The 72,089-nt window shown below is 31.1% G+C and overlaps 1 protein-coding gene across 1 annotated transcript; it reads left to right on the top strand.

Annotated features, from left to right (window-relative positions):
• The first annotated feature begins 54,136 nt into the window (after positions 1-54,136).
• Positions 54,137-62,195, top strand: LOC139481800 (uncharacterized). Its single transcript, XM_071265306.1, has 3 exons — positions 54,137-54,266; positions 55,925-56,547; positions 61,663-62,195. Exons 1-3 carry the CDS (start codon positions 54,246-54,248, stop codon positions 62,051-62,053), a joined length of 1,035 nt encoding a protein of 344 aa, XP_071121407.1. The 5' UTR covers positions 54,137-54,245; the 3' UTR covers positions 62,054-62,195.
• The last annotated feature ends 9,894 nt before the right edge of the window (positions 62,196-72,089 follow it).

Raw genomic sequence — 72,089 nt, 5'->3', positions numbered from 1 at the left:
CACCACTGAGTCTTCAATACAACGAGAAACCCCGCACTCGGAGGCGTACTCCAGCTGGCCCCTTATCAAAAATGCACATCAGTTCAGTGACGATTGACGTCATACTAAACTCCGAAATATACACAAAAAACTAAAATAAAATCATACAAAACTAACAAAGGCCAGAGGCTCCTGACTTGGGACAGGCGCAACACAAATGCAGCGGGATAAAACTTGTATTACATGTTTAACATGGGTTCACTGTTGGTTTTTCTTTTTTTTGTCATTATATTTTTAGTGTATATTCGAATTTGAGATTGGATGTCTCATTTATATCTTTAGCCTCTTTGTAAACTTTTGTTTACATCCTTAAATTTCATTTCCCGAAATTTAAATTTTGACCTCGAAGTGAAAATCAATTAATTATAACGTATAGTCAAAGCGGTATCCGTTATTTTCAATTCTTTAAACAGAAGGTTATTGTTTTAAAATTGTGACTATTTATTGTTAAGCACAATTTGTCCTTTAAATTAAATTTGACAGCAAAAATTAGCCTTCATTTAAAAATTCTACCGATTTATATGAAATTTTATTGAAATCCTAGCATATTCTGATGATTCTCAAGAAAAAAACTAAGCTTTAGCAAAAAGTTTTCAGAAGCCGAAAATGTGACATTCCCGGAACCTATTTCGACTAGTGCATCATAAATAAATGTTTAAACTCGACATAGACCTTCCTTTAAGAGATAATTACATGTTGTTCAAATACTTTTTAAATATATAAACGGAACGAGCCAATTCTGAATTATCATGCGTTATACAGTGTTGACAGCGGGACACACAGACAGTAATTATTTTATTGAACCATCAACTAGCCAATTATTACTTACTAAAAAACACCAGATTCAATGTTATCTACACCTCATTGCCCTTTTATGTATTCCGAACTAGTACTCATGTGGATAAGAATAAGTGACTCAAGTACATTCTTTGTGCGTTACCAATAAAAATCATGACACATTTATTAGACCGCTAAATACATTTTGAAAAAAAGAGCATCTGCACATTGTCGCTTATTCGTTAGTTTTATATGTTGTGTCATGTGTACTATTGTTTGTCTGTTTGAATTTTTCATTTTTAGCCATGGTGTTGTCAGTTTATTTTTGATTTATGAGTTTGATTGTTCCTCTGGTATCTTTGTCCTTCTCTTTTAACAGAGGGGATATGGTACATGGTAAGAACCATGCTTTTGTAAAGTTCGATTATGATGTACTAAGGTGTCTTATACATGTTGCAATTAAATAACTTTAGACAGACACGACATGAACTGCAACCTCGCAACGAAAGATATTACGACATGGAAATAAGGATATGTTGTATGATTACCATTGACACAACAATCAACCGAAGGTCATATACAGTGAAAATAAGAAATTATAGGCAATCACACACCATAAATGATGAGGAAAAACAACACCGTATAGTCGACAGTAAAAGAACTTGACATGAAAAATATAAAACAATTCCATTGAGACAACTAAAAGCCAAAACACATATTTTTTTTTCTGTATTTTTATTTACATTTACGATACTGCTTTAGACATTACTGCAGTGTATTACAGAGATACCAGTTTTGTAAAATAGATAAAATGAGCTTTATGAAAATCATTATTAGTTGTGTTGAATTTAAAAAAAAAAATTAATTCGATAGTTTATAGATCATATTCACGGCAACAAGTCAACCTTGTTTTTTAAATATAACATGATCAGTATAATGTACAATGAACTGTCAAAATCGAATAATTTTTGTAACGGTTCTAATGTGTTGTCTCTTTTTCCGTTTACTCTCCAGCATCTATAAAAGAAAGAAAACAAACTGAAACAATTTTCCCTTTTTCACTACTGAAATATCCTGATATTTGACATACGTCATAAAAATATAAGAAGAAGTTATATGAGTGCTAATGAGACAACTCTCAATCCAAGTCACAATTTGTAAAGTGAACCATTATAGGTTAAAGTAAGGTGCCTTGGTTCACATCTAACAGCAAGATATACACAAGGAATACATGAGATGTCTTATTTTCCACAGTTGTTCTCTATGAAGAGAAACAAAAAAGGTATATTCAAAAGGATATTCGCTACTCTGTTTCGAAAGACAAGCTTTTTTAAAGGCTGTATCTACACAGATATATAAATAAAGGATTTGAAAAAAAAATGAAGGGTCCGTCGACTTGTTCTCGAGAAATAGGATATTGCAAATTTAATGAATAAAACAAGGGTTTTAGAGCATTTCCACAAAGTGATTATCAAACTGTATGTAAAGAATTATGAAAAGAAAAGTTGGAGTTAGTGGTGAGCATTTTTAATGACAATACATGGATTAAACCAGAGGTTTCCGAATATCTAGCAAAAATTAAAAGCAAAATTTGCAAACATCATTGAATTAAGAAATAATCCATGGCAGCTGTAGATATTTATACTTGTAACCATGGTTAAGGCATTATGTTATAAAGAATAAGCCATCGATCAAATTTAAATGCTAATTTTTGTTTGGAGGTGTTCTGATCCCAGATTTCCAGGCTTAAAAACACAAAATCCCGAGGTCCTGATTAAAAAAAAAAATGAAAACCCCGACATTCGAAAAAGAATAGGCTGTTGTAAGCTTAACTTTCATTCGAAAATATCTCATGACTATTCATGATGACGGCAAAAATAGAATAACACTTACTACATGCACCAGCTTTAAGAAAACTATCATCAATGGCGATATCACCCTTCGGTCCAATACCACGGGACCCCACTATGGTAACCTGAAAAAGAAAAACAATATATCTGAAAATAATATTGCTAGACAAACTTAATGTATTTGTAAGCCATTGTTTTACTACAATATTTAAACTTGCACGTGTTTTGCATGTTGATTGTTAAAGGGTAATTCAGTATGCTTCTCTATAAATATGTAACTTATATTCAATTGTATGTTACTTATGTTAATCAGAACAATCTAAAAGAAAAAAACCAATAAATTCCATTATCCCTCACATAATTAAAGATACCATTTTAATTGAAATGAAGAAAACAAATAATGGAAACACCCGCACCTCTTCGTTAACTGCGATAGGATAATATATTGTTTTTGGTATATATCAAGGTATAATTTGACCACCTGAACATTAATGTGTACATTATTACTTCAAAATTAAAGCATTAACAACAATTAGTACGAACTAACCATGTAGTTACAGAGGCTTCCTAATAAGATATCTCACGATAAAAACAAGTATCGTCAGATTATACAGACATATGTTTCAATTTCAAAGATTTGGTGAGAAATTTTAAATTTTAACAGGAGACAAGATAACTTAGTTGTGCTAAGGATAACTTAGCTGTAGTCACAGTTGCAGATTTAATTTGATATATAATTTAAATAATACGTACAACAAGATTACTGAATTGTGGTATGTCTATAGTTCCATTGTCCCAATGATGTGGATCTATGGTTTGTTCTCCTACTTTTTTCCAGATACTGGTCAGAGAAGAGGTTTTATCCCCAGCAAGAACTTCTAATGATCCAATCTGAACGCCTCTCATTTGGTACTTGAAAGACAGACAATACGGACAGGCTGCAATAATAAAGTTTATAATCAAAATACTATCAATAGATCTAATATAACAGATATTTGGATTCTTCCACTACAACAAGTGTTACGATAGTGTTTCACTCGAGAAGGTTGAACTTTAATATTCAAAAAGTAAAAATTGCCGTGCATTTGAACATTTTGAAATAATAAAAATTATTGTTGAGAATGAATAAATATCATAATAAACGAGTTGTAGGGTTGGAATATATTTCTGTAATAAATTGCATCCTTCTTATCAAAATCAGCAGAACATTGTGTTCTTTATATCTGACGTAATCAGGCATTGTTGCCTTTTTATGACGTCAAAAAGATTAAGAAGAAACCCAAATAATTTGACTTATAAATTAAATTTCGAACAATCATTTGCCGAGAACAGATATCTCACTAGTGAAGGGAAATATTTTTCCTCTGCCAAATCAAGAAATGAGAAAATGTCACAAAAATTTGAGAAATTGTACTTAAGCTGTTAAGAAAGCAAGCATAACTTTGAGTTTGGCTTTCTTTTATGTTTCTTCCATTAAAAAAAAAAAATGAGGTCAATTTCATTTAATTATGCTGCCAAAGCTATTGATATTTTTTTATTCAGTATTTTTGATTCATATGTTAAATTTCTTACAATTATCGCATATGTTCTAACATTAACGGTACCAATTTTTCTGCACCAGATGCGCATTTCGACAAATAATGTCTCTTCAGTGATGATGTGGCCAAAATATGTAAAATCCAAATATATTTTTTTATTTAGTATTTTTGATTCATATGTTAAATTTCTTAATATGCTAAAATGCCGTGGTCATGTGTCAAAACTTATATCTTAATAAAATTTTAACACAGAAAAATGTGTCGCCTTAAATTTGGACAATAAAATGCAAATAATGAAAAAAAGGTGCACAATGAAAAAAATCTGCGCAGAAAAAAAGTTAATTTAAACACCAAATATCATTGACTTATACACGTATTTTCCTTAAAGTCAGCTAATCACAACTATCGAAATTTATGAGCGGGTCCTTATTATGTCATGTTTTGCTCGACTTATGACATGTATGAATTTAAATATATTTGACATCATTAGACTACCTAACTAATGTCTCATGTATCACTGGTCGTAAATCTTTATGTGAATTGCAGACCAGGTATTTGAAAAACTTACAGTATGTCGTGACCAATCAAATTGATCAAGAGATGAATCTTTAAAAACACATGATGCAGTAGTCTCATATCCACAGCTATAGTTTGTAACTCCAAGATCTGTGTAAAAAACGTTTATCGGTCATGAAATAGATAACACTAAATTTATCGAATTTCAAAACAAAGCCATGTTAGTCTTCATTGTCATTCTAGCTTTTCAATTCACTATTATCATCTTACGTTTTTTTTTATTTCGATAATTTAGTAACATTTTTTTTTCAAACTATAATATGATCGATTGATTGATTACATGATTTTTTAATTGACTAGTTCGTGTCTGTCAAAAGCCATTTTCAGCACTGTTTTTTTGTGTCGGTCAGTTTATGACGATTTAGAAAGCCTCTTGGATTCTTATCCTATTTGATAACAATCAAATAAGATGTCACACATATGACATCATATGTATGTGCATTTGTCTATTTAAAATTTATATGTTCTGCTCTGTAAACAAGCTCACAAGATTGATAATAAAAGCAAATAGGCTGGTAGTTTTTCAGTGACATAATGTATTTACGTAGGATGATAAAATCTAAAGAAGGAATTCTTAAAATGTTGTTCCTCGTCATTAATCTAGAAGAGCTGATTTACGGCCATATATTTATCGTTAATTTGTGCTTGCTAAATTCCGAATAGCCACTTGTGATAAATAATTAAAATAAACACAAATTGATAGTAAATCAAACATGTATATCCGGGTGAGTAGGTAGGGAAAAAAGAAAGGAAGACAATTCAATTTTAACTTGGGCATGTACAGACACTGAACAGAATACCTGATCTTAAAAACCTCAATTACTACGTAAGCGTGATTCTGAAGTTAAAATATGAGCCAAACTACCGAGGAAAAAAATGAAATATGTTTCACTCTACTTGAATAGAAAGGATAAGTAAATCGCATGATTTATGTATTTACTTACATTTACAACATGGTCTTCCATAACAGCATTTTCCTTTAGCTATCCATCCCTCACCAAACGCATCATCACAAGTAACACTTTTTCTACCACATGTTCCATTCGAAGCTAGACAATTTCCAGTGAGTTCTGAAGAGTACATTATTTCAATACAACTCCAATCTCATGCATTATCCAATAAGAAAATAGCTCTTTAGGAAAATAACCTGTTTATCATTATGTTTTTTATGTAAAATTCTTGAATAATGCAATTGGTCAATATAATTTGTAAACCAAAACTCTAATTAATATCGACTTTTTTAATACAAGGTTAATTCTTCATATGACCAATATTTTTATTTATTTAAAGAAACATTGAATCTATTTTGTTTATTTTTCAATCGAATTTAATTGAAGGAAAAAAAATATTAGATCGGTTTCAGCCTTCCCTGTGTCGCGATACCGGCAACTAAATAAATACAACAGTAGTTACTGCTGCAATAACAAATCCAGGAAACCGAATGAAGCACGTCAACTATGTGAGGAAACAACAGAGATACTGAACTACAACAAAAGCAATCGCAAACAAGCCTGATACAAATGACATATTTCTGACATGCAACAGAACATTTTAAAGAAAAATGATGGGTTGAACCTTTATGTATGACTAGCTAAACCTCCCGCTGAATGTTAATGTTGGGAATACCGCTAAATGACAACACTATATGAATGACAGGACAAACAAACGTAGGAACACTAAGTACAGAGAGATACATACATAAATATAATAATAGTACATTACAACATGTAAACTGCAGAATAACAACGGACACCTCTTAGTAGTTAACGACAGCACACCAGGCAAGCCAAACAAAATATAAACTGCAACCTTAAAATAGAGTAACCCTTATGTGCATTTTCCTATTGTGTCTTTCAAACATCAACATTTGTTGACATACGGTTTTTATTCCACTTTAAACGTATCTTCACCTCTATTGAATACTTTGACGTTTTACAAGTTTCATTAATTGATCGAATGGTCTTTAAGGCATATAAAATTTTGATAAAAACAGGTATTGCTGTGTAATCAGGTTGAAACTAAACGTGCATGTTGATATTGGTTGGAGCGTCGCCACGAGTTATTCTCAGTATTGAACCCATAACCAAATAACCTTTTTTAGCAGAAAAGAATATGCAGTCCCAAAAAAGTCTTTTAGTCATTAAGTGAATATGATGTATAAGTTATGACAGCACCCAACTGTATACGATTTAACGTAAATATTACTTTCTTCCGCAATAATAAGCACGTAGTGTGCAGAGGCTGATTACAATCAAACAACAAAAATTCGTCATGAATCTGTAATTCTAAAAAGTAAAATGGTATACATCGATTATATATTTAAGCTGATTCAGAGAGGAATTGTCACTCAGAGCAGGCGCTTTTTCACTTGTATGCATGTAATGATCAATTTTGATTGTTAGCTTCAATCTTCTAAAATATGCTCATACAAATGTCTGAAGTAGCAAATAAACAGCCATAAAGACGGGTTTGGTTTTTCTATAAAGGCACTAGTTCTTGATCAATGGTGATAACGGACATAATTTAGATATATGCAATATAAAAAAGAAGATGTGGTATGATTGCCAATGAGACAACTATCTACAAAAGACCAAAATGACACAGACATTAACAACTATAGGTCACCGTACGGCCTTCAACAATGAGCAAAGCCCATACCGCATAGTCAGCTATAAAAGGCCCCGATAAGACAATGTAAAACAATTCAAAGGAGAAAACTAACGCAGCAGCTTTGATATATGTCTGTATATGTGAATTTTACTTTCCTTGTACCCAAATTGTACACATTGCTTTCAAAATAAACTCATTGCAAAATATTTTTACTCTCCGATATTCAAATGTCTGTATGTTGTTATATGATGTTGTTATTTAATTAATTACTGATGTAATTTTGTAGGATTATATTAGAATCACATTAGCTGCGCTCTTTTTCTGCCCTTGTTCTGTTGTTTAAATCATAGAGTATTGTACTCTTATCTGTATGCTTGGTATGAGTAATGCTATTATAATGTGTAATGACTAATCAACGCGATTTTTGGCCGACAATTTTGTATGGATTTTACTCATTGTTTTACGCCGTACGGTTGTCATTAGAACTTTGATGGAGGTTTGTCTCGTTGGCATCATATCACATCCTCTTATTTTAATATAGATAGTTTTAAACAATGAAATGATTTATCGAAAGTTCGGAAAGATAATGCATCGTCTTCAAAGGTGTAAAATAAAACAAAACAAATACCTTGGCAGCTCAAGATATCAACAAACGTTCATTGATAAACTTGATATTTGTTTTGAATAAATATTCAAGCAAACAACATAAGCTGATAAAAGTTCAGAGTGATTTTCGTATCTTAGGAAATAACTGAACACTTACCCCAATGTGTAATAGCAGACCTAATGATAGTAAGATAAGTTTTCAAATTGAGTGGCTACTTAAATAGCACATGCAAGTACTTGAGGAATGCTGTAGGTGTCAAACAATTAATGGTGACATTTGTTGTTTAGCTTTGTTCAATTTTACTGAATATGCAACATGGTTTGGGCGTGCAACATCTTCCATAATTTGTTACACATGTGCACTTTTCAGAGAAAGTTTACGTCAGCGATTTTCTTTACCTGTTCATGTAGTCTTTCACACCAGAGAGAAATGGAGAAATTATTATTTCTATATCTACAAAATGTATCCAACTTTACGCTTTCGTGGTCGTTGTTTAATAAACGTTAAACTCTCTACATAACTCGATTGATTGATTGATTGATTGATTTGTTGGTATTCAACGCCACTCCAACCACTATGTTTTTTATCCTTTGTGGTTGTCAACCATTAACAATCGGTAACTGACTTTAATCCTAGTCAATGAAGATTTGAGTCGTGCGCACCTTGCACGTGAGGTATACAACTCACAACAGTAAATTCGGTGTTGACAGACTAGTGATGCAGTACATGGACCAACTAGACCATATGGCAAACGGTTACTCCTTCGTTCTTAAATCAGACAAGACAAGTTTGAAACCGTATTTGGGCATATTTCAATAAAAAAGAGATTTCTTGTCCATATGGTAACAGGCGTAAAGCTACGGATTTTCTATTAATTTTCCATTTGTGTAACATTTAAACAACCAATGGGAAATTATCTTTAATTATTTCTAGATCAAATAACCATTATGATTTTATCTGCAAAAGTTTACATGTCTCTTTTAGAAACACACAAAAAAAACACATAAAATACATATCCAGTAATAGCTGTATAGTGTAATATTATCTTTTTCTGTGTAGTGTAGAGTGAAATATGAAAACCTTATGTATATGATAAACCGGTTTTTCCTTAAACTTTAATATACTGGAAGTCTTCACATGTACAGCTACTGTTGGAATTATCCTTTGTTAAAAAAACCTATTATACCACATCTTCTTATTTTTATAGTGATGATTGCAAAAAAAAATGAGAAGTCCGATAAAGACCGATTTTTGTCTCAAATTTCAGGTTCATCTGAAGAAAGATTTTGGACTCTTTTTAAATACTTAAGTGTCTAAGTCAGTCGATTCAATTAGTTTATGTAAAAGATTTGAACTGATTTCGTCTTTAAATACGCTAAATTTTAAGCTTAAATAGATAAAAATCTAGCAAATATGCCATAACATGTCATTTTTCAGATTTTTTTTGATTAAAAATTGAAGTTGCCGCAACCGTGTTTACTCTCAACCTTTATATATGTTATGTTTTATCATCAAACCCTTTACATTTATATATGAAGAATGAACACAAGTGCGGCCACTTCCATTTTAGACGGAAACCGTCTTAAGTTTAACATGTTTAAGTGAAATGGTAAAATTGAGAAGATGTCAGTAATTCAGCATGACTGAATAATGCTTGTACCCAAAATGTGTGCATTTTAAAAACAGCCAATATTTATACACAGAAGTATTCTACTTTCTAATTAATATTACATCTTAACAATTATGTAAAACTGTTATATTTTAGCCTACTCCTTTGCCTTATAAAGATATTGAGTATTTTTTTACAGAAACCGTGTTCTTACATTATTTTGTTAGTACGTCTTTTTGTCATGATATCTTTATACAGTTTTTATTTTGTTATGTTCGTAAATTAACATGATTAAGGCTTACTGAAATACTTCAGTAATACTGATCAGTTTTAATAACATTCTTCAAGCTGAGTGGCAGCCAAGGCAGCCCAGGCAGCCAAGGCTTGTAAAATTGCTCTCGGGCCTGTAAAAATCATATCTACAGGCCAGCAGAATTTAACTAAAAATTTTCAAACATTGAGCCTCGGGCCTGTAGATTAAACAGTTCATCGTGAAGACTGTAATAACACAATGATTTGCAACATACTATGTTTTTCTGTGTAAATTTAATTGATAATGAAAATGAAGTACTCTTTGATTTTTCACTTGCTACATCGATATCTCGACTATCTTTTTAAAATTTCCTTAATTACTTCGTGATTAACATAATCTTAGATTTTATCATCAAATGTTACATATTTCTTTATAAGAGCACATCAAATAAAATTATATGTAACAGCTGCAATAATATATTTATTTGTGTAGTTCGTTGTAAAAATCTAACGGTGGTATACCAAACACTTTAGTATACCAAACACTTTTACGAAAATGAATTTAGCGCGATGAATTTTATAAAATGTTGACAAAATATCTACGTTGACGCTTAAAAAAAAATATAAACACATTTAACAAACACTTATTTTGATCATTTAGAAGCTTAATGTTTATCGAATGGTAGATCGTGATTAAAACTTAGAATTGCATTTAACAGAGGTATCTCCCTCTAGTGATATTAACCATTTTAAGTTTATGATAAACGTGTAATTCCTAAAATTTACAATACCGGGGACTCGACACAGTTATTGTCGTTCTTTGATAATGCGAGCATTATTTATATGTTCATTCCTCCCATTGGTCATGTTGGTATTTTTTTTTTTAAATCAGATGGTTTAGGCAAATCATGAACTTCTTGCTCTTATTATATCTAGTATATCTTATCAAAAATAACTTTACTGACTTCCTCATCGGAATTTCATTTGTCTCTTTCTTTGCACAACAAATATGAATAGATATAAATTTCAGTGATAAACTATTCTGTTTAGTCTGTTGTGAAATGTGGAAATCTTAAGTGTGTGATAAACTGTTATTTATCTCAACTTTACATTACAGGGACACAGTTACAGTTGTCCTTTGTTTCTTCAAATTCATATATATATATAACGTACAATTTATTTTTAAACCCTAGCGACATCAAAATAAGTATTGATACTAGTTTATCTGTTTTAGAAAACGCCAAAGTTTACACTGCGTGTTTCTTTAATCTGTAATTATAATCAATATAAACAAGTATACTTAAATTATTATACAAAATGCAAAACTCCTGTATTTGCTTATAACATTGAATATTTTAAATTGTTTCCTCAATAATAGAAAATATGGTTTATAGAAGTAGGTGTGTTTATTCTTCTGACATGTTCCATCAGTGGTAAAAATATGTTTGCCTCATACAGATATAGAGTTTAGTGTACAGACACTGATCTTTCCATTTTTCATAAGTATTGTATGCTGTTCTGATTTCGAGAGGGTATGTGGTTTACAGAACATAAGATAATTTTGATAACATATTTACACATTAATAAAAATAGTGATGCCTGGTATAGATAAAGAGTACCCAAGGCGGCAGGTGGAAGAAGTCAATTTAGAAGAACTGTGATTAGATGATAGGGTGCTCTATTTTCACGAATAACTGTAGTGTGCATATCTAAAATATAAATTTTGAAACGTATAAGAATATAGACCTATAGACGAATATAATAATACTTCATCTTTTCATATGCTCGCATGTAAAGTGAAATTAAATTACTTCAATGATAACGGTAGTTTTTGTTTCAATGATTCGAGTAAAATTGATTATGCAAATAATGTCCTTTTGATGTTGCAATTGTTTCACCTGTTATATATTATTCAATATTGTCAATTACTTTTTGATTTGTATGATCATTTTATGATTTCATGTGCAAATTTTCTTATATTTCTTTAAAAGAACACATAAAATACATATATAGCTATATAAATTGTCACTACGTCATACTGTACCTGAATATAATCGAAATACGTTACGTTTAACATACATAAACATGAAAATAAAGTGTGAAATGCTTTACGACAATAACTGTGTCGATTCCCGGTATTGTAAAGAATAGAGCTGACACGTTTATCATAGATTTAAATGGTAAATATCACTAGAAGGAGATAACTCTGTTAAATTCAGTTGAACGATTTAATCACGATTTACTGTTCGATAAATATTAAGCTTCTAAATGATCAAAATAAGTGTTTGTTAATTTTTCATATTTTTCTTAAAGCGTCAACGTAGATATGTTGTGAACATTTTATAAAAATTCATCGCGCCAAATTCATTTTCGTAAAAGGGTTTGGTATACCAAAGTGTTTGGTATACCATGGTAAGATTTTTACAAAGGACTACACAGATAAATATGTTATTGCAGCTGTTACATTTATTTTTATTTGATGTGCTCTTATAAAGACATATGTAGCATTTGATGACAAAATCAAAGATTATGTTAATCACGAAGTACAAATGTAGTTAAGGAAATTGTAAAAAAAATAGTCGAGATGTTACAAGTGAAACATCAAAGAGTATTTCATTTGCATTATCAATTAAATTTACACAGAAAAACACAGGATGTTGCAAATCATTGTGTTATTAGAACTGATCAGTATTACTGAATTTCTTCAGTAACCCTTAATCATTTTAATTTACGAATATAACTAAAAAACTGTATAAAGATATTATAACAACAAGATGAACTAACAAAATAATGTAAGAACACGGTTTCTGTAAACAATACTCAATATATTCATAAGGCAAAGGAGTAGGGCAAAATATAGCAGTTTTACATAATTATTTTAATGTAAGCTATTTATTAGAAAGTAGAATACTTCTGTTGTATACTTATTGGCTGTTTTTGACAATACAATGCAAACAATTCGGGTACAAGCATTATTCAGTCATGCTAAATTACTGGAATCTTAAAAAAATTACCATTTCACTTAAAGTTAAGACGGTTTCCTTCTAAAAAGGAAGTGGCCCCATTTGTGTTCATTCTTAATATCTAAATGTAAAGTGTATTTGATGATAACACATAACATATATAGAGGTTGAAAGTAAACACTGTTGCAGTCACTTCAAATTTTGACAAAAACCAAACACAAAGTATTTCTTGCATTCTTGACAGCAAAAATCTCACTTTGTCTAATTTTTGGTGCCATATTCACAATTCTAAAACGGTGTGAAAAAGAACTATTTCTTCTTACTAATAAAATATCTATTGTCGGTAAATGATCGGTCAACATTATTTTATTACGTCAAATTTTCTGGGTGTATTTTGTATCTTCCTATTGTGACGCCATCAAAAGGCGACCATACCTGATGACATAAAATATAAAGAGCACAACCTCTTGCAAAATTTTGAAAAGAAGGATAAGATTTATTAGAAAATCAGATTTGACACATAACTCGTGTATAATGAAATTTAACCAATTTCAGTGGAGAAATATCATAACTTACCTGTTGCAGTGGATGAACCTATACATATCTATTTTAGTAGATCTTTTGGCAGTGTTTTGTAATAAGCTTTATTATTGAAGCATGTCCTTATTGTTTCTCCTTCAAGTACATTATGAGAGGGGCAGACATAGGATCACTAGAAGTATTTGCTGGGGATAAAACATCTTCTATGACAAGTATCTGAAAATAAATAGGACCACAAACCCTTAATGCAATGATATTTAAAACTGGAACTATAAACATACCACAATTTAGTAACATTGTTGTAAGTATTATATCATATACATTATATATCAAATAAAATTTGATGGGTAAACCTGAATAAAAAATAATAAAAGATCCTAACCATTTATCAAAAACCAATCTTCGATGAAAGGTCCATGCCCGATGTTTAGGTATTGATTATGAATATGGTCGAATTCATAATCAATACCTAAACATCGGGCATGGACCATGATAGTTGATGATATTTCCCTTCAAGCTGATGCATTTAGTAAGTGTAACTGTATTATTGCTGTCATTCCAATATTCATGAAATATTTTCCAATGAATGTGAAACTTATAACAGCCAATCAAATGTATCTTCACTTTTTAATGAAGAGAGGCGACTATATATCAATTCTGGGTTTATAAGTTCAGATTTTGACCTTTTGAAATTAAAAATCATAGCGCGCATGTTGTTCTTGTACAAATATTCGAAGATCAGATTGGATATTAGACGAACAAAAAATATCTCCAGATTTATCATTTCAACTTGATCGATGACTAATTCTTTATATCCTTTAATAATATACCACTTGTTATACATACGTTTCATGTGTTTGAGTTTTTGATTTAGCCATTTGATTAGAAACTTTCTATTTCGAATTTTCCTCTTATTATTTTTTTTAATTTTTATTGTTCATGAGTTTAAATGTGTCTCTTCATTTATCAAACAGTAATCGAACGATCAACCAATCATCAAATCTGATACTCCAAAAAAGTCAAGAAAGAAATAACTTGAAACAACAGTTGGTAATTTATGATCGTAATCGACCTCTCGATATCATGAAATAGTCGAATATAAATGTCCAAACCATGATTAAATATTTCTACGGCTGCCATGATATATTTCTTAATTTAATGATGTTTGCACATTTTGCTTTTAATTTTTGAGATACATTCGAAATCCTCTGGTTTTTTCCATGCAGTGACACTTAATTTTTTTACCGATAGCACTTTCTTTGCTTCCACAGTTCTATTAAATATTGTTTGAAAATCCCAATGCGAAAATGCTAAAAAAATCCTTGCTATTTAATAAAAAAAACTCCCGATGTTAATTATATATATAAATGTATGAACAATCTAGAGAAAATTCTTTCCCGCCAAACTTTCAATTGTTTGCTTTTATGAAAGAAGCACATGGATTGTTTTCACTTGTTTTGCATTTTTAGTTTCTGTATTAATTTTCTATCAATGTCATTTGTAAAGCTTTGAGGCGAACATCCTTAAAACATACACTGTATTTATTCTCATCCTAGAGGAATACTGGTGAAAATAAGACATCTGGTGTACACATACTTTATAGCTTGATGTTCGGTATAAGTCAAATCTCTACGTTGAAGGCCGTTCTTTGGCCTATTATAGTTAACTTTTACAAAATTCGACTTGGATGGAGAGTTGTCTTGTTGGCAAATATACCTCATCTATATACATGTATATAACGTAAAAATATCAGGAAATTTCTGTATCGAATGGGAATTGTTTCAATTTACTTTCTTTTTTTAGATACTGGAAAGTAAACATAAAAAGACATACGGCATTAGAATCGTAACAATAATTGTTCGATGTTAATTGTACCTTATGTGTACATACTTATACTAATCATGGTATATTTTCAAACAATGTTAGCGTGTAACAGTGAACATTATCTAATAAAAGTATCGAACTAGAATCAATAAACATTATTCATCACAAATACCAGCTACCATAGCTACACACACAGCTTATTGTATCTATATTATAGAACAACATATTTATTTCTTTAATACACGAAGTATCGGTGACCGAATGGTCTAAGTAGTTACTAAATTAATCACTACCAAATGAACACTGATGTTGTGAGTTCGAACCCCGCTCGTTTGGTTCCACTCCACTCGAATCTTAATTATTCAATTATGCCTATTTTCCTATCGAAGATCAAGGGTTTTCTTTGGCAAATTTGACTTCCTCCACCAATTAAAACTGGATTACACGAAAAAAAAAAACCCACACCAAAAGGAGCGCTCAAAAGTGACATTAGAACAACAACAATCAGTCTATCATGCACTGCAGTAATGTCTACAGTTACAGTATTGTAAATACAAATGAAATTTAGAATTTGTGAGAAGGATTTTTGGCCATTGTTTTTTTCAATGGAATTTTTTCATATTTTTTTTGTTGAGGCCTTTTTTAGTCGTTTATAAGGTGTTGTTTTCCGTCATCATTGAAGGTGTACGATTGCCTCTAATAGCTCATGTTGGTCTCTTGTAGAGAGTTGTCTCATTGGCAATCATACCACATCGTTCTTTTTTTATAAATCAACTTTAAATCACCTTTGGTTGATAGTCGTCGCATTGGTTATCATACAACATATCCTTATTTATATGTAACAATATCTTTAATAGTGAGATTGCTCCTCATATTGTTTCTGTCTAAAAGTAATAAATTGCATCATGTATTTGACATTTTTGTAACATCAATTTCAAACTTTACATCGGGGTAAAGCTAAGTTATCCTGGTCATTTATCAATTAAATTTGTATATTATCATCATTAATAATATTATTATAATGTTTTTGGCAGATCATGGATCTTATACCATATCACATCCGTTAACGCTCAGATGTCTCGTTTGTCAACATTCTATAAAGCGGTCTAATCTATCTGCATTCAAATTGGTACATGTCATGATTGTATTCGGTTAAGCTCATCTAATGACTTCAATAACTTATTATAATTCACCTTAGTTCTGAAAAACATGAAGGACAATGATGATGTAATGATTTTGAATCTGTTTTTAGTAAGTAATAATTTGCTAGTTGGTGGTGCCATATAATAATAACAGTATATCTGTCCCACATTATAACGCATGATGATACATAATTGCTTCATTTTATTTCTGTATTTACAAAGTCTTTTAAGAAATGTTTATAGTCCTTTGTTAATGTATGTATCATTGTCATTTTGTTTAGTTTCTTTTGTTACCTATTCTGATTTGGACTCGAATTTCTTTGAAAATGATTATTACTGTGCGTATTGATGTGTGTTTATGTTTTCTACATTGGCTAGCGATATAGGGGGAGGGTCGACATCGCAAAAAAGATGTTTAACACCGCTGCATTTTTGCACCTGCCCTAAGACCGGACTAAGACATGGGACAGTCACACACATACAGAATGTCGCGGGGTTACATAATTATTTTAGAGTGAATCCAAACCATCCCGCTTGCCTTGGACAGTGATGTATATGCTTTCTAAAATATCTCTAAGTATAACAGTTACACACCAAGAAAGTGGTAACAAGAGGGAAGTGATTGCATTGTACGATACGATTGAAAGAATGTATAACCTTACACTTATGTGTCATATGAATTTCAAGTTCGGGTTGAAAAAACCCTATCTTGACTTTGTCTACATCAGCAGACTCTCCAGTAATGCTCGAATAAAAAAATGGAACGAAGTTTTGAATCTTTAAGGATACAAAATTCGAGAAGGTCTTGCCAAGTGCAGTCAAGGCAATTTATTCTTTCATTAGACAATAATCGATCATTCTATACTAGTTCTTCAGAGTTTTATGAACATTTAATTTATCGCAATAATTATAAACATGTAAACTTCTGTCAACAGAGAAGTCCTTAGTCTTTGTAAAACACTTTTTGCAGGCGACATATCATTGTATCCGGACATATGATCAGATGATTCTGACTAAGAGGTAGACAATGTTTGCTATTATTTCTAGTTTTGTGCATAACGGAAGTGACTATGGCTTTATTGTTCAGCACATCTAGAAAATATCAACCAATTTTTACATGCATCATCAGGATTACGAATATAGATTCTGTCAAATTTAGTACGATAATGAGTTGTCCGCTATCGGGAATTTACAGGTCAAACTGGGTATCGATCTAACCAGTTAAAAAAATATGGTGTATGTCAATGTACTTTTGAATGACCATTCAATTAACTTGTACAAATGTTTTTTGCTTGGGGTGTCATTATTTTGAGGTATCAATAATCTTAAGTAAAATGCGACTCTAAAGCGACAAACTGTTTTTTTATCTGATAAAAAACAATACAAAACATAGATATTTCCATACACATTTCTTTCTCGTAGAACGGAGTTGCAGCTCGACATTTCATGACACGTTTTTTTACATTTCCTCACATTTGTTTATGGTTTCTATAGAATAGAGCAATGTTTTACACTGTTTCATGTGGTTAAAATTTCATTATAATTAGTTGTGGAGTGCATTTTTTTTTATATCTGCCATACAGCCACTACCCGATTGTCCAGAGGGACACTCAAACTAATTAATCGAAAATGAACTGATAACGCCATGGTAAAAGAAGAAAAAGACAATCAGACTACCAATTGGACACAAACATAACATAGAAAAATACAGATTAATCAAAAAGAAATAAAACAAAACATTGGAGTGATCTCAGGTGCTCTGGAAGGGTAAGCAGATCTTGTTTACATGTGGCACCCGTTATGTTGGTTATTTTAGTACATAACCGGTATTAATTTAATTTTTGATGCAACGCGTATTCTGATTGGTTGATGTCGTTTTGTTTATCATATCATAGACACAATTTTGTCATGTGACCATGACGTCCTCAACGTTTTTCATGATTAAAGCCGGTTTAATATAGAATTAAGAATTAAATTATAAGAAATAACTGTAATATTTTGTCTGTTTATTCGAAATAACACAAAAATTGTGATGCACACTGTTATAAAGCCCGCTACGCGCGTTATTCAGTGTGCACCATATCAGCTGTCACCTTTGAAACTAATTTTCAATTATGGCCAACAAATTTGTGATGGTGTCCGTAAAATGTACGAAGAAATGATTCAAACTTTTTAATTTGAAAACTTTGGTTCATTAGTTACCTTGGAGGACCAATTATCTTTGATGGAAATCGCGATAGGAAATATCGTAGAAATCGGGAGACATTTACTCCGTATTCAGCTTCTGGAATTTCTTTACATTAGAAAGGAAAGATAACAATTATATATATATATATATAACAGACGTTATAGTTACCTGATACAGAAACACGTGAAAAGACAGTTATATTATTATGTATATCAATATATGGGTAATTTCGGATGCCTACCGGATGTAAAACGGACAAATGCCAATTGAAATTTCGCGTCAGAAATGCCAATAATTGGTATGTCAGATTTTCTTGAGTATCATGAATATTTATTATTCGTGAAGGATCTTGGAGTAAGAGCACGTCTTCGCTACCAAGCAGCTCTTATTCAGGCCAGACTCAACTTAAAAGTAGCAAATATAAACCTTATAGCTGTCGAAAGGAGAAGAAGGAGAAGACATAAAGGAGATGGTGGACACGACCATGGCTTAGTCCTGAAAGACGACGCAGTTTTAGTCTATATGACCAACTCATGACCGAACTTAGGCGGGAGGATCGGCAGTCCTTTGTACACTTCCTTCGAATGCTCACAGAGATGTTCGACGAGATATTGCAGCGGGTTGGACCTCGCATAGCCAAGCAGAATACCTTTTACAGAAATCCGCTGGAACCAGGACTCAAGTTAGCAATTACACTTAGACACCTTGCTTCTGGAGCAAAATATCGTAGCATGCAGTACGGATGGAGAGTTCCGCATAACACCATATCCGTTTTCATACCAGAGGTACATAATATAAATAAATTCAGAAAATCAACTTAAACTCTATAAGACTGAATTACCACACTGCTTCTACCTTGATTTTTTCATTTTTAATCAGAGTAGCTCTTTATTTGCACACATATCATGCTCAACAAGACGCAATACAAAAAAAATCAACTAAACCAGTTAACTAAAGTGACCCTCGTGTGTAAAAACGTTAAAAAAAAATTGGATAAATTGTTCTATTTGTTTGGAACGTGTGACCTTGATACCTGTCCTACTGACCACACTTTCCCAGAGGCAAATATTATACCATACATACTAGATACCATGTCTATCTGACGCGCTAATATCGACGCTAGTCACAGGGAAACTTTAATCATTTTAAGGTCACGTGTATGTGGTTTATTGCCTTTCATTTTCAGATGGTTTATTGCTTTTAATTTTCAGATGGTTTATTGACTTTGATTTTTAGATGGTTTATTGCCTTTAATTTTCGGATTATTTTGTTCATCCGTTTTATCCGTTACGCTTCCGTTAGGTGTCCGTTTTATCCGGTACTCATCCGTTGGATGTACGTTCGACGTCCGTTCTGTCCGGTACGTATCCGTTTCACGTGCTGTTATGATATTGTCATTATTGTATTTAATTATGTTGGCCTGATTTGTGTTGTGTGGCCTGATAGTTATTTACAGAATAATCTTAGAACTGTGCAGTTTAGAAATCTCTGGAACAATTACAGAATGATTGGAACTTTCCAGAATGATCCTAATAAAAGATGGGTTATATAAACTTCTACATTTTACTAGAAACTTCCATTGTAACTTTCTAGGATGTTCCAGTATAGATTGTTCTAGAATTTTCCTTGACAATTATATATATATGCAGACACTAAAGTTAAACGCGGACTCTTGGACTTACACGTAGACTTAGACATCGATAGACATTAGTATTCACAGCATTTGGATTGACACTTTTATTCTACAAACAACATCAAACTGGATTGTGACCGTAGTAGTGAACGTAATATTCAGATTGGATTCCGAAAGATATCCGGATACAGATAAAGATAAAGATTGGACTCATATTTTGACAGTTAAGTTGACAGTAATATTTGTGTAATACTTCTTGTAAACTTTTGTATAATAAATATTGTTAAATTTTACTATTGATTTGTGTCTTTTGTTGGCTACAATTTAAAGGCGATTTCTGGCCGTAACAGAAATTGGGGGCTCGTCCGGGAGACTGAAAATATCTTATTCAAAATTTGTTTGGTAATTTTTATTATAACTAGCCAACAAAATTCTACAAAATGGCATTTGATGCCGGTAATTTTTTTGAAAACGCCAGACCTGGAGAGTTTTGATAATTTAAAGAAAGAGGAATTAGTGTTGCTTGCTAAACATCTGAAATTAGATTTTAAAGTATCTATGAGAAAACAAATTATAAAAAATTTGATTATAGACAAATTAGTTGACGCAGAAATTTTAGGTGAAGAGGCTCGTGAACTTAAGGTCGAAAATATTGGAACTTTTAAATTAAAACAGCTTTAATTAGAACATAAACTTAAATTAAAAGAACTGGAAATGAAGGAGACGGAGAAAATAAAAGAACTTGAAATGAAGGAAAGATTGGAAATGGATAAAAAGGAAAAAGAAGATGAATTTAAATTAAAAGAACTTGAAATGAGGGAAAGGCTAGAGATGGAGAAACTAAAACTTGAAATGGTCAAAGAAGAAAGCAACACTAAAGTCCAGTCGTAATCAGAATATTTTGATGCAGCAAAAAATATACGTTTGGTTCCCAAATTTTGTGAAAAAACAGTTGATAAATATTTTCCACAGTTTGAGAAAATTGCTCATAATTTGAATTGGCCAAAGCCATATTGGACTACAATGCTACAAAGTGATTTTGAGGGTAAGGCCGCTGAAATATACTCCGCACTTCCATCAGAAAACAGTTCCGATTATGACACGGTGAAACAGGAAGTTTTGAAAGCTTATGAGCTAGTACCAGAAGCATATAGACAGATATTTAGATCTTATAAAAAGTTTGATTCGCAAACCTATGTGGAATTTGCTCGGGAAAAAGAAGATCTATTTGATAAATGGCTTACTTCAAAGAAAACAGATAACAATTTTGATAACCTAAGACAATTGATGTTATTAGAAGAGTTCAAACAATGTGTTCATTTAGACTTAAGAACACATTTAGACGACAAAACTGTTGGGACAATACATGATGCAGCTGTAATTTCAGATAATTATACCCTTTCACACAAAAGAAGTTTCAAGGGTCAAAATGTTAATACTTCAAGTGGAAATTACAAAAATCAAAGCACTGAGCGTACTGATAGTAAGCCTGTTGCACAGAATGAGAGTCAGTCCAGTTATAATATGTCTAGTCCAAAATTTGATACTTTTGAGAAGTCACTGATTTGTGCTTATTGTAAGAAAAATGGTCACCTGATGGCTGATTGTTTTAGACTTCAGAAGAAGAATGAACGAGATAATAAGCCGAAGTCCAGTGCTTGTACGACACCTTATATTACCAGTACGTTGGAATGTCCTGCGAGTCAGGCTTTTATGTCCAGTTTTTGTGATTACATGGAGGAATATAAACCCTTTATGTCTGATGGGTTTATTTCTATTGTTGATGATACCACTCTTCAGCCTATTAAGATTTTACGGGACACTGGAGCTTCTCAGTCTTGTTAGAAGGTGTGTTGCCTTTGTCAGAGAAGACTTCTGTTGGTGCCTCCGTTTTGTTACAAGGTGTAGAGTTGGGTTGTATAGATGTTCCTCTTCATCGTATTTATCTGAAGTCAGATTTGATAACTGGACCAGTTATTGTGGGTGTTCGTCCTAATCTCCCTGTTGAGGGTGTTACATTATTGCTAGGAAATGATCTAGCTAGGAACAAAGTGGTTGCTGAACCAATTGTTACCAGTGAACCAGTGGTGGATGCTAAATCACCTGAAGATGATGTTGAATTGTATCCAGCTTGTGTTGTTACTAGGACGATGGCTAGAAAACAACAAGATGAGAATTTGCAAAAAGACCAGTTTGATTACATGGACCTTTCTGACACTTTCCTAGCTGACATTGAAGGTCCTGGTAGCTCAGAAAAGGCCATAATAAGATCCCCTAGTGTTAACAAGAATGTTATTATGCCATGGCCAGACGTAAACAGCCATTCATTAGACCGAAAGAATTTATTCGAAGAACAACATAAAGACCCTGAGGTTCTCCAGCTCAACCAGCAGGCGCAACCACAGGAGGAAGCAGACAAAGTGGCCGAATGCTATTACCATCAGGACGGCATTTTAATGAGGAAGTCGAGGCCTCCTGATGCTACCCCAGAGGAGGAATGGAGAGTGGTATACCAAGTGGTGGTGCCTAAAGTTTATAGGCAAGAAATTATTGGTCTTGCCCATGACACCCCCTTGGCTGGACACTTAGGTATAAGGAAGACTTGCCTTAAGATCTAGCAGCATTTCTACTGGCCAAGACTTAGAAATGATGTTGCAGAATATTGCAAATCATGTCATATATGCCAGGTTGTTGGTAAGCCTAACCAGAAAATACCACCAGCACCACTTCTACCTATTCCAGCCTTTGACGAACCTTTCAGCAAAGTTCTAATTGACTGCGTTGGACCTTTACCGAAGACCAAAACTGGAAATGCGTATTTATTGACGATCATGTGTACATCTACTCGCTTTCCTGAGGCTATTCCGCTAAGAAATATCAAGACACCTACTATTGTCAAAGCTCTTATCAAATTTTTCACATTAGTAGGACTTCCTAAGTCTATACAGTCCGACCAGGGATCAAATTTCATGTCAGGTTTATTTCAGCAAGTCGTGTACCAGTTAGGAATTGCTCAGTATAGATCAAGTGCGTACCATCTAGAATCTCAAGGTGCCTTAGAACGTTTTCATCAAACATTGAAGAACATGATTAGAACTTTTTGTCTTCAATTTGACAGAGACTGGGATGATGGAGTTCACTTTCTACTTTTTGCAGTCCGAGAGGCTGTTCAAGAATCGCTTTGAGTTGGTATTTGGCCATACTGTAAGAGGGCCGTTAAAATTGATTAAGGAAAAGTGGCTTACTGAACATACTGACCTGAATCTTTTAGACTATGTATCTAGATTTAACGAAAAATTGTATACTGCTTGTCAAATTGCTCAGAAAAACTTAAAAAATGTACAGAACAAGATGAAAACATGGTATGATAAAGATGCCAGGAACAGAGTTTTTGAGCCTGGTGATAAGGTACTTGTATTTTTGCCAGTCCCTGGACATCCTTTACAGGCTAAATATTGTGGTCCTTATACAATAGAGAGTAAAATCAATGATCTAAATTATTTTGTAAAAACTCCAGGTCGGCGTAAACAAATCAGAGTGTGTCATATTAATATGTTAAAACCATATTTTGAGCGTACTAATGAATGTGAGAGTAAAGCAGTTGCCACTTTAGGCATGGTTAAATTTGAGAACAATCATGGCAAACCAGATGCAATTGAACCACCTTTTAGTTCTAAAACTTTGGAAGAGACAGTTAGATTGAAAAATTCAGAAATTTTGTCAAATTTAGACTCAAAACTTGCACATCTGTCTTTTGATCGTAGAGAAGAAATAAAATCTTTGGTATTTTCTTTTAAAAATCTTTTTCCAGATGTGCCAAACAAAACCACTGCTGTTTGTCATGATGTTGATATAGGAGATGCTTCTCCAATTAGACAACATCCTTACCGGCTCAATCCACTCAAACTTGAAGCTATGAGAAAAGAAATTAAATATATGCTTGACAATGATATTATTGAGCCGAGTAACAGTGAATGGAGCTCTCCTTGTCTCCTTGTGCCAAAACCAGATAAAACCTTTCGTTTCGTGACTGATTTCAGAAAAGTAAATTCAGTCTCAAAATCTGATTCCTATCCGATTCCAAGGATAGACGATTGTATTGACAACATTGGTCAAGCAAAAGGAGTAGGTTCAGTAAGACCCCTTTTTGGCCCCAAAATATAGCAGTTTTACAAAATTGTTAAAATGTAAACTTTTAGTTATTTATTGGACAGTAGAATGCTTCTGCTACATAAATATGGGCTGTTTTTGACAATACGATGCACATATATCCGGTACTAGCACCATTAAGTCATGCTAAATTACTCAAATCCTCATAATTCTAGCATTTTTGACGGTTTTCGTGTAAAACGAAAGTGGCCGCATTCGTGTTCATCCTTAATATTGAAATGTAAGTTGTATTTTATGATAATAAATAACATATATAAAGGTTGAGGATGAACACGGATGCGGCCACTTTCATTTTTACCAAAAACCATCTGAAAAGTGACATTTTTCGGCATATTAGGTAGATTTTTCATATTTGAGCTTGAATCGGATCGTTTTTAATGACTAAATCTGTTAAAATCTTTCACATAAACTAATTATTTCAAATAAAATAGACACTTAAGTGTTTAAAAAGTGGTCAAAATCTTTCGTCAGATGAACCTGAAATTTGAGGCCAAAATCGGTCCTTACCGGACCTACTCCTTTGTTAGGAAATTTGATTTGTTGAAAGGTTATTGGCAAGTTCCATTGACACAGAGAGCTCGTGAAATATCAGCTTTTGTTACACCAGATGGCTTATTTCAATATACTGTAATGCCGTTTGGCATGAAAAGTGCACCAGCTACATTTCAAAGAATGATCAATAATGTTATAAAAGATTTAAACTGTTGTTATGCTTATATTGATGATCTAATTGTATGTAGTGATAGCTGGGAACAGCATTTAACACATTTGTATAATACTTTTGATAGATTGTCACAATCAAATTTGACTATTAACCTTGGTAAAAGTGAATTTTGTCAGGCCACTGTTGATTATTTAGGGCATACAGTTGGCCAAGGTCAAGTGAAACCTATTATGGCTAAAGTGGAAGCCATTTCCAAATTTCTTCCTCCTACAAATAGAAAACAACTTATGAGATATTTAGGCATGATTGGATTTTACAGAAAATTTTGTTCAAATTTTGCTACTGTGGTTCAACCATTGACTCATCTTTTACGAAAAGATTCTAAATTTATCTGGAGTGAAAATTGTCAAAACGCTTTTGAAAATAGCAAATCACTTTTAATTAATAGTCCAGTTCTGATTACTCCAGACTTTGAAAAACAATTTAAACTTGCCGTTGATGCAAGCGATGTAGGAATTGGAGCTGTTTTATATTAAGAGACAGATGATAATGTTGAGAAACCTATATCATATTTTTCTAAGAAATTAGATTAACATCAGAAAAATTATTCAACTATTGAAAAAGAGTGTTTTGCAATGTTGTCAGCACTTCAACATTTTGATGTATATTTGAATCCCACTGTATATCCTATTCTTGTTTGTACTGATCATAATCCTCTCACTTTCATACATAAAATGAGAAACAAGAATCAGAGGTTGACTAGGTGGAGTTTGTTGTTACAGGAATATGATGTAATTGTAAAACATATTAAGGGTAAAGATAATGTAATAGCAGATGCTTTATCTAGAGCTTATTAAAACACTTTGTATATACTATGTATTTTTGTTCATTTTATTGATGATAAGTTTTTGTTACACTAAAACTTCTTTTAAGGGGGGAGGTGTTATGATATTGTCATTATTGTATTTAATTATGTTGGCCTGATTTGTGTTGTGTGGCCTGATAGTTATTTACAGAATAATCTTAGAACTGTGCAGTTTAGAAATCTCTGGAACAATTACAGAATGATTGGAACTTTCCAGAATGATCCTAATAAAAGATGGGTTATATAAACTTCTACATTTTACTAGAAACTTCCATTGTAACTTTCTAGGATGTTCCAGTATAGATTGTTCTAGAATTTTCCTTGACAAATATATATATATGCAGACACTAAAGTTAAACGCGGACTCTTGGACTTACACTTAGACTTAGACATCGATAGACATTAGTATTCACAGCATTTGGATTGACACTTTTATTCTACAAACAACATCATACTGGATTGTGACCGTAGTAGTGAACGTAATATTCAGATTGGATTCCGAAAGATATCCGGATACAGATAAAGATAAAGATTGGACTCATATTATGACAGTTAAGTTGACAGTAATATTTGTGTAATATTTCTTGTAAACTTTTGTATAATAAATATTGTTAAATTTTACAATTGATTTGTGTCTTTTGTTGGCGATTTCTGGCCGTAACAGTACGTTCAATGTCCGTTGTGTGTTCGTTAGGCATTCGTTACATGTCCGTTAGTACACCAACGGACTCCCAACGGATACAATTTTTGTCAACGGATAACTTTTTTTTATCCGTTAGGCGTCCGTTCGAGCTATCCGGTAAGGTGTGACCGAGGCTTAAACGGTCATCATACTTATTCAATCTCATTTCTAAATATTATAATGGAAGTACTTCAATAAACTTTGTATCACTGATGTTTTGTTGTTGCATGCTTTTTTGTGTAATTGTGTTTTTCAATCATTGAAAGTTCCCGGTTTTTACTTAAATATGCATTTTATATTATTTATACACAATAAAACATATGTGTGCAAAGCATCAGTCGACACCACCATATTAACGGGCTTCTGACTTGGAGCAGACACATATATAATACAGCGATGTTAAACATCTATACTGAGACAATGCTATAACAGTTAAAAATATGTTTGCCCCTCTTTTAAACATACGAGGAGACTATACAAATCAATCGCAAAGGTCTGAACTAAACAGATCGATAAACAGCAGAAATACAAATTCTCCTGGTCTTGGGTTATGTTGTACTTTCAGGATAAATATCGTTCAAAGAAACATGATATATCTTACATATTGATTTGAACTACGGAATAAGAAGCCTTGGTTTGTTGTCTAGTTTTTTTTTGTTTTTTTTTTTGTATTACATGCACATTCATTTATCTATAGAACAGTTTGTCTTTCAGATCAATAATGAAAATTACATGAACATACGCGAATGATATATAATACAGATACAATCAGTGCATCGGTGTAAGACAATATTGCATTATGAATTATATCTATTATCAACATACCCGTTTCAACACGGAAAAACATATTTATCTCAACATGATATTTGCAAAAACAAGTGATCTAAATTCAAACCAAACAATGGGTCAGTTATCTTTGAAATACCACATAATTATACAATGATAATGATGACAGCCCCGTTGAAAAGTACAAACTCTAAGTTTAGATTATACATGTTATATATATACACATGGAAAAAAGTACTGCAACACCTGAATTTTTTAAATCTAGGAAAATCAGCTTCATTTTTTGGATAGAATATGATAAAATACTTGTAAAATGATATTGAAACATTGTTCATGATAACATCACCACTAAAACGAATTAAAACCTGTCTCAAAAATGATGTTTTAATTAACCACAATTTTGATACCAAAATGAAGTAGTTTTTGTACAAAATTAGCATTTTTCAACTTTTACTGAAATCGAGGAATAGAATGTCAGACATTCACAATAAAACTTTAGATGAATATCACATCATGGTTGATCGTTATAGGCCAAAAAATCAATACTTCGTGTAGCCTCAATTCACACGGACAACCGTCTCCTGACCTCTTCAGATCATGCCTGCCACCAATTTGACGAATGGGTTGCTGAGGTAATTGCAACCATTCCTGGTGACGGGCATTATTATTTCATGAATCGTTCGAACTGGAATGTCCTTTGGCACACTTTACGCCGAATAATGACCAATATATGCTAAATATGGTTCAAATCTGGACCACGATTAGGCCAGGAAAGATAAACCGACATTCATTGGACCAATGAATCCTCCTCCAAGATGCTAATTTCCAACGTTGGTGAGTTATACACCAATGGATACGGGTCACTGTATGTCTGTTCGTTAGCAAAGGTCTCCAAAATGGTCTTCTCGCATGATAACAAGTAGCTATGAATAGATTTCAAACAGTTCTTGTTTAAAGTCTCCTGTATTGTAACAACTCCTTTTTAGGATTGTACTGTTTGCAAATGATTTCGTTTTAGCCTACCTTTACTCCTATGCTTGGTTTTCCCTAGCTGATGTTTAAGAGGGTCTTCCTGATCTCGATGGGTCTTTAACATCATTTGTTGCCGGATTCTAATTCACAAAACGACTTATAGTGGAATGGTGATGACCAACAATATGTGTAATTTGTCGCAGGGCATACCTGCTTCTCTCATGCAGATAATCAGTCATCTTGCTCCATTTGAGAGTTGCGGAGGACCCATTGCATGGTCTCAATCACTTAACTTTAAAAACTTAGTTAATTACAGTGTTGAAAACGATGAGGATAAAAACACCTGTTTTATGGTTTACGGGTACAGTTGCTGCATATGGTGATTAGAACTTATCGAGTCTTTATTTCTTGATTAAATTCAGGTGAGATTTACATAATGTTTTAATAGTTCTATATCAACAATTTATATCACAAAACAAAAGAGGGTGTTTTTTGGATACAAGTATATGTTACCTTTTTTAATGACACAAATTGCTCACTGGTTAGATAATTCATGTAATATAAAAGAGATGTAATTTAATGTAAACCTGTGTCGTATTAATTAGATGTTGTTTGACTTCAATGATCTTCGAAGAAGAACCTGTAAATCTGAATCTTTTAAATGTGTAATCAGTGGTGAATCGAATTTGTCATTATCTAAAGACTGTACTGTTTACCTTAAAGAAAAACAAATGTAATTACATAAAACAAGAACAAAACAGTTGTCCAGAAATTAAACAGGGAGCTTGTGTTTCCAATGATCTAACAGGGTGTAAGTAATTGTAAATTTGTGCCAAATAAATTGGTTATTGAGCGCGTTTTGATAATAATCAAAGAAAGAACCTGTAAATCTGAATCTTTTAAATGTGCAAACTGAGTTGAAACCAATTTTTCAACATCTAGGGATTTCGTTGTTTACATAAAAGAAAAACAAATATAACTAAAATAAAACAGAAAGAAACAACAGTTACACGGAAGTTAACCAGATAGCTCCTGTTCCAAATGATATAATTACAATTTCGAACAAATTATCGTACGCTAGCAAAGTTGGCCGCTCATTCGGTCATGGTACTTGATTAACTCACATGGTCTCGCCAATTAATGTTGATACTTTTGCAATGGTGCCTGGGAAAATTAAACCATCTGATGAACTTTTAATAATAAAAAAATAAAAATCATCTAAAACGGCTATTCAATCTACACAATCTGCAATACAAAGCGCACTGTCAAGTCCTCAAAAGAAAATCAAATTTCAATTGTAAAACTTTCCGACGACCGACAGTTAGGGTACGGGTAGTGAAAACATTTTGCCATGGATAAAGGAAGATGAATCGACGCAAAGATAGCAATCCTAACAGCCTCCAAGCAGTCTATTCAATATTCTGCTTACGGATTGTGGTGTAAAACCTAAATGAGGCACAATAATATGCTTGAAGTCTAAACAACTTTATGCAAATCTTTTAATAAATTTGAAGTAGGAAAGGTCATTGTCTTATGTCGGGATGTCGTATTGGTCATGCTAGACAAACACACGACACAATAATAATACCATTATATATGTGATTGCAAGTAAAGCATGACACATATTTTAGTTTAATCAATATTTCTGTTGAAACAATTGTTTCTATTTTTTCAAATTTGAATATATTCCAAGATACATTGGTTTTGTTAAAGTTTAAATCATTTTAAGTTTTGATCATGTAATGTTAATGATTACTTTTAATAATAAATATGCTTTGTTTATTGTTGATTGCCGTACAGTGACATAAAAATGTTAATATCTGTTTCATTTGGTCTTTTTTGTAGAGTTGTCTCATTGGCAATTATACCACATCTTCGTTTTCGTATGTTAACTTTTAACTTAGTTTCAGTGAATTGATGGACTTTTTTGTCATATTTTAATAAAATATGACAAACATATCATATTAAATCTATATCTCGCATTGATATAGCTTCTTGTGTGCTGATGAGATGTAAACAATCAATCAACAATTATCAAAATTCATACTACAGTTAAGCAGGAAACTTTCGTCCCGTCTTTTTTTCGCGAATTATTAACACAATCTAAATTTTTGATGGTTTGAATTCGAGATTATCCTGTGACCTGTTTAAATATTTGTATTAATGATTAAAAAAGTAAACAGTTTCACATGTATCGTAAATTAAATCAGTGATCTCAAAAATCAATCAGAAATATTTTGTAAGGTAATCATCTATACATGACAACATGCTTGAAATAATCACCCTGGAAACAAAATGTATGATAACTACTTAAACTATTAACGAACTCCCTATTGTCCAGCATTGAAAACAAGCGAATTTACGGCTGCTGACAGCGGACAGGCATGTATTTATAAAAATATAAATGCCTATAAATTGTGTTTGACTACTCAATCTGTCCCCTTGGCTTTGAACATTGATGTAACAGAATAACATCAAAACAGAGCGATACAATAACACAATCTTATAAGGATGGGATTGATCATATCGGTAAGATGCATAAGCAACAATATACAAAAGACAGTTACCTTTGATTTGAATAATTAGCAGTTCCTGAAATTATTGATTATTTGTTTAAGGTGTAGTGGCAAATATTGCATACATGTCCATGACGAGAACAAATGACGAGACATATCATATAGCGGTCAATCCGATATGTAAGCTGGGCATATGAGACATGTTAAATAAGAACATATATCTTGCATTGAAAAAGACTTCATCAAAGAGTTGTTACGAGGGTTCTTTAACATTTTTTAGACGTAACTACGAATTACATATTCAACACCTTCATTAAACAGAAACCATTGTAGTATTCAATCTGATTTGTTTAATGCAGTATTAATACAAGATGTCAATTGTTCATGTGGATTTATCAATTACATTGTAACAGTTTTTCATCATAAAGGCTTATAATGATAAATGAAATCAATGTTTTTGCTGTCAATAATACAATTGAGTTATTGCTCTCTGGTGATGAGTCTTTGAGTTCTGACGAAAAAAATCGTGTTTTTCTATCTGTACAAAAGTATATAAAAAGTACCAAACGTTCTTTTCAACTTTGAAAGCTTATTCAGTAACAGATCTCACTGGAACATGATCAATTGATGCTCTTAGGGATATGATAATCGAATGATCTTGAGGATTAACTTGTGTATTCTGCAACGTTTCAATTGATTTAAGTAAAAAACCGAAATTGATACTTACAATTACGTGTAGATTTATTCTGTTTTCCTATTAATCCGTAATTATAAACTATGCTTGTTTTGTCATGTACACTTACATAATCTATATAACACAGCTAGGTGTGTTTGTATTTGTTTCTTCTGAAAATATGTGCACGCTTTTGGTTATATTATGTGGAAAATATCCATTTATTCGGTTCTAAAATTTACAATTTTTATGTAACTTATGTTCATTCATGTGTATATTTATGTATATATTGGAGAAGACGTAATTAAGATAAAAAAAATTGTGTCTTATCCATTTGTCGTTTTTGAACAATAAAAAAACTACAAAAACAAAAAATCATGTATAGTTAAAAAAGAAATACCAACAGAATCAATAAATAAAAGTGTTTTTATATGTTCAGCAATACATATCTAGGTGTGTTTTACTTTTATTGAGAGCATAATCATTAATTTATACGGGAAGTATTAGTTATTTTACTAAATTGGGAAAAAGAATATTTAGTTTTTCAATGACCTGACCTTCTTTAATTGCATGACCATTGGGAGAGTAGGAGGAGGGTTGGGTTATGATACAGGTAAGCATTGTATAAATATAGATCGAGCTTAGTATAATTACTTGTCAAAAATTTAAACTAATAATAACGTATTGTATTTTAATTAAATACATTCATTTCTGGTTAGAACTCAACGCGATTCTTTATAATCAATTTAATTTATATCTCCTAAGTTAACATTGAACACACCAATCTGATTTCTGCGTAAGATAAATTAACTCGTAACAATAGCAAGCACAGTTGAACTTTACCCAGTAAAATACAAAAACGTTTTTGATTCCTAGAAATCATTTGCGTCTTTCATAATGACTTTGATATTTGTTTTTTTTATTTATAGAATTATTTGGCATACATGGTTGCAATGATAAGATAATGCATATACATATAGTTGTTCAAAAATGACGCGTTAGAGAAACATTCCTACTTGGTAGTTGATATTATAGTTGTACATCACAGTGCACCAAACATATAATTTCAAGTATGGGACTTGTATGCAGCTTTCTGCAATTGGTCTTTACAATAACGACAAATGCTACAGTAAGTGTTTTACGTTTCTTTATGTATTGGGTAGAATCAAACAAAAATTCATTTATTCAAAGTGTACATGTTGAAATATTTTTTAAGTGTCGAACGTTTAATTGCTCAAAGTTACAGGACTATATACCCGCTTTGTAATAACATGAGAAACACGACGGGTGGCACATTTTTAGCCTGATCTGCTTGCCCTTGGTGGGGTACGTGTTGCTATTGTACTTCTATATGTGACATTTTTATCTATTGTTTCTGTTTGCTTTATCACACATCGTTGTCAATATAATAGAATTTGATGCGACTGTCATCCAAGTGAGAGGTTTTGTGCTTTGAAACCATTTTCTACATTTGACAATGCCTGCACCACGCCAGGAATTTGACAGTTTCTGTCTATTTGTTTGGTGTGTTTTACTATCTGATTTTGCCATTTGATTTGGGACTTTCCGTTTAAAATTTTCCTCGGAATTCAAAATTTTCTTCATTTTACTTTTAACTCATCAACTCATTTATTTTCCTTAAATCATTGTAAATGTTTATGTTACAGCAAAACACTTAAAGAAAAACAAAATAATCAGGAACTGTAATACAATAGACTTTCAAAACCACAACTCTATGGCTGCATGAGACAAATAGCGCACACATTAGTATACATTCAGTACTCATACCTGCGATGGTAACAACGAAAATTCATTTATGTTAGTCGTCAATAATTCTGAAAGTTCAAACAAAGTAGAGTATACTTATTTTATCTTATTTTGTGAAAAAACCAACAATGGAAATTTTGCAGGTCACATATTCATGAAATGTGTTACCCTTATCATAATTTGGGGCAATAAAGAGATCATTTGGATATATTTTTAGTGGTTGGTGGCAACGAAGCTATCTCGTTTCCGCGGATGTATCATTTTTGAAATTATTTTTTTCTTCGACATGTTCGAGGTATTCAGTTCTACATTGGTCTTAGCTCATTTTTGTCCTTTTCTTGGAGTTTTTGATTTTTATCAAGCGAAGAAATTGTAATATTGTTAACACCTGATATCAGTTCAGGGAAAATGTGAAATAAGTCTTAAAATAATCAGTGATAATGAAAAATTTATGGTCATTTTCGGAGATTAAATATAATTACATAAATGATCTTAATTATAATGGTAATTTTTTTAGTTATTATGTGGAATCTACAAAAAAATCTGGTAGTAGTATTATACTTAAACCTTGATTATACGAATTACTGTTACAATAAAAGACATCATATGTATCCACTAATTAGTTATGTAACTATTGGAAGATGTCAGGGTTTCAGTTCATTACTTTTGTAAAAAAACATAACAATAGAATGCAATAACTAATAGAATGCAATTACCTGATAGAAATCTGATCTATTGATAACCTTTAATATTTAATAAATGCAGTTATTCGTGCATTTAAATAAATGTGCTAATTAATCATAAATTACTTAACGGATTTTAAATATCGTGTGAAATCTTTTAAGTCATGAGTCCAAATTGTTGACAAGATAAATTAAATCGCCGTAACCAATATTCAAATGAAAAATCATAGTTTCAAAATAAAAATAAAATAGTGTTCTTTAACGAAAATTGTATATTTGGAAAAAAAATTATATTGCGATGAACAATTCATAATTGCAATCAAACTAGTTCATAGTCATATTCAACGTCGGAGTGTTAAAACATTTAAAAGATTTAACTTCAGGTGCCACATGCGTGTCCGAACTACTGTAATTTGAATTCACAATTATTTGGCATTGGAACAATTGGCAAGTGAACAACATCAGTTTAAAGTGCATAGCTGATTTTTTATTCCTGGAAATCATTCGCTCTTTCTATGATAAACTATATATTATTTAGTGTTTAATGTTTCGGTTGGTATTTAGAGAATCATCACTCAAATTTAAGGTGTTCCATTTTTGATGATCATTTGTATTGTCGTAGAAGGCAGTTAAGGTTTATGTTAGATTATAAAAAACACCTCTTTTCCTCAACGGAATATTTATGGAATCCAGATCCTTTGAATATGTGGATTGTATTTGATTATAAAGGGGCAATTCTACAATTGGTTCATACACTAATTGAGAATTCTACAGTAAGTGTTAAACATTCTTTATTTGATAATTATACGTTGTTATAACAATACAGATATTCATGTATAATTAATGTATGTTACGTTATACTATACACATAATATGTTTGTTCAAAATGCATAAACTTTAAAAGGTCATTTACCTTATCAGCAAAATTATGAACCAATAATATAATGATAACAAAACTTCTAAATTCTGATTTCTTAAGAGCAGCAACATTTGTAATAATTTTGTGTTTTCAAAAACTGAAAACAAGTATCATTTTGTTTTTTTATCCATAGATTTACGAGTTTTGAACAGCGGTATATTGCTGTTGCCTTTATTTATGTGTTCAAATGTCACCCGGACATCATGCTTGTCTTATGTCCTAAGAAAGAACATGCGAATCAATACGGGTCTTTAATAAATGGTTATACAAAACATCACTTATATAAAGATTTTAATTTCTGAATCAGAACTATTAATTACATGTAGGATTTAAAAGGGTACCAGCACTAGCTGTCAAATTCATTTTCACGGATTTTACTCAAAATTTTATATTCAATTATATTAGATATAGCTAGGTGCGGTTTGAATATGTTACATTTTAATCCAAATTATAAATAGTCTAAAATGAAAAAATTACAGGGAAAGGTCTCGATAAAATGTAGTTACGTTTTGTGCGTATCCTACTATTAATGCCATCTTACTAACTACCGAGTTGACATCAGCAGATCTACGATGGTATAAAGCAAAATTAACATAACTATAGGTATTATTAAAAAGCAAAATCGTGCAATTGGATTTTTCATGGTCTGTTTGATTTCATATTATAGATAGAAAAACATGTTATTTGTCGTTTTCATCTGTATAAAAATGATTTTTTTTGTGGATCGAATCAATCAATCGAATGATGTATTTTTAATGTTGACATTTTCCCCTTTAAATGACATACCACGCCAAATTTATGCGTTATAAATTTGTAGCTCGGAAGCTTAACTGAAACTGACATGAATACTTGCAATTGAATAACTCATCGTCAGTCAATGTTTCTTAGCTTAATTCGATAAAATTGAACCACTGACGTTTAGTTTTGATGTGATCACATGTTACGTTAAACTAGAAATGTTAAACGGGATTGACGGCAGAAGCAAGGATCGGAGAATACAATCATCCCTTTTCCCATCGTAGATGACATTTAAACAGGCAAACACGAGTAAAGTTATGTGCTAATCACAATACACATAATCAGTTGTCAAATTTAGTTAAATGTATCCAGTATTTAATTTTAGTATTAACTAACAAAAAATCATGTGATCAGAAAAATATCTGTCTTCCCATTTCAGTGTTTTGCGCTTCAACACAATTAGTATCAATAAATCGTATGTTTTCTGTAAATTGTAATTTATCAAATAAGTCAGGACAATGGCAGTTGTTATCTCATAGTTCGTTTCTGTGTGTTTTTCATTGTAGTTTGTTTTTTGTTGCACTTCGTTGTTTTGTTGTTTCGTTGTTTTATTCTTATAGTTCATGTGTTTACCTCAGTTTTAGTTTTTAACTCGGATTTGTTTTCTCTCAATCGATTAATGACTTTCAAGAGCCTTATACTACAGTTGCCTTTATTATACAACCAACAAATGCCATAAAATTATTATAGTAGAAGGACGTCAGAAAACATGCAGGAAACGGCATCAATATGGTAAATGTGAAATGATAAATGTGAGCAAGTGTATTTAGTTATGTAATTATGTCTAATATATTAAGTTTAGATAAGACAAGTTGGAATTATATAACTATAATTCAGGCTCGCATGGTCGTCTAATACACAGTCGAATACTGCAGCATAACCAGAACATGTATTTTCTGGTATTGATACATGTTCTGGTATTGTCATGATACTTGCACAAACATGCACGTCATTATAACATACACCAATTTCCACATATTATTTGATGTTTTTAATTCTTTACTTTTAAACGACCTTTATAACTGGGTTTTCCTGGTCAGTATGTTGTTTGTCATAGTCTATTTGATTTTGCTTTTGCTGTAATAAAACGTTATCTTTATATTACTAATATACTCTATAGCATAAGTTATTCGTTTACGTCCAAATTTTAAAGATAAATTAGTGTTTTATTCAAGTAATCTGCGATATGATGTTATCTCAAGAAGAATGCATATTTAACATTATTTCATAAAATAACCAGTGCATCGGTAAATATGTAGACTAAAGAATTAAATATTAATTAAACAATTTTAAAACACAGGACAATGTTACCATACATGGCAAGATTTAAACAACAGAGAATATTATTTTGTAATTGTACAATAGTTTTGTAAAATAAGTATTCGGCTAAAGCCAAATATTTTAAACCGAATTCATTTTATGTATATAATGCAACGAATATATCTTATCTTTTTCGGAAAAGATAACCTAAGATGTATTTGGCAAAACTTTTTGGCAATTTTGGCCCTTAATGCTCTTCAACTTCGTACTTTATATGACCTTTTCTTTTAAACTTCTTAGATTCAAGCGTTACTGACGAGTCTGGCGCAAATACAAAATTATAATATTGGTATCTAAGATGAGTTTATTAAAAAAAAAAATTGCAGACAGGCACATTTTGTTATTGTATTTATTAAAAATAATCCAGAATATTGATCGAGTTTAAAAGAATGATGAACATAGATTGAATATCAAATAGTAGATTTATAGTGCTTCGTATAACTATAAAGCTATAAAAGTTGTTCTTTCTTTAAAGTATTGATTATCTCCAATTATCAATATTTTATCAAATTTTGCGTCTTTATGTAATGTTTATGTAGTTTAAATATTTGGAATTGAAATGTAATTGTACCTTGTAAAATATAAGTTACATGTATAGACTTCCTATACCACGAATCAGAGTTAACGTCTCAATTCCGACCATATGCTACTACACACACACACACACATATATATATATATATATATATAAACGAGTCTAAATTGAAAACTACGTTCAAACCTATGATTGCGTTGGATAAAAACCGCAATTTGTATACGTGTGCGTGTAAAACAAATTTCGTTGTAGAAGGATCTAAAAACAGCACAAACAACATTTTCCAAAAGACCAAAAAAGTGAAAAAGAATATTTAAACAACACGCATTTGACTAACAGGTCGAACAACTGATGTTCTTTAACCCTGCTGACTGCCATTGGCGATTGCCAAATAAAATTGATCACAAGATGTAACAAAATGGATCTTAATATAAATTTAATACTAAACAGAAGGAAAAAAAATTAACTTGTGGCCACGATGCTATGCCACAAACATACGGTGTCAATATTTTTTTAGTACACCATATCCGGATTTCGACAATAAATGTCTCTTCAGTTATGTTAGGGATCGAAACGGTATTTGAAAGGCCACATAAAAAGTACCCTCATTTTTAGAAAAAGTACCCTCATTTTTAGATAAAGTACCCTCATTTTTAGATAAACTCTTGAATTTTAAGAGTCAATATAGAATGAACGGATTATATAAACCGGAGGGAAAATATGATACAAGCCCAAACAAAAAATATAAACGAGTCTAAACTCGAAAACTGCGTTCAAACCTATGATTGCGTTGGATAAAAACCGCAATTTGTATACGTGTGCGTGTAAATCAAATTTCGTTGTAGAAGGATCTAAAAACAGCACAAACAACATTTTCCAAAAGACCAAAAAATTGAAAAAGTATATTTAAACAAAACGCATTTGACTAACAGGTCGAACAACTGATGTTCTTTAACCCTGCTGACTGCCATTGGCGATTGCCAAAAAAAAATTGATCACAAGATGTAACAAAATGGATCTTAATATACATTTAATACTAAACAGATATATATATATACCGTTACCGTCCGCAATGCCAAACTGACGCGCATTTTGGCAAAGGTTTTTCTATTGTAGGTCGTATGAAGACTAAGTATAAAGCTAGTTGAAAGTCAATAACAACTTACAGGAATTACAGAATTTGATGGAACTGTTATAAAAGTGAGAGGTTTAGCGCTATAAAACCAGGTTCAATCCACCATTTTCTACATTTAAAAATTCCTGTACTCAGTCAGAAATATGACAGTTGTTGTCCATTCGTTTTTTAAGTGTTTTGTCATTTGATTTTGCCATCTGATTAAGGGACTTTTCGATTGAATTTTCCTCGGAGTTCACTATTTTTGTGATTTTACTTTTTACATAAAACTCATGTATATAAGGATAACATTTCAGGGACTTGAGTAGGTTGAGTTTCATTCGAATAGTAGCTATTATAAGTGAAATGATCTGAACCAATTGTAAATTCTAGTTTGCAGTTTCTTGATAAGGTGGACAGTACATACAATGATATAGAGTATAACTCAGGGTTAAAGGTTATAGTACAAATGACATGTGATAAATGATGAGTATAAATAAAAACGTCTTCATCTACATATCACGTTGTAATATATTTTTAAGAAACACAGATATTTGTGACAAAATTATGTGAAGGCACGATTTGTTTTTATTCTAAATGGTCATTATAAAACAAAAAATAAATAAAATTAACTGACAGAATGTTATGAAACTTGAGGGACTTGGTTGGCCTCACAGATTGTCGTATCTTTCTGTATATGTAGATCTTACTGGAACACTAAGCTATGTTATTCATAGATGATAGCTATAAGTAGTTGAACAATGAGGTTCCGTTTTCATCTCTATTCTATGAATTTGAGGCGCTCATTTTCCAACTGTTTATTACAATTGCAGGTGTTATCATGCATCGGTGTATTATCTGTGATGACGTACCAAAGTTATTCTTTCAAAAGAAAAGGAGAAACAATGTTGGTTGAATTAAAAAGAAAAGAAGAAAAGCTTTTGGACGAATTAAAAAAAAAAGAAGAAAAAATATTGGCTGAATTAAAAAGAAAACAAGAAGATGAATTAAAAGTTATACACGAGGAAATCTTGACTGAATTAAATGGACAAAGAAAAGAAACGTTGGTTGAAATGAAGAAAAAGCTAGAGGAAACATTGGCTGAAATGAAGGAAAAACAAGATGAAATGTTGGCTGAATTTAAAAGGAAACAAGAAGACATGTTGCTTGCTACTACAAGACAACAAATGGAGGAAACAAAAACAATCGAAGAGAAAATTCTTGTTGAATTAAGAAAACAACAAGATGACATGTTTGTTGAATGGAAAATGAAACAAAAGAACATGCTTTCTACTTTAGTAAAAGATCAAATTGATGAATTACCTGGAAATCTAGAGAAAATTATTGCTGAATTCAAAGACGATTTAGAGGTACGGTTAGATGATTTGGCAAAGAAGGAGAAAAAAGAGTTAACTGATTTAATTGAAAAAGAAAAGGAATACGTATCTGAAATAATACGTAAACAACACGCGTTAAATGAAAATATAAAAGAAGAGAACAAAAAGTTGACCGATTCTAAAAGAAATCAAGATGGGCAATATGAAATAAAACTACAGGAAAAAATGAATGAATTTGAACTAAAACAGGAGAACACATTGGCTGCATTCAATAAACAACTTCAGAGGATATCAAAGTTAGAAGCCAATCAAGGAGACATTTTGGAATCAGAAGATTTTCGAAAGAAACAAGCGAATGAAAGACTTAATTTTTACACTAAAGGTAAAAACGAAACAGTCGAAGATGAACGGAAAACGCCAGACACGCAGACGAGTTGAAAACAAACTGATAGAAAATAGTTGCTTATGAATTGAAAGGAAAAAAGGAGATAGAAAACACAATTTAATACAAAAAATTAATTGGGGGTAATCTTCATCTTTTTTTCTTAGATCATCGTTTTATTGTTGTTTCTTTAACATCCAGTGCAACATATGTCAAACGCATAAAGGAACAACATAGTATTTTTTTCTGATTTGATACACGATATAGAGCATTAGTTCATGTACATATCAACAAAATAGCATTATTAAACCAAGACAATTAATGAAAGACATATTACATAAATCAGCATTTGGTTTTCATCAAAATACATTCACCTTTAATAGTCTATACAACATGCTCAAGTCAGTATTTATACAATTAAGTTGACAAAATAAAGTCCCTGCCTTGAAAAAACAACTACACATGAAATTAATTAAAAGCAATCCAAAAACAACAATACATATAAGCTGATAAAAGCATGGCTATAATTGTGTTTAAAAAGGTCACAAGATTGTCAAAAAGGAAATGTACTCTTATCAATGTAAACTTTTTATGTATATTTAGAATGTAAATAATACGTGAATAGGACAAGAACCATACTATATATAAACAGCAAAACATTTTAGTTTAGAATTAAATGAACTACAATCCCATTCCATTTTATGAATGTGACCTACCGAATTAGACTATCTGAGGGATTTGTCATAACATAAGCAACACGACGGGTGCCACATGTGGATCAGGATTTGCTTACCTTTCGGGAGCACCTGCGATCACCCCTAGTTTTTTGGAGTGGTTTGTATTGCTTATTCGTTAGTTTTCTATGTTGTGTCATGTGTTCTATTGTTTGTGTGTTTGTCTAATAAATAAATACATTTTTAGCCAGGCGTTGTCAGTTTATTTTCGATTTACGAGTTTGATTGTCCCTCTGGTATCTTTCGTCCCTCTTTTTTCGACTTAAAATAAAAGGCACACAAGGGAAGATATATCTGTTTTGGACTGTGATTTGGTGCGATGGACACACACTTATTTAACAGCTGACCTCCTCCATGCATTAGCGTTTCATATTTTCTACATGTGTAGCAACAAAGGTAGGGTATGAAACGCACGATAAAATAATTCCATTAAAAGACTACAAACATAATAACGTGTCACACGTTGCTAATCGCTTGTCAGCATGTTTGAAATGGTGAGAGTCGTACAGTATAAAACATGTATACACTTATGTATCTTTCATCTGCTTATCAAATAACTTTTAAGCATCGTCATCCGGATTGTTCTAGTAGAGAACAATTCTTCAACTCGAACTTAAGCAAATTAGCGATGAGCTAATATTTATACTAATTTGAAATGTCTAGATTACAAGTAAGCATAACATTATGCAAATACGTTTAACAAGTTTTGAACCAGTAAACGACAAAATAACAAAACACCTCTCTACACATTGAATATCCTCCTGGTTAGATCATCACATTCTGATGAATAAAACTTCAAATGCCACTAATCCAATTCATCCTTAAAAATTAGCTTGAAAGTTCGTATATTACCAAGATATTTAAATTGTTTTTTTGACTTAAATGTGTACCACTTTATACAGACATGTTTCAGTATCATCCTTTTTTTATCAAACGCTACGAGCAAATCAGCCATAAGAAGGATATACCAGCTTGTGCAATGAGGTGACGTTGTCCTGTCGATATAAACAAAGAGTTAATATTACTTTTCGGAATGGTCTAATATGGGAAGGTTATTTCAGGTTTCAATTTTCTTACGCCTTGTAATCTTAGAATACATTTGAATTGATATTTTTTTTATTCAACACATTTTAAATGATATTCAGTGTTTTGTAACGTCTTGAAACGAAAATATGTCTCAGCCTTTTCGAGTACAACTTCCGATTATTTTAACTGTTTTATTTCTGCTGACCAATCATATAGTGTAGCGGCGAATGATGAAAAAGTCGCTTAGTTAACAATTTTTAATTACCTAAATACCTCATGGAATTTATATTGTCCTGTCCGCCGCTCCACTAATAGGAACGCAGACGATTTTAGAGCAAGAATATTAAATCTGTATAATTTGTTCCTCCCAGCTACTTTATATTCGAATGATAAACTGAATTGTATGTATAACATGTATAATATTTATTACTTGGACAAAATATCAGAAGTTATATCTGCCAATGTTGACCAAAAAAGTCCAGATTAGAAATTCTATATCTTCTTTGCAATAAGTTTTTTTAGTTTATTCTGATTAAAAATTTAAAAATCAATTAAAAAAAGTGTTATGAACTGGCGATTTCTGTATTGACCCTGTTTTTCTTGATCCGCTGTATTCGTCTTTGACTCCTCGAATCTCGTGTCCAATACAAATAACCTCGAAACTATATCAGGGCCAATACAGATTGATATGTAAAAAACGTAAATTTCGTATACATGATATTGGTTATCATTATAACTTTACAATTAAGCTAGTGACCGGGTTTGTAATAAAATGAGCGACGAGTGCCACATGTGGACCAGGACCTGCTTACCTTTCCGTAGCACTTGAGATAATCTCCAGTTGTTTTGGGGGGTTTGTGTTGCATAGTCTAATTTTCTATGTTATGACTTGCGTACTTTTGTTTGTTTGTTAGTCTGTCTTCTTTTTTTTTTAGACAAAGCGTTGTCAGATTATTTTCGATCTACGAGTTTGAATCTCCCTCTGGTATCTTTAGCATCTTTTATATATAATTCGGAGAAACGATCCGGTCATTTAAATACTAGACAGAATGATTGCAAGACTGTTTATCATTACAATCTAATGTTAATCGATACATATTTAAAGATCGGTAAGTACATATATTATTAAGCATGCTTAATCAATAGGCATTTAAAGGGAAATTCCGCGATTTTTTACTTATCATCTAATTATGTTCATCTTAACATAAAAAACACATTTGCAAAGTTTTAAATTTATATTCCTTCTAATAACGGAGAAAATCAAGTATTTGTAACTTTTTTGGTTGAATTCTCGAGTGGGTCGTGACGTATTAGCCCGATTTATTGAATTCTGGGAAAAAATAAAATCTGTTTAACTCTTATAGCTTATCGACAATATACGTAATTAAAAGCGCACAGCTGACGAATGGTCGAAGTTATTAACAACAATATAAGAATGAACGAAAATGAATATGCATATACCGTTTTGTATTGATTGAATTAAACTCCTATAAAATTATCTCTAGTAAATGTTTTTGAATAAATTTAATTAATTATTGTTGAGATTTTTTTCATAAAATATTTATTGAACATTTTTACTGATATTGAACTGAAAATATTTCAGTTCTATTTACCGTTATTGTTTTGATAATCATTTCAATGCAACTAATGTGTGAGCAGAGTGTGTATATTATTTTGTAAAGGTCACTGTATATTTCTCGGCTTGAGGTCAATTCGTTTACCTTGTAGCTATTTATCCGCAGGTGTGAGTTCAAGCGTACACAGGTATAAATGTTGTTATTTGGAAAGGATAAACAGAAAGGATTAGAAAGAGTATGCTGTCACGATGTTAATACACTAAAATTTAATACACGATGAGAATAAAGATACAATAATTAAATTGTGTAAATTAATTGAAAATAAAATTCAGATTCGTAATTCCGAAAGTGTATAAAAATAAAAGGAAACAATTTTTGATTACTTTCTTAGCGGCAATTGGCGTAAAGATTGAAATATGAAGCAAAAAATAGTAGTTTTAATCTTTTATATAAACTAAATGCAATATTACCCAATTTGATATACCATTGTACATCTGTTTGATATCATTGACTTTACCGGAATTTCTTAACTTGTATTCAAATCTGGCTGTGTTTAAATGCTAATAAAACTATTGCAATTTTAAAGTTTTTAATTGACCAAAAAATACAACATACAACATGCATGATTTTTTTTAAGTTTCTTTTTAACATTTTATTCTTACATAATTAAATTCATTTGACAATCATTTACACGAACTTTTTGTGAAAAGAATATCAATTATCTAAGCTAAGGCATTATTTCTTTTGAGGATTTTTGAGGATTTTTTTTTAAATTCTATGATAATATTTGTGCAATGTTGAACATGATAGCCGTCATTAATCCAAATAAGTAATACAGTAGTTGTAATAAAAGTTATATTTTAGTCATGCATAACTGATATTGACGAATTTATAATAGTTCGTCCATACATCGTTGTTCTTGAAACAATCATTATTAGTATACATGTAAGTTTCCTGACGTATAAGAGCCATTGAGGATGAGCTCCAGAGAAATCAGACTAGTGGCGTTTCGTTCGTTTGTTTGTTGGGAAAGGAGAGGAAATGCAACCGCTTGTACAGATAAACGACAGAATTACCATACAAGCATTTATAGTCAACACAATCAGAAAGAGTTCCCATCGTTAGACGGGGAATATGAAGGCTTCCAAGAATGAACAAGTGACATGTCTAACTCTGAACAGTTAGAAAACAGACTATCGACATCGACCGCTTGTTCTTAATATTTGAAACTGTATGCATATATATACGTATACGTTTATGATATATATAGTGATGAGTTCTTGCGTCTGACAAAAAACTAAATTCCTTCATGGTTATATCTTGCCATACGTTTATATTGGTTTGTAAGGTGATTACTCACAATCGTTATTTGAAAATCCTGTTTGTGAGATGTAGATTCATTTCAATACAGAAATTTCGTCTATATATTTCACAAGTGTATAACACGGAGAAGCTCTGAGGGTCCATTACTCCCATTTTGTTTGGGTGTGAACCATCGATGTTTACAGCAATATCACAGAATAAGATGATGATGGTAGAAAGAACTATGGACGTCATGTGGCAAATATTACATGCATATCGGACAATGAGTTGTCAATCTGTATGAAAAGATTTCTAATACAACCATATTATTGAGAAGGAATGTTTACATGCTATACTCTCGTACTAGTATTACAGGGTTCTTGTGGCGTTCACCTTAGACACACATCTTTTTAACGATGTTTAAAAAAAAAGACAGAACCAATTTAATGTCATATTTCCCTATTTTTTAAATATAACTAAAAGTCTTTTATCTGACAAGAATACCCCTATTTAGCGAACAAGTAATTTATTCTTTTTTCTGTTATTGAATACCAAGAAAGAAAATAAATCCCGAAATTAATTTGAAACTTTGATACTCAAAAGTTTCCCAGCAAAATATTCACATTCCCTGGGGATAATTAGTGTTCGTCCAGTGGCATATATAACAATTGTGATGACGAATTACTTCCTTTGTTCGAGAACAATCTTATTGAAATATAAATCTGTGATTTTACTAGGTCCACAGCTTCAATGAACCAAAGCAAAAGTTATACATCGACCTGTATTTAAATCAAATTGGTTCTCTTCTTCTTCTGGTATACAATAGTCTATCGACATTCGATGATTACATACTGTTAACATACGTGGACTAGTCTATTTACAACACTTTTACCCCTATTTATTCAAAATATATGTTTTTTTCTTATGTTCAATGTATACATGTATATATTTTAAATTGCGTTATAGTTCCGTAACTTTCTATCCAGTCGTATAAACGAATCGTCGGTAAGTGCGTACATTTTTTTTAAATCAATATTTCTGGTCTGTTCCAATCTGTCCTTCACTATTGACAATAACTATATATTACATTTTCCCAAATTCACCCTTGGAAAAAATATTTAAATAGATTTTAATTTCATCAAATCTTATTTTTTGGGTATTATTTATATGTTTATGAATTATATTCTTTACACCAGAAATGTTATTTATAAACAAGCGTATGAGTTTAGTAATGACAAGTAAGACAGAGTTGTATATTATTCATCTGATAGTTCAAAATGGAAAGTTATAAGTTATAAGGTATCAGCCGTGTACACTGATCAATACCTGCAGAAGTGAAACGATGCATGAACTTGCAAGCCCGACAGGAAATCGCTTGAATACCTGGACGTGTCACCTCACACCCCTCACAATACCTTTGGAAGTAATACCTTTAGCCATGCTGGTGATCAGATGAGGGAAGATCAAAATATATTTGTTTATTACTTTAAAGAATTATGAACAAATAAGATTTTCGAAAATAATTTTCACGGAACACTTATTTATGATTTCAACTTTGACTTTTCACCTAATTCCAATATCAACAGTTTAAAAACAACAGACCATGGTAATTTAAAAAAGTAAGAATATTTTTCGTATCAAGTTAGTTAGTCGGATAAAACAACCGTACGATTGACAAGATATCGACACGCAATTACGACTACATCGGTTACTGTAGTTTTGTTTCTTTGTGGTTTATAGACCTATCGTTTTTATTAATCGGGAAAGAAGACAAAATGGCGGATCGCAGAGAATTGATACTCTAAATTTAAAATCGATGGTGATCGCTTATCTAGCGGAATAAAACTTTAATATCTATGAATTTGAGCATTTTTATACAGAATGAACATAATATCAATTTTTGATTGTTTTGCGAAGTTTCCCTTTAAATATAAATCAAATATATAAATAAGAAATAATCATTAAAAGACAAACAATTTGTTAAAGGTTAAACCTCATTGGTCTTTCATGAATGAAATCGTGTAGGTAGGTCATAAGAAAGCATTACTATATAGTTTTGTTCAGATCAAATACACAACAGGTTAGTGTAGTTCAGTTATAAGTCACAAACTACTCCTTCAAGTTGATATTGATAGGTCTTCAAAGTTTAAGTGCATTTCGTTTTCTTAAACTTGTTATTGAAGCCTATGCTGTAAGTCTTCCATAACATATCCACAAAGTATTTTATTATTTAAACGCAATACGTTGTTCGTTTGGCTACATCTATCACACTAGATATTTACTTTGACAATCTCAATAAGTTCTTAAAGAAAAAAAGGTTTTAACTGCAAATAAATAAGACGATGTGGTATGATTGCAACATACTAAACATTACTTAGAACATGTGGAGAAAAAAGTACATTTTTTTAATACAAATATACTGAACTCCGATGAAAATGCAAAAAGGAAAGACCCTAATCAAATGGCAAAATCAGAAGCTCAAATTCATCAAAAGAATGGATAACAACTGTCATAACTATTCTTGACGTGTTACAAGTATTTTCCTATGTACAAAAAGGTGGATTAAACCTGTTTTTGTAGCCAGCTTAACCTCTCACTTGTATGTAAGTTAATCCTTTCATAGGAAGTCCACATCCATGTTATATGTTGTTTTAAAAACATATATGTATATTTAACTTGAACATGCACTGACTTGGGAAGAGGAATGTGTGTAACCTTATTGTATTAAAATGATATACAATTATTTTTCATTGCTAATCGACTGGAAAATAAAGTGGCATTTGTATCTTAGTACAATGATCGTCCATATTTTATACAAAATTCATAGTGTTGTCTAAACGAACTGAATGTCTTACATGATACATAGGTCTTTCACTAAGAAGATCTTCAACATGGACATGATCTAATACAGTTAAACCTTGATAAACCTATGTCGAAAGAACCCTACAATACTATAGACCTACCCGAGATGGCTTAAAGATATATTTTATTTTCCATTTTAAACAAACTGATAGCACTCCTAATAGCAACAATTTCAATTTCATAACATCTAAACAACTAACCACAGTACAAAAGATCAGAAAAAAAGCAAAACAGGACTTAATATCGGAACGAAATTAATCTATGCCGACGAAAGTATTACACTCCCTCCTTCATACTTAGTATCTACTGTTTGTTAACTTCGAGTCTATTTGTATTAATATAATTCATTTTATGAAAGATAATTTGCAGTCTATTTAACATTGTCGTACTCAGACATTTAATGTATTTACAATGTGTTTGAACCCATGTCTATACTACCTTAAAACAAATACATAAACATTAAGATTGTAACACTATGTTGACTACTGTTTTACATTTTTACCTCTTATGTCTTTTTATTTTATTTTACACATCGTTGATAATAGAATATAATTTGATGCGTATGTGAACACGTGATAGGTTTAGGTAGCTATAATACCAGGTTTAATCCATCATTTTCAACAACATAAAATGCATGTACCAAGCCAGGAGTATGACAGTTGTTATCCATTTTTGTGATGTGTTTGAGCTTTATATATTGATTAGGCACTTTCTTTATTGAATTTTTCTCGGAGTTCATTTGTTATTCTACTTTGTATTACTATTGCATAAAATTCCATTATTAAAAAAAAAAGTGTGCACAAAACAAAGAGACATAATAGATGAAAAAAAGTGAAAAATAGAGGTACCGACGTCAACATTCTGATATTATCTTAATCACTACAAATTGAAACAAATGTGTTTTAACGAAACGCAAAAAAAGCATATACACAAATTACATAAATTTGAATTAAAGACTTTAATATCAAATATTTTACCATAAAACAATTAAACAATGACGGGATGTATAAGTACAGATTCACGTTAAATGAATATAACCATAAACACACTAAACAGTCAACGTAATAGCAATGCAGCCATAAAGAGGAATGTCATAACAAGCAATTACGATGATACACAATTCAATTACTCATAATCTATACACCTAGACCAACGTGTGTTATTAGTGAAGTTGATACATAATTTTTATCATCATGATTTTTGTACCATCTTATGAACCTTTTAGAAAAAAGAAGAGACGTTTTCTGACATACAAAGTCTGAGAAGTAGCTGTAAGCTTTGAATATCGAATAAATTGGCAAATGTATATGTTCCGGACCATATGACTATTTGGACCATACGCGTATGGTCATGACCATATGCGTATACTCATATGGTCCGACCATACGCGTATGGTCCGACCGTACGCGTATGGTCGGACCATATGAGTATAATACTCGTTTGGTTATTAACGGACCGGACCATATGAGTATTTGGACCATATAGGTATATTTATTTTTCCAAATTACATTATAAACGTTTCAATAATACAAGAACTTTATCTAAAAAAAACAGTGATGGTTTAAAACATGAAAATTTTTTAATTTTATAATAAAAAAAAACTACGTAAAAATTTAATATTGATGCCATAGTTAGTTTTCATCGCTTATTACATTAGTGCATGTAGGCTTGGATGACATTCACTTCCACACGGTATCATAGCTTTTTTGCATTTGCAAGTTTTGTGCACGATCTTTTTCATTTACACATTTTGTTTGCGAGTGAAAAACAAGCCTTTTTTGCAGCTGCGTACAGTGATACCGAGGTCTTTAGCAATTCTGATGTCTACAGTGTTTTAAAGAAGCTCTAGATCTCAAATGTCGTAAAATGGTTGACTGCAATACACCATCTTCACAACACAACTTAAATAGTATGCTACTTTCCAGTGACTTCTTATGTAACAGTTCATTAAGATATAAAAATGTGTTTACTTTAAATTTGACAATTAAGTAAAATTAACAATGTGAAACTTCTTATTTTTATTTAGCTTATCTTTTTATTATAATATAACGATAAAATTACCTATATGATAGCGTCTTTTGAATGAACGGTCATACCATATGAAGAGTTTAGAAGTATTAAAAGTAAACTGTAACATAGTGTTAATTACCCCGACCATACGCGTATGGTCGGACCATATGAGTATATACCCATATGGTCATGACCATACGCGTATGGTCCAAATACTCATATGGTCCGGAACGTATATACCATATGCAAGTGAAGTTGATATATTGCTATGCCTTGCGAATTGGCTTTAACATGTTTCTTTCCTTTACAATTCTTTAATATTTCATCGAAGACATATCTTCACTCACCAGGGACAAAGGAATGTTTTTCTGACTATGTGTACTCTCTTGGTCATAATGGTATAGTCTCAGAAATTTCCAGAAAGTAAAATCCATAATTATTTCAGATATACCATTTGCTTGTTCATGAACTTAAAATACGGCTCTCGTCATGAATGTTTGCTTGCAAAGCCCATATACAAATATTCAATCATAGTTAACCTGTGATGGTACTCTTTCAGTAAGGTATATATCGTTTAAATTAACAGTACCGAGGCAATAAGTTCATAGTGATCTAGCAGACTAAAACACATTAGCTGGGACACAAGTCTAATTGATTCACTTTTCTTATAAGCGTATAATACTTTTTGCAATGAAATTTAGTCAAATCGATCTATATAGAAATTCGTTAGAACAACATATTGGACATACCAAATATTACTGAAATACAGATGTCCGGTTCAATAAATTATCCATTTCTGATTATCGTTTCCAATTATCTGCAATAATGTCATTCTCAATGTTAGTACGAAAGGGAGTGCAGTGCATTTTTTCCAAAATATTGCCTAGTATTTCTGGATTTAACCATACTCATACTGTTATCGTCTTTATATTAATTTTCTTTATCATACACTTAAAACAAAGGTATAATTAATCAGTTATAACAGTTGTACATGTACCACAGAAGTGGTAAGATACTGTTACACACGGTTATTTAAATGAGGACTATGTATAGACAATATGAAGAAAAAATAAGTCAGATACGCGATATTTATTGTAATGCATACTTCTGTTATCTTTCATCTGCTTTTAGCTAGCTTTAAAACCAGGTTCAGTTCATGAGAAAATGACTGTGCCAAGTCAGGAATATGACAGTTGTTATCTATTCGTTTGATTTGTCTGAGCTTTTGATTTTGCCATTTGATTAAGGATTTGCCGTTTTTAAATTCCTCGGAGTGATTTCGCTTTTTGATATACGCTTTCTGGTCATGATGTATTTTTAAAACGATTAAATAATAATAGCCATACCAATAGTATTGTATGTGTTCATGAGAGATATATTTTTATCTGTCGCATGTGCTGTTGGTGAAATCATAATTCGACTGTAACAATGTTTCCACCAAATAGCTGTTGATGCAGTGATAATAATGTGTTTTACCTCTTAAATAGGTTATTTAAATCCCCAAGGTAAATATTATGAAATAAGAACTGAAAAGCATACTACAATTTTAAGTGTATAACTATATCTTTTTGTTCAAACTATTTATTTATAACCATTTAAACACCAATGTGACCAACTCTAATACCTGAAGGTATAAACCGTTCATTTTAATAGACTAATGCAAAAGTACATACATTTCACAATTCCTACTATTGCTGTATCAATGAACTGTTGGAAAACGTCCAGGAATTGACAAAAGCTGAATGACAAGATCGAATTAATTAGTTCTTGAACGAATTGATCGGTTTATGATTTTTATCTTTTCCTTTATAAATTCGGTATATTTATAGACTTTGAATGAATGAAAATTCAAGTTAACCACAATGTAGGAGGAACTTTTTTTTCTGAGAACTTCTAATTATGCAACTGGTTTACATATATGTGTGGTACAACGCACAGCACAGAAGATATATCATAATAAGTTTCACGACTTAGAACAAAACACTTTTTTAACCATTGAAAACATGTTTTTTTAATAATGAAAAATGCATTTCAAAGCCACCACCTTTATAGATTACTCTTCTATACTTTAGATGTTTGTTTGAACAGCTTCACCAGAATGACAAATCAAAATAATACACTTTGAATAAATAACGTTTCCTATACCAGGAATACATTACCTTAGCAGTATTTGGCACAACTTTTTGGAATTTTGGGTCATCAATGCTCTTCAACTTTGTACTTGTTTGACTTTATAACTATTTTGATATGAACGTCACTAATAAGTCTTATGTAAATGAAGACGAAATGCGCGTCTGGTGTATCTAATTATATTCCTGGTACCTTTGATTACTATGTGTTAACTGATTAAATCAATGTTAATCTTGGCCACGATAAAAATTCAAATAAAATTTGGAATATTTTACATGGCCACTTAATCCTAATTATAATTGAGTGATGCATATAAATACGTTCACCCTAATTCTCTAATATGAGAGGTTGGGAAACGTCTTGTCCGATACACATGTTGATGTACGCAGTGGTCCGAAGCAACATAAAACTCAAGAATTGGTTCGGTTTCCCATACGAAGTGAAATGATATACGAAACAACATTCGAAAATGTATCTTCTGTTTTCCAAGAAATACTAATGCAAGACTGATAATTTCCTTTGCAGGCTTTAATCCAACCACATTAATTATGTATGTGCCAGTCCCAAGTCGGACGCCTGTAATTCAGTGGTTTTCGTTTGTTTATGTTTTCCATATTTGTTTTTCGTTCATTTAAAAAAAATTATAAGGCAGTTAGTTTTCTCGTTTGAATTATTTTACATTTTGATATCGGGGCCTTTTATAGCTGACTATGCGGTATTGGCTTTGCTCATTGTTGAAGGCCGAACGTTGACCTATAGTTGTAAATGTCTATGCCATTTTGGTCTCTTGTGGACAGTTGTCTCATTGGCAATCACACCCCATCACTTTTTCTATATTTGCTTTCTCATTTTCACATGCCCGTATGATTTACTTTAAATAAAATACTTTATTTAAGATATGACGATTGTTTGTTTAACCGCTCCTTACTGCTATCTTTTTTTTTTTATTATTTTCACATACTTAACATATTCATTGAAATCAGTGTCAGAACTGAGGTGTCCATATACTGTCATTCAAAGTCCTTTTACGCAAACACATAATTTAAAACAAACACAATGCTTATATGTATATTTTCAAACAGTATTTCCATTGGTGTTCCTTGCAAAGATTCAAAAGAACCCTGGTTCTTTTCTTAACTCTGATGAGGTCCACAATTGGATATTTTCATATTCCTGACTTGGTACAGATATTTTTAAATGTAGGAAATGATGCATTGAACCTGGTTTTATAGCGCAAAACCTCTCATTTGTTAAACATTTGCATCAAATATTGAAAAAGACGCGTGACAACTTTTGTGAAATACATCATGACATTTTTTTAACATTCCTTAGTGCTATCTTTCTATCATTTTTGTATAAATACATAGTATTATACATTAGATACAGCCTAAGGATGAAGGTGTCAGGAAACTGACATCCAAAGGCCTATCACTTAACAAGCATTGAAAAAAAAAACATTGTTTATACATTAAATAGAACCTTGGTTCTTCTCTGGACTATGATGAAGTCCACGATTCGATATTGACAGCTTTATTGACTGATTTTGTTCTGTCTGTGGTATGGTTTTTCTTATGATAACAATTATAATGTCGCATATGTTTTACATGTATCTAGCCATATATATTATAAGTCGTTATGGTAAATGTACATTGTATTACATGTCTATAAGTATATGCATTTCAACAAATAATTCAATAAAGTCGTATTTTCAAAACAGAAAAACACCAAAAAGGTATTGCAATCATGATTGCATAACATAAAAACAGTATAAAAATCAATATAGAGGTTGTAAACAAATAAGTTGTAAAAGCACTCATACTGAATTAAATGCATGACGGTGTTTGTTCAAGACCTTATAGTTTATGTTATAAGATAAACTCTTAGTTACAATTGTCCGTTCATTTCGCAATGTACACTATTGATTTTTAAATACAAATTTTTTAAAAACTTCCTTGAATACAAACGTGGATTTGCATAATTCCAGGATAACATGTCATTGGGACGATTGGAATTTGATATGTTTACCTTTTGAAATCCTGCATATTTATAGAAAATAAATGAATGACAAAATATTGTCAATCTATGATAATATTAGGTGAGACACGTTTTCAAATTTTTAAAGTGTGTTATTTGTTTAATTTCTGTAATGCCTAATAAATTTGATGACATACTTATTGCTATGGCTGTATAGAACAAAAGGATCTTCTTAGAACCAATACATCATACGATACTTATAAATAGGGTTGACATTACGGAAGTCTACTCAAACATTCATGGACGACTATTCAACAAAGGTGAGGTGTTCTTTATTTTTTTTTAATACTATAGTACTTAACATGCCAAGTATATTTGTATTCTTTTTTATATATTTATACGTTAATGTTAATATCAAGTGTATGTTACGTATACGCCGGTTTTGCTTCTGAATAGAAAACTTCATATGATGAAGACAAAATCTTTCAATCAGTTTAACTGAGGTCTGGAGCTGGCATGTCAGTTAACTGCTAATAGGTTGTTATTTATGTATTATTGTCATTTTATTTATTTTCTTTTGTTAGATCTTCTGACATCGGACTCAGACTTCTCTTGAACTGAATTTTAATGTGCGTATTGTTATGCGTCTACTTTTCTACATTGGCTATAGGTATAGGGGGAGGGTTGAGATCTCATAAACATGTTTAACCCCGCCGCATTGTTTTGCCTGTCCCAAGTCAGGAGCCTCTGGCCTTTGTTAGTCTTGTATGATTTTTAATTTTAGTTTCTTGTCTATAATTCGGAGTTTAGTATGACGTCCATTATCACAGTACTAGTATACATATTTTTAAAGGGGCCAGCTGAAGGAAACCTACGGGTGTGGGAGTTTCTCGCTACATTGAAGACCCTTTAGTGGACTTCGGCTGATGTCTGCTTTATGGTCGGGTTGTTGTCGCTTTGACACATTCCCCATTTCCTTTCTCGATTTTAGTATATTGATATTATCGAAACGCTACAAAATATGTCAGTTTCAACACATAGTAACATACATATATTGCACACTTAGTATTCGTAATGGTGATTCATAAGCAATAAAATAAAATACATGTTTGGCCTATTAATATCAGTGTTGAAATGTAAAAAAAAAAAAAAATCGCTTGTAAAACCAGCTTACTAAGGCTTCCGATAATACTCATGCACTGATCATGCTGGTATATATCTTTCAAACAAAACAATAAGAAACAGTTAGTATGTGAAAAGTCAATCTTCGTCAGCATTTCAGAAATTAACACCTTACTATATTACAGCTGTACAGAATAATCAAAATTACCACTACTAATGTGGTAGTGCATGAAACCATTTTGTTGAAGAGGGAACAGTCAGTTTGAGTGTATTGTCTGTAATTAGACTGTACATCATACGTTTTTATGAAAACTTCACATACAAATATTTTCCTTGTCATGACAAAATGTTCTTTTTTTAAATTTTATACATGTTTGTAAATGTATTCTATCAAACATGTGCTGTTCTGCCGCTTATCTATAATAATGTATTTTTAACATTTAAAAAAACACTAGAACTGTCTACTTACTACTAGGCCGTCAAATTGTTTAGGTCGTCGTCATTATCTTGCTTCGTGTGAAGAAATATTACGTTTCTTTGCACTCTAAAGAATCCTTGCCATGTAAAAACTCCCTCAGGGGTCTGACATGACCAATTGAAAAGCTGGATATATCCGCCTCTGTTGTTTTACATAACAGTCTATAATTCCCGCCCTGTGACTTCGTTGTTCAACCTTACAGACTGATGCATGTCATAGTTATCAATAATTTATCGACTTACATATGTATGAAATAGCTACCAACCACTAAACGTAGATCTATCTGTTTTATTCGTCACATTTATTATTTCCTATTCTGTTTAACTAATTTGACAAAACGTCTTTGACCAAGAAAAATACACGTTCTTTCTGTTTCAGGTATTATCATGGCTTGGGATATCTATGGTTACTACGTACCGAATTTTGTGGGTCAATTTATATAAAAATATTAGACAAGCCGAAGAAAGAAATAAGCGAAGACGAAATGAAAACATTACAATATTAAACAAATTAATAACAAACGACACGAAGGCATTGATGAATTTGATGAAAGACGACCAAACAGATACCACATGGATGGAACCTGTTACAAAACATGAATCCATAAAATTTCAAATGGCATTGTTGGTCGATGAATCCGTTACTGTTACGTACCGAATTATAGTTTTACAAAACTCAACCGTTGATAAAGAAGCATTACTTAAATGGATTGGGGAAAACATTAAGCAAATTACTGTTTGTAATCGAGATGACAACAAAGTGGTAACTAAATTGATAAGAGACAATTATTCAACGTTGACAGATTCAATCGTAAACGACAAAAAAACGTTTATAAGCATGATAGCAGGAGACCACGAAAAGTTAGACGAAAAAATTGAACAAGACATCAAAACTTTAACTGAAATGAACTGGCCATCATCCAGTAACACGTATAGAAATTATGATATTATAGTTTTACCGAAAACAAGCAACAAGAAAACGATGACTGAACTAGGAGCAAGGTAATTGTTGTGTTCCTTTCACTTTGCATTACAAACATATATATGTTGCGTAAATGTATGTTTAAGTAAACTTTTCATTTTAAAATGTAAATGTTACAGTAAATAAATGAAATTAGGAATTACACGTAATTACTAAAAACATCAGTTCATACCTGTAATAACTAAGCAATTATTTATGTATTTACTGATTATTTAAGAAATAACAGGTATTAACTGAGCTTTTTAATCATTCTTACAACTGATAGCTAACATGCTTTTGTATTGATTTTAAAGAAATAGTTAAAAAACACAAATGAAAATGTAAGGGGGAATAGATTGAAGGGCTTACTTGAGGGTTATGGACTCAGGTGTCCTTCAAGACCGCATGCTCTTTAATTTTGTTTTTGAAATGAAACTGAAAATGGTTGTTTGACAAATTTTGAAAATTGGCTAAAATTCATCTGCAACATGCAAGACACTGATATAAATCAAAAATACAAGAAACACTTTTGTAAAAAGTTTATATAAGCACTTTTCCAGCTCTTGTTGATGATAGACCTTAGATGATGTTAAATTTGGTTTAATGATATTTAATTCATAATACATTTAAAGTCTCCATAGGGCATACTTTGCACTTTGTTTATTAATTTATGTTAAACGGCTATTGATAGTATCGCACAAGAAGCCGATAACACTTACAAAGCACCTGATCATGATTTGCAAACATATAGACACAGATAGACACTTTTATATCTTGATAGTTCGTGTGCTTTTTTGATGGACTTTTAAAATGTGTTAAACACTATTTATTTACATTCTTAATCACAAAGATACATGGGAGAGTGTGAATACGACAAATTAAATTGCCTACATACTAATTGCATGGGCCAGTTCAGACTGTTGAATAGCTTGTATAGGTTAATTATTTAAAATACAACAGAAAGGCAATGTAAAACATTACTTACCTTGAGAGCTCATGTCTTTCTTGTTGCTTCATTTCTACTGATAATAGTGTTTAGCTTTTCCCTTTTCATTAAGACTTTATCCCATTTTTCATTGTACAATTTGAACAACGATTCTGTACATTTTATTTTCTCTTCGCCCATTTTCAACAAATATTTGTAAGACATGTTAAAGAGCAATTAACTGTTATAACAATGTTTTTTTGATTCAAATTTGAATATTTGATTTACAATATACTAGAACTAATAATCCAAATTACAAAAAATATAAAATAAACAATTAACAATGTATGAACTCGATGAAATGTATCAACATTGCTTTTGTACTTCTGGCTAAGCATTATTCATTTAAACATTAATATGACCTCCAAAGACTTTCGACGGTCACATAACCAGATATAAACATAGATATATACATACACAGATAGCCTGCACGTGCAATTTGACTTTTCGAGTTATGTTTGACTTCAAACTGTAGGTTAACAGTACGTTAATCGGCGTTTGCAAATTTATATGAATGATCTCTTTTCTGGATCGGATCAGACAATTGCATGATATATCTCTTTTGTTTTATTTTAATGTTGGCTTTTTTTTACTGTTAATAGCCGAATACATGCGTAAACCCATCTACAACTTAGGTTAAAGTTGAAAGTGACATGAATATGGATTCAATGAGGTCAGAGTATTCACTTGTAAGTGAATAACTCAGTGATGGTTCTTAGATTATGTTACAAGACACCACATCTTCCTATATCTATAAACCAAAACGGCTGTTAAAAGCACTTTATCATTTAATTCATGATTGAAACAAAACTATCATATCTAATTGTTTTGTATATCTCGCATCTGAGTCCGCCATAACGACACATAAATTTCAGAATTTTCACTTTTTAATAGTACTCACTGATCTTTTGATCAGCTTAACACTCAACTGTGATAAGCTGATCATGTTACAACAGTTGTTTTAGTAATTAGTAAATAGGTGTAAAACTTCATTTCAAAAATAGTAATTACTGGTAGTAACTGATCAGTTTCAGGAATTACTTGGAATTACTAAGTGCATAAGGAATAACATGTATTTCTAAATTTTAGCATTACATGTAGTTCCTAATTTCACTTATTTACTGTAACATATATACAGGACATGCATATTCAATTGATGAAATTTATACAATTTTTTGTTCTTTTTTTGACAAAATCGTAAACATATCATGAGAGATTCAATGAATCCGAACAACATTACGACCATTATCAACATCCCGGTTTAGGACAGTTTAAAATAACAACTAGTTATAGGCAAATATGTGCCATGAATATATTTTATTGTATCTTCCCTATTGAAATGATAATACTGCTGTCATATAAATTTGGATTAATCTTTCCTTATGTTTACTGAATGAGCGAAAGTTCAACGTCCTTCGGGCAATGTTTCCTTTATACTGATTTGACTTTTGGTTTGATGTTTCTTATGGACAAAAGCTATCAACGTCATTCTCTACACACAACTCACAGAACTTAAAAACAAATATTTAACAATCTGAAAAAGGTGTATATAATCTTCACAGTAAACTGCTTCTAACGCGTTAGTACAATTATAGTGTTATTTTATTTTGTTTCATTAGTTTTACCTTTTACAATAACGATTTATTAACCTGCTGATCGAATCTAAACTAAAAATTGAATAATATGAAAATGATTATTCAGATTTTTATTGATAATTTTCGTTTAACAACTTGAAAATGTACACTTTACCTGTTTATTTTGTTATTTATTTTATATAGGTACACATGCTAATTGATTAACCTCCAAATTAAAAAAAAAATATATGTTTATATATTTCTTTTTATAAAGTAATCCCAAGAAACAAACTGTTCATATAAACATGCACATCTATTTTTGTTTTATAATTTATTGAAGTGAATTTAAACAATTATACACGATGTGACACTAGGTTTTGTCATTTAAATCAATTCTTATTATTAGTTAACAAATGTATTGCATGATCAAAGTGATTCATTGTTTTGCTGATTTGTCGAATCATCGGTATGCAACCGACGTGTATATCACATTCATTGTTATTGACCTACTTGCCTAGTAAACACATTCCACTTTTGGACTTGTATTTTATTTTATCGAATGCACAGAAAAAAAATTTTAAACGGTTACATCAAATCTAAAAGAAGCAATAAGAGTACCAAACTACAGCATTTAAAAACTCATTGGTTCACATACATATTGACCTACTTGCCTAGCAAACACATGCCGCATTTCGGTTTGTATTAAATTATACGGAATGCACAGAAACAAATCTGTCACGGTAACATCATACACTACAAACCATTAAAAGTCTGAAATTGCCTATATCTGTACTCGACTGTACTGATTTTTACTCGACCAGTCTGAATTCGTCTGAGATTTACTTGATAATACTCGACTGTAGTCTGAACCATACTTAACAGTCTGAATGTGTACTTGACCAGTACTTAACCATTTTATACTAGTCTGAATCGTACTCGACCTAGTCTGAACCGTACTGGACCTAGTCTGAACCATTCTCGACCTAGTCTGAACCATACTCGACCAAGTCTTAACCATACTCGACCTAGTCTGAACCATACTCGACCAATTCTTAACCAACCTAGACCTATTCTTTGTATCTATCAACTGAATTTTATCAATTTAGGATTTTTTTTAAATAAAAATGAAATTTGAACAACAAATTGAAATTAAAAATGTATTCATTACAGCATTGAAATTAAAATTTCACAATAATCAATCATAATATAACGTCAACACAATATTAATCAACACTTACATAAATATATATATCAACTTTTCAAATATAAATAAAACAAGCTGATCACATAATCTATAAAAATGAATTGTGACTAACAAATGACTAATATTTTCAATATTTATTCAAAATTTTATGAATACTTCGGAAGTATTTTATGGTAACTGGACTATTTTCACCATTAACTTAAACCTAGTAAATATTTAGTTGAGTTGAATTAATAATGCAGTGAATGTTTTTTTTTATTAATATATATATAAAATAGTTAATAAAACAACTTAATAAATTTAAAAAAATAAAAAAAAAAATGAGAGCGTAATTGTTTTGTTTTATTAAACCAAGAATTTAATGTAATCATGATAACCTTTTTAAAAAAAGAAATGTATTCCAAAGTAACAGTAAAAATTTTTTTCAATCAATTTAAGTAATTTTTTTTGTCAAATTAACATGGCATACAGAAAGCACTTTAATATGTTCTAATTACCTCAATATATGTGTGTTTTACAGGTAAAAAGAAAGCCCTATTGTCTTAAATTCGTGTATTATTTATCTAGTACATACATGTATATTTGAAAGGCCTTGTTATTTAACTTAAACAGGATGTTGCAATTTTGAATCAATGTTATTTAGAATTTAATACCTCTGACCAGGTGTGATCTTATTTATGAGTTTGCCACAAGCAGGGGTTATTCTTTATATTTCACCATTAATCAGAAAAACAATTTTATTTATTTATTTAATATTATCCCTCTTTGATATAAGTTGTATATAATATATTTTTTTTCATCCTAAATATAATCATAGATATATTTCTAATATAAGGTTAATTTTTTTTATAAATTTTGTTGGCTGTTGTTATATGTGTCAATAAATAGAAATTTATTTTAACAGTTAAAAAAGTAGAGTTTTTTGGTCTAGTATGGTTCAGACTGGTCGAGTACTGTTCAGACCTTTGGTTAAATATGGTTCAGACTGGAAAAATAGGTCGAGTACAAGTCTAGAATGGGTTAAGACTGTTTCAGACTGGTCGAGTAATAATTCAGACTATTTTCAACGGCAAAGATAAGGGTCAAGTACGATTTAGTACAGTCAAGTATGGTTCAGACTGGGGTCAAGTAATGTCAAGTAAAAGTCAGACCAATTCAGACTGGTCGAGTAAAAATCATTACAGTCGAGTACAGATATAGGCCAAATCAGACTTTAATGGTTTGTAGTGATATCTAAAAGAATACAAAATAGATTGCTTGTCAAAACCACGAAGTTGGTGTGCTTATTTCTTTTCATCGTTGACATTCTAAATTATTCTTATTTATTTTCAATTTGTATATAATAATGATAAATTAGACATTAATCAACAATTATTCTGTTCATATTTTATAGGGCCCTGTTGGAACCAGTATGTTTATCAGCCTTAAATATAACTTCAACAACAGTAAAATTAAAATGGGATGAACCAAGTGAAGGAACTGAGTTTATACACTTTTATCAGATAATATGTAAGGAACAAAGCAGCAGTGTGCCATATTTCTTTGAAACTCCTAGAAATGCTTGCATTTTTGTCGTAGAGGGATTAAAGCCCAACACCGAGTATGCATTTAAAATTCAAGCCATCAAGAACGGGGGATATAAAGGACCGATCAGTCAAACCTTGACAGTATCAACATTGGAAATATCTTGTTATAGAATGGCCGAGTTTTTATATGTTTTGTTTTACATTGCAGTTTTAGTATGGTTCACGTACTTGTTTTGTTATACTGTGACTACAACATAAATGATTTGTGCCACTGTTTGTACATATTTTATTTTTAGCGAGAACAATTAACATGCCAAAGATTGAAAAGTACTTCTTAATCCATTTTATCATTTCTGGTAAATTATAAGAAATAACATGTTTAAAATATGAAATTTTTAAAGTATTGTTGTTCTTTTCATTATATTTAATCGCTCATTTGTCTTATTCAGTTGAAATTATGCATCATATCCCAGTCATTGGATTTTATAATGAATGCATTGAATGAATGTCAAATATATACAACGCATTTACTTTAATTTTTTTGATGTGATTATATATAATCTTGATTTAACGTATTTAGTTTACTTTGTCTTTTATGTTTTTACTCCTTTTTATTTCGAAAACTTAGAAGAATGTTCATATTACGTTTTATTATATTAGCTGTACAAAATATGAATATTATCAACAGATACAGATGGCTTCAGAAATATTGTGAAGATATAATTGCAACAAGCAGTGTCAGTTAGATGTAGATGTAGCATTGCTACTTATCATATAAATTTTCTGTAAAATGTGCAATCCTTTTCGAATAGCGTAAGGCAAAGTTCTTTTTAATTTAACTTAAAGATATCCGATTTCATGAGTGCTTATATCTAAAACATATCAATGAACCTGACATAATTTGATATTGTCAAATATAGAAGTTCTGCTCAGTTGGACGACTTCACACATGATAATTTCCACTTTCCAATTGTCTATGTCTTAGCAGTGACATATCATCTGTACTATCTGTCCCATCGTATGGCGTTTACCTCATTTGAAACTTTACGGACATGTATCTTCATACTATACGGGTTTTATCAGGAGAGGTTTGATTCTTACCCAAAAAATTGTCTTAAGGATGTTCGCTACTCTGTTAAAAAAAAGACTGTTATGAATTGATAGTATGTAAATAAAGAAACTAAAAAAGTAGAAAAAAATGGACGGTCCGTGTGCTCGTTTTCAAAATATAAGTCACTGAAAATTTGGCGGGAAATAGTTCTCTCTAGATTTTTCATTTATTTAACATTAGCACTTTATCTGCTTCAAAAACTATGAAAAAATTACAAGAATTTTATAAAATTTTGAAATATGGCTTTTCAAACTTTATGTTATATTTTTGTTTGAGCTTTTGATTTTGCCATTTGATAAGGAACTTTCCTTTTTGAATTGTCTCGGAGATCATTATTTTTGTGATTTTACTTTTTCCCATGCTCAACGTTTTCGAAAATGTTCAATTTAGTTTTCAACATTTAACTAAGATGAATAAAATGAGATTGTCGTCCCGTATCACAGCAAAAGAATTACAAGAGTGTATTACATCATTGTAAGTTTCAAGATATTGGCTACTATAAACTGTAACGTATATTTATAACACAGTAGTGTGTACATGTCCATTTAAGATATAATTATTAACAAATATGTGTTTCAAATGCCTGTTTTCCGTTACATCGAGTTAAGCAGATTGTGTGTGATTGAATGGGACGTCTTCTATCCATAAAGAATTATAATATTACATAGATCAGGTATTCATTATACATTTTGTTGTAATTCATAAAATGAATACAAAAGAAGTCCCAGTCGACTTTCGTTCCACTTGAGAAATATTTGTGGAAACTGTCAATGACGCAGACAATTCTTAAAAGTCAATAGTTCATAAAGGAATGGAAAACAAATGTCATATTTCTGACTTGATACAAAGATATCCTTATGTGGTGGATATAGCTAGCAAAACATCTCACTTGCATTTTAAAAATTTCAATATAACAACACTGTGTGAACAAAAACAAATAGGCATAACAGTTAACTAAGGAAAAAATATAAGTATGTAATGCACTGAGAATTTGCTTATTTTGTATGAGCAGTGAACGAAAATGTTAAATACATAGAACAGCTTAAATTGTGGAAGTTTGTACACTTAAGGGTTCACATTTGATCTACTAGGTATGATGATGGTTAACGACCTTAGCACGCTGGGTAGATTACCTCTGTACCTAAATCTTGGATGTAAAATGGTAGTTCCAAGTAAATCCAGTTCTTTGCTGAAATCTGCAAAGGTTGAAACACATTGGCAAATTATGGGTACAAGTTTTTATTTGAACATATTAATGAACAATTTGGACTGATTTATCAAGCACCAAATATTTCTGTTTATTTGAATCAAATTGTCAAATCAGCCATTGAAGGGGCGATAAATCAAAGTGTCAAATGTTTATGATGAAAAGATTAGGAAGTCGTCCGTTTAATTTTAGCCAAAAAAAAATTAAATGTTTGCTGAAACAATTTTTTTAAATTATTTTTTAAAGAATAAACTTAAACCTATTTTTTTCATGTTTCATCGCAAAATTCTTTCTCCTAGATTTTTTTTTTTTTTTAAATGGTGATTTTTCAATAACAATCTTTGCAAATTTGAGCAATTAAGCATGCGAATTTGATTGAAAAAACAGCACGGTGACCAACTTTTAGTGAAATATTTTCGAAAAAAAAGATTGGAAAATCTACATCCTGGCAGATTATACAAAAACATTCTGATCAAATATAAACCAATGATCCACTTTACGGATTAACAAATCGTTTAATTAAGATAATTTTTATTCGTGATGTTTAACTACTAGTAATCATTTTATTTGTAGTTTAAATACATATATCATCTAGAATACGGTTTGTGATATTCAACGTATATTCCTACTCAATTTTAAAACATTCAATAAACCAGCATGTAAAGACAGATGACTACGTCACAATAAACTTTAACAACATTGATTTGTGTATGCTGTCGTCAAATGCAAAATTAATTTTCGTATTTTTTTTTACATTTGTAACATACATGTAGTCTTTCGAATGAACATTATTTTTTGAAACATATTTTGATAAAATGTAATTCAACTGCTGATGCCTTGCATTTTTTGTAATGGTGATGTTGTGTGTCCTTTGACACATTATATTTGATTGTCATATTATGATTTTTATTCAAAGAGTTTTTTTTTATGTTTTAATCGATTGGATATATATATAGTGTACAAGATAACTTGATAGTTCAGAAACATTTCCTACATGTAATGATCCCTTTAAAAACTAACAACATGGTTTTATAATCAAAGCAATGTGTCGTTTAAAACATATACACTTCGAAACAAAATTGAGCTTAAAAGTCTGATTCGACAGACGTATAAGTATTGAATATATCTATATTTTAATTCATACTCATGTAACCCCATCAGACACCTGAAGATGTATGTGTAAGCAATGCCATGGAGAAAAATATATGAATATTTCAGCAATTGGTGTCGTTATTTGATTTATTTGAACAAAGCACACACAACCGATATTTATAAAGTAAGAACTTACCGTTTTAATTTCTTGTATGTTTTTAATAAGACGTCTATTAATGAAAAATGAAAAAAAGGGAATCATGACTAAGGCACTTTTGAAAAAAAAAGATGAAAGATATTTTAATACAACGCTCATTTAATTATTTAGAATTGATTTATATTGTAATTGGTTTAGAGGTCACATTCCCATCTCGCACGCTGGCGAAATATATAACAGAGGTGAGTGTGATATATATATATATATTGTAAATCTAGTTGTCTACCGAAAAAAATATTCACATTACTGTATAAAACATTAAATAATCCGTATGACTTACTATATACCTTGTATGTTGTATTCCTTATCTCATTAAATATAAAAGTAAGAAGATGTTATTTCATAAGAATTCTCGTCATATAGTTATCAAATTTACTGGTTGTTCCAGTAAACACATTCATATTTTTCCAAATGTACAAATCAGAGGAAGTTGAAAATCCAGACGAGAACAAGGGAACAAAGGAGTTGATAGACTTTATTCTGCCAATATAATCAGTTGCAAGTATGTCATACATTTTCAAGCCTAGAGCACACAAACAAATGTGATCTATAGACTTGAGTCTGCAACAAATTAAGTGTCAAGTACAACTGAAAAAAATCAACTACGTTATTGATAGATTGTGGTCTGCTAAAAAAATCAGTAGCAAGTATTTCATGATATCCAGGACAAGACCATATTAACATTGTGTTTAAAAGACGCACGTCTGCAATAATTCCATCATAGTCTAAATGGGACAACATCTATAATGCGCCTCGAAATGAGGAACTCAAAAGTCACGTGTAAAGAAAAAATCTTTGTGTAGTGATATTGGACATGTTTCTATTTTTTATAAATGAATGAGCTTAACCATTTGTGGTGATTAGGAAATTAGAGGAACATAGAATAAATGTGTAAAAACTACGGACCTATTAAATGTGTTCAAAGTATTAAATTTTCAAAGAACTTATTGTGCAAAAAAGGGGTTATTTTACCACAAGGAGCCACATCACGAAAGGATGTTCGGGGTATGCTAATTAACGGAAAAAGTAATCTCACTTCGTACCCCGAAAATTTAACCACATAATTATGTGAAAATGTCACAGCTTCGAAAACGTATCATACATACCCAAGTTCAAGATAGGAACTGAGCTACAGGAAAAAAACGTTACCATTACTGCCTATGTGAAAACAATTAAAGATATTGACCCAAATGACGAAAAGCGAAGCAATCATATGTCACATTACGGCCTATAAGATTGGACAAAAACCTACACAAGACAATATAAACATTGTGATTAAAAGACACAAGTCTGCAATGGTTCCATGATAGTTTTAATGACGAAAAGCGAAGCAATCATAGGTCACATTACGGTCTATAACAATGGGGAAACACACACCATATAGTCGGCATGGTCAGTTCAATTATAAAAAGCCCCGACATAAACCAGATATCAAAAACTAACGGCCTTGTATATAACATGTATAAACAGTACAAATACAAACACAAAACACATATGATAAACATGAAGAAGTGACATCTACTGAATTACATGCTCATTGGCATTTTACAACATCTTCCTTTTCTTCTTTTTTTATATTGGTATAGTTATATAGTTCCACATGTACATTTTAATTTGTTAAATGAAGATGGTGGTAATGTGGGTTTATACTCCTTAATTTGTGATGGTTTCAATTCTAATGATATTACGTTTCGAGAATATTTTATCTTATATTAAAACAGTATCAGAATCTAAGCAATTTTTCAATATTTGTTCCATAGTTGAAAATAGCATGCGCAACAAAGAAATAACAACATTATTTCAGAAAAATATTATAGCTATTCACATCATGTCCCAAAATATATATTTTTTCTTAGGTGACCCCACCTTTTCTTATCTGATATATATTTGTTTAACAATTTTGATACTATGAGTTATTCTACAACATATACAATAATCGTGATGATTTGTTTCCATTGTAACGCGTTTAGTGTGAAATTTGAACTCCTTGTATAGTAGTTTAGAACAAATTTAAGAATATGGATGGTTACCTTTGAATGTATTCGTACAATTGCCGATTGGGCCTTATTAACCTATGCGGTTTTTTATTATTAAATTTGAATGAATTATGACGAAAAGTAACTAACAGTAAAGCGAAGAAAGTTGAAAATAATCTAAATGTAACGAATGGCAAAAATGAAACGTTAATTTACATTTATTCCAAAACTAACATATATGGTGTTTGAAAGGTTATAAATAAAGATATACTTTGTTATGTTCAAGCACAATCAGCAATAGACTAAGATGTGGTGTCATTGTTTTTCTTGCATTTGTTTCAATCGTAGTATCAAAATCTGCTTTAAAGATTCAAATTATCGGGCAGAACAGAGTCTTTATTTATTTATTTTTTATTGTAGACAGCTATAAATTCTCGATTCTTTTTTTTTTTTTGTATTATTTATTGACAAATTTGATGCAGATATGAAATTTATTTTATAACTTTTCTTTTAAATAGGGAAACAAATATTTACCAGTTTACCTTATGGTAACATCTTATTAATGATTTCATTGATAACATTGCATATCATGATTGTTGTAAAAGCCGAAAAATTCTTAAGTAGATAAAGGCAGATGTGGTGTGAGTGCCAATGAGACAACTCTCCATCCAAATAACAATTTAAAGAAGTAAACCATTATAGGTTAAAGTACGGCCTTCAACACGGAGCCTTGGCTCACACCGAACAACAAGCTATAAAGGGCCCCAAAATTACTAGTATAAAACCATTCAAACGGGAAAACCAACGGTCTAATCTATATAAACAAAACGAGAAACGAGAAACACGTATATATTACATAAACAAACGACAACTACTGTACATCAGATTCCTGACTTAGGACAGGTGCAAACATTTGCAGCGGGATTTATTTTTTAAACATTATGGAATATATAATACATTTTTTTGTTTTGTGATCAAGTAGGAAAACGAATACTGTTTGTGAAAGCACATGTTAAGAGCATAATGTCCATGCATGTATATATTGTATTTAAAACTCTAGCGTTTAATTTTCTAATATTGACATAAATGAACTTTTTAAATTTGAATTTGTTTTCAAAAACCAAAGCTTTAAAAAAGTTACGTGATGCATATTTTAATTATTTTTTTCTAAAATTAAAACATTTTGGGAAAGTATGGAAAATTCTATCCTTTTGCATAAAGACCACAATGTACATTAACCACAATGTGATTAACATCAGGCTGAAATTAAATCTGATTTTTAGATATATATTCATTTTATTATGACAAGGTATACATTTTTTTTTGTAACTGCTTTCGTAAATATTCATTGATAAAGATTTACTAGAAGGAAGTACATTTATTTCTGAAAGGACATATTATGGACCAGAAATGCATTAACTGTCTTCTAAATTATTTTGTCTAAGCGTTTTTAATTGCGAAATTTAACTGGATATCTGTCTATTACTGATATGCTCTATTTTTTGTGTTAACGAAGGAAAAACTCATATGAGTGTCCTGAATTCGTATAGGGTAAAATATTGCAATAATGCAAAATATTAAAACGTACGTATAATGAGTTTGTAATGGATGGTGGAATCTGTTCCATAATTGAGTTATCGCCCGTCGTCCAGGAAAACATACGCGTAAGATCGATGGAAAATTTGATAAAATCAAAAGTAATAGAAAGACAGATCAGTGATCTTTCTATTGTATTGATACAACAATCAGGAAAACTAGATACCTCAGATTTATTTGTAGTTTTGAAATACGACATTTCGAGAATGAAGTGGGTCACAACGATTTTAAATATTTGACGAAATGCATGTGAGGTTAATTGAAGTCGGTAATGTATGGCACCTCAAAAAATATGTAGCCTCGAAATAACAAACTTGCTAAAACCCGAAAATTGATATCTTTGAACAAAAAAGGAAGAAATAGTGATTACTTGACATCAAGAACTCATAATAAATATAGTATCACTCTCCGATCAGGAAAAAAGGAGCGTTTGTAACAACGTTCACTTACTATTCATGCCGTAAAAGAGCTACACGCAAATATTTTAAATTGTCTTCACATCTTTTTAACATAAAACATATTCAATGTGTTGATTATTTTTAGAACAGACAATGAATTTCACAATTCAAACTTGTGCAATATATATATATATATATATATATATCAGTCATCACACTCAAACTACTAGCGTCCAGATTTTGCAGTTCTATATTCATTTTTACATGTTGAAGGACGTATATCGAGAAACGTCTTATGCGCATGTTTATGTTTTGTTTGTTATGAATTACAAAACATTTAAAGTGCAGCAGTGATGCAGTACAACTCTACAGGAAAGAATTTTAAACGGTTCATTTATTGGAAATCAATTCAAATTACGGCATTTAGTTTCATATATATAATGTTTCTGAGAAGCTGTTTACTTTACAATGCAAACAAGAATCCAGGTATTTCAATTTAATATTACAAGATCTTGACATGTGTTGGTTTACAAATACATGCATAGTATTAAATGAATGGACACACAAATCGCTATTTGTCTATTGAAAGAAAGTAAGCCCTGATCTAATCAATAACAATTTCTTTAGTTGCTACTTCTATTCCAAATTAATGATTTCTATTGAGCCCTTAAACATAAGTGCATAACTACGACAAAATATTTACACATGTCGTTCGCCCTAGCGACACGATACAATTTTGTTCAAATGAACTTAAATCTACATTCAATTTTTTGTTTTTGCACTTTTTATGAAAAATAGCATGAACTATATGATATGTTTAAGCCTTATTCTAAATTGTCGTATAAACAGATTTTTTCTGTGAATAGATCCCTTTCTTCTATTACACTTTATTGTTAACATGTGATACAGAGTATGTTGTTTGTATATCACTGATTATTTGGAGTTGGCGGTCTGAAACCAAATATATTTAGTTTTGGAAAAAAAACCTAACCCCGCCACATTATTTATGTATGTGCCTGTCCCAAGTCAGGAGCCTGTAATTCAGTGGTTGTCGTTGTTTATGTGCTACATATTTGTTTTTTTGTTTTTGTTTTTTTTTTTACATAAATAAGGCCGTTAGTTTTCTCGTTTGAATTGTTTTACATTGTCTTATCGGGGCCTTTTATAGCTGACTATGCGGTATGGGATTCGCTCATTGTTGAAGGCCGTACGGGAACCTATAGTTGTTAATGTCTGTGTCATTTTGGTCTTTTGTGGATAGTTGTCTCATTGGCAATCATACCCCATCTTTTTTTTTTAAGTTGACAATTGATGATGAGTATCACTAAAGCAAAAAAGGTCAACAATGGTGAATTTAAAATTATTTAATTGTTACATTTATAAAACATGTTATATGAATTTAGTTATCATGTCATGTACATTCTTCATATGATAACTTTAAAACTTTAAAATTAACTAACATCTACCAAACGATGTAGGTAGAGCAATGCTCATTTTAAATGTTTTTAGACTGATGGATGCAAATATAAATGACAAGAACAAGGACACATTGGTTTAGGGGCAATATAATTCTTACATTTCCGCTAAACACACACAAACATACACACACACACACACACACACACACACACACACCATTCAATCTATCTAAGCGTGGATCAGATTAAAAATAAACTGTTTTATTGTTGAATACAAATATTGATAAGCTCAAATTTATCATTTTGGAGGATGTTTAAAGAATTGCAATTTTCCGTAGATTTTGCTCAATAAACATTTTTTTTTGCTGACGATTTGGATTTTTTGTGTTCTGTTCTGTTAGGTTCATATGATTTTTAGAAACAAAAATGTTATGCAACAAACCTTTTCTAAACATCAAACAAAAAAATCAATTTGATAATTTCCAATTGATTTGTTTAACCTATTCAGATAAAGAGCTGCATTATTCTATGAATATATATGGTCTTGATGTAAATATTATATGTATTGCATTGTTAATAATCTTACATACGTGTAATGGTGTTCTGTCATTTGTCTTTGTAAATTATTAACGTTTACTGTTTAGTCCATTTTTGGTAATATCCTTTAGACGTGGCTCAGTACTTGTACATTCCGACATTGTGTTGTTGTGTTGTTGTCAATTGTTATCTTCTTGTGTTTCAATTTTTCGAATGTGTTTTATCTATATGCAATTTTGTTTTTCTATGTTGAGATATTTGTTATTTTTCATATTGATTGAGATTATAACACAATGTTGACTGCTGTACTTTTGTTGTTTTACTTTAAAGTGTCCCTCCTTTTTGTTAATTAGGTCATTCTGTTTTCAATCTGTTAGTTTTTAAACTTAAAGAGACGTGTTATGATTGCCAGTGTGACAAATATCCACCCTGTAGCCGAAATGACTTGTATGTAAACAGCTTCTACATAACTAGTATTTTTAGAAGTGATTCAGCATACATTTATCATAGGTTTTTCAGTGTCATAGGTTTCAGATAGTGCAGGCAATGCATATAATAAAAATAAAGGTATATAAATTAAAACAGGTAAAACCAAGTCATAAATTAAACTAATAAAATTAGACAGACTCATCTACTTTATAATTTAAATGGTGGTTGTTCTTAATATATTCTTATTTTCATAAAACACAATTTATAATTCTGCATTCCTACTCAAACTACAGGCTGTAACATTTTGTAATTT

This window comes from Mytilus edulis, chromosome 7, assembly GCF_963676685.1.
Source record: "Mytilus edulis chromosome 7, xbMytEdul2.2, whole genome shotgun sequence".
Lineage (NCBI taxonomy): Eukaryota > Metazoa > Mollusca > Bivalvia > Mytilida > Mytilidae > Mytilus > Mytilus edulis.
Note: the sequence above shows the minus strand (reverse complement) of the source record. Positions and strands in the feature narration are given on the sequence as shown.

Bases quoted from the DNA above. Each gene is read 5' to 3' on its own strand.
- LOC139481800 (XM_071265306.1), top strand. From the start codon at position 54,246: ATGGACGACTATTCAACAAAG. The intron at 54,267-55,924 runs GTGAGGTGTTCT...TTTCTGTTTCAG, and splicing joins TGGACGACTATTCAACAAAG to GTATTATCATGGCTTGGGAT. The intron at 56,548-61,662 runs GTAATTGTTGTG...CATATTTTATAG, and splicing joins ATGACTGAACTAGGAGCAAG to GGCCCTGTTGGAACCAGTAT.